The sequence below is a fragment of the Lolium rigidum genome, chromosome 3, assembly GCF_022539505.1.
Source record: "Lolium rigidum isolate FL_2022 chromosome 3, APGP_CSIRO_Lrig_0.1, whole genome shotgun sequence".
NCBI lineage: Eukaryota > Viridiplantae > Streptophyta > Magnoliopsida > Poales > Poaceae > Lolium > Lolium rigidum.
The window spans coordinates 162373826-162443141 of record NC_061510.1 but is presented as its reverse complement, the minus strand read 5'-3'; the positions used below and the strand labels follow the sequence as shown (position 1 = coordinate 162443141).

Genomic DNA, 69316 nt, shown 5'->3' with positions numbered 1-69316 from the left:
ATCATGTTCCATATGATGTCTCGTGAGTAGTTCGTTTAGTTCTTGAGGACATGGGTGAAGTCTAAATGTTAGTAGTGAAGTATGGTTGAGTAATATTCAATGTTATGATATTTAAGTTGTGGTGTTATTCTTCTAGTGGTGTCATGGTATCGTCACGGCATATGCCATAGGGTGGCTAATCGAAGGTGGTTCCTAGATGGTCTCACGGTGGTATCCGGAAGCGGGTATGGGCACGAGCGACACGGCGACGTACCCAGGTTCGAGGCCCTCCGATGGAGGTAACACCTCTACTCCTGCTATGAGTGTATATGGTGATCACACAAGTACAATGGTGCTCCTAGAGCTGTATCCGGCTGCTCGGGGAGGCTAAGGTAGACGAAGGTCTCTCTCCTCGAGTAGCGCTAAGTCTAGAATGAAGTGAGAATGATCGATCGTCCCCCGCACGAGGGGGGTAGTGCAGCTTATATAGGCGCTGGCACTTTACAAGGAAGTCCCTATAGTCTAGTGGCCGGCTTGGCCGGCTCCGGCTTCCGCTCCTTCCCGAGGCGTTGACGTCATGGAGCCGTTGAGGCGTAGTGGCCTGTCCCGTCCGCCGCAGGGAGTCGGCCGGCATGGCGAGGAGATGTCCCCGCCGCCATCATGCCCCGTAGCCGGTACGGACCGTCGTACGCCATGATGGCCTGTCCGCCGTGTGGCACTGTTGCTCTACAGTGCCCCGCGCTTTACGGGAGATGAGGTCAGCGTGGACCTGCGAACCCGGACCACCTACCCAGTTCCTTCTCATGCAAGACTCGCCAGCCTCGAGTCGGTCTGAGGCACAGACCCCAGTCGGATATGGCTTGTGGAAGCCGGCCCAGCCACAGCACAGACGGCCGTAGCCAGGCCGACTAGGGCTTAGAGCCAGCCGGCTTCCGAAGCAGCCGGCCACGGCTCCAGCCGGCTGCTCCTCAGCCGGCCTTTGCCGCGAGCCGGCCAACCTCTAGCCGGCTGCTCCGCGTCCATTGCCCTACCCGGGGTCTTCCCCCCGACATTAGCCCCCGAAGCTGGCAAGGTCCTGCGTTAAGAGGGACCTAGGCAGGTTTCCCTGGCTTTTAGATCTCCTGAATGTGTTGGGCGGCCCTTAGAGGGGCCGACTGAGAATTTCCGTTCACCCGGCTGCGCCCTCATCCGGCTTGCCCCATCCGGCTGCTTCTAGCCGGACGTTATTTTCGCTTCTGCAGCTTTTGCTTTTTTACAAGTGTTGACGATGTCTCCGCCTTGTTAGGAGAGTTTGGGACCGGTTTGAATTTAATGTCCGGCTCCGGCTTGGGAGCGCCGTAGTCTCCGCCGCCTCGGGCCCTGTGCCTGACTTGACGGGTCTGACGGCTGGCTCCTGCTGCCGTTTTGTCTGGTCACATCAATGTTTCCTCCGGATCCGGTGCGATCGTGGGGGGAGTGGCACGTCCGTTTCCAGTAACTGCCGCCGTCGTGGGGGGAAGTTATGGCGCAGTGAATCCCAGTCGTGGCCCACGATCGCCACGTGGCCGCGCAACTGGCGCGTCAGGCGGCTATAAATGCCCCTGGGAGCGGTACCGAGGCGTCCTTCCCACGCACTTCGTCTTCACGCCCCGCTCCTTTCTTCCTCGCTCGCACACGCTTCTCCGTGCTTCTTCTCCGTCGACCTCCTGGCGAACTCCGGCGGTCGAGCGCGGCCGCATTCTCTCGCTTCTCAGCAGCCGTCCGCGCGCCGATCCGACGCCACGGGGCCCCGCGTTTCTACGGTACGCCCTCCGCCGCCGCCGCCGTCCCGTGGTTCTTCCTCGCCCTTTCGTCTTTCTTGGTCCTCTTCTTCTTCTTCCTCGTCGATAGCCCAACCAAGCGGCTCTTGGAGGGGCTCATACATGCGAGAGGATGACATCGAGCGGCTTGTGCGCCTCCGCCGGATTCCGGCGGGGGTGATCACGAGGGCGCCTGGCGTCGAGATGGAGCCCAGGCCTAACCCTGGCGAGCGTGTGGTCTTCGGAGCGCACCTCGACCGAGGGTTGGGCCTGCCGGCTTCGCCCTTCTTCCGCCGATTCCTCGACTTCTTCGGTCTGCAGCCTCATCATCTGCCGGCCAACGCCGCATCCTCCTCAGCTGCTACGTGGCCTTCATGGAGGGCTACGCCGGCTTGTGGCCGGACGTCGAGTTTTGGAGCCGGCTGTTTTACATCAAGGCGCACACGACTGACGGCCACCTGCGGGCCTGCGGCGCCGCCTCGATCTACTCCCGCCCCGGCACGCCCTTCCCGAGAATCCCGACGGTGGACTCGGTGAAGAATTGGCAGATGTCGTTCTTCTACGTGCGGAACGCGGATCCGGCCGTCGACCGGCTCAACCTGCCGGAATACAACCCGGCTCCGCCAGTCGGCCGGATCAACTGGGGCCACAACGCCAAGACGGCGGACCCGGACGCGGAGGTAAATCTTCTGTGGGACTTCTTGGGAGAGTGCGTCACGAGGGGCCGGCTGAGCGCCGAGGATCTCCTCTGCACTTACGTTGAGCGCCGGGTGCTGCCGCTCCAGAGGCGTGTCCACAAGATCGGGCACATGTCCGGCCGGCTTGACCCAACCCGGACGTCGAAGGTGGAGCTCACCAAGGCCCAGGTTGCTCGCCGGGTGAACAACATCACCAAGGCCAACATGCCGGAGAACTGGGACTGGGGGTTGCCGCCTTACAATCGGACGTCGCCGCCTGAACTGGTAAATTTTGTGTTTTGGCCGACTTCCGGCTTGCAGCTGCGTGGCCGACTGGTTATTTTACTTTCTTTGTTTTGCTTTCAGCTTTTCGACCGCCAGGGCGCCGAGGATGGCAACCTGTCGGAGAAGATCTGGACGCCGGATCATGCTGATCCGACTGACCAAGCCGGCGATCAAGCCGGCGACGACGAGCTGCCGGAGGTGCCTGACCAAGGCGGCCATGGGGAGCACAACCCACCGCCCTCGCCAGAGCACAGGAGGAGGAGGAGCCGGCGACGTCCATCACGGGGCCAATCCCCGCGGTGCCCTTGCGCACGAGGCCACCTGCCGCCTCGGCGACTTCTGCGCCCAAGGGGAAGAATCGGGCCATCGGCGGGTCCACGGCGGCGGTGGAGGCGAAGGCCAAGAAGCAGCGCCGGCTGGCGCCCAAGAAGGTTCCGGAGCAGGCCGGGTAAGTTTCTTTTTTCTCCGTTGTTTGATTCCTTTTCTTTCCTTTCTTTTTATATTTATCTTCTCTTGCTTGTCCGACTAGGGCTCCGATAAAGTTCACCCAGGGCGGCGGCTCTCGGCAGGCTCCCCGCATCACGTCGCCGCTCCAGCGGCAGAGGAGGGAGCCAACCCCGACGCCTGCGATGCGTGCGGGCACGCCGCCCGTTGTTATCGTGCCGCCTGCGGCTACGCCGCCTTCTGCGGGGGCGTCCTCTTCGCCTGCACCTCCTTCTGCGCCTGGCGGTGGTGCCCAGGGTGAGCTGGCACGCCGCCCCACTCTGGATGACATGTTTCCGCGCCGCGCTCGGTTGGGGGAGTCGACAGCCGGGGCTGACAGGGGCATGCCGCCTGCGACCGGAGCTGGAGCTGGCGGGGCTGCGCCGCCTGCGACCGGAGTCGGCGGGCCCGCACCCAGCGTCTTGGTGCTGGAGGACAGCCCGGAGGGAGCGCCTCAGGCGCCGGAGATGACAGCTCCTACCGGGCCGACTGCTTCAACCGCGCCGCCTCCCTCTTCGGAGCCGGCAAGGGAGGAACCGGCCAGAGATGAGCCGGTACGCACAAGGGACGCCGGCTCCCGGGCACTGGTGAGAACGGAGGGGCCGTCTGAGCCGACTTTAGGCCTCCACGTGGCCAAGGGCGCCCGGCTGCTGAACGTGGCATCCGCCTCCGACTCCAGCCTGGGCTCGGCTGGCACCATGGAGAAGGCGTGGCACCAGGCGGACGCCTGGGAGGTGACCAGCCGAGAGGGGCAGCCAGGCGTGGTGCCCATGAAGATGTTCTTCTCCGGCTTCTGCGCTAACCTCAAGGCCAGAGCCACCGAAACCCTAACCAACCTGGCGAAGTTGGAGGAGGCTGACAAGGTGAGTTTTTTTATCTTTGTTTCTTGCGATTGTTGTTATCCTGGAAGCCCTCCGAGGCATGGGCCGGCTACTTGGAGCCGGCCCAGGTTTCGCCCAGACATCTGACTTTTACTTCTCTCAGGCGGTTACGGAGCGGCGTACCGTCTTGTATAATCAGGTCGTGACCAGCTACCACAAGGCCAAAATTGAGATGGCCGGCTTGGCCCCTGAGCTGAAGGATGCCAAGGGTAGGGTTTTCTTCCTTCTGGCTTGCTCTTTTTCTCTTAGATTTCTTTTTGGCTAACGGCTTCTTTCTGCCGACTTGCAGCTGAGGCCGCCCGGGTCCCACAACTGGAGTCGGATCTTCGGGCCGCCCGCGCCCAATGCGCCGTGAGCGAGGAGACGGGCCGGGCTGCTGCCGCCAAGCTAAGGGTGGCTGAGGGGGAGCCGACGCGGCTGCGCCAGCCTGAGGCTAACCACCTCAAGGAGCTTTCCGCCCTCAAAAAGGCCGAGGAGGAGAAGGTGGAGGCCCTGAGCAAGCGGCTGGAGGAGGTAGACAAGCAGCGGCTTGCGCTTCGCCAAGAGGTGACCTCCAAGTCCGAAGAGCTGTCGGCCACCGCCAAGCGGTGGGTGGATGAGATTAGCCGGCTCGACCGCGGCTTGGCGGGTGAGTCCTTGTATTTTTTCCTTTCCTTCCCCTTTGCCGGATTTCGGCCGTCGGCTACCGGCTTAGGTTGGCAGCCGGCGGCAGAAACTTTGATTTTTCCGATATCTCCATCTTCAGGCTGGGGGCAGTCGGTCCTTGCCGGCTGCCGCTAGGCTTTTTTCTTTTTACTTCGAAATCTCCATCTTCAGGCTGGGGGCAGTCGGTCCTTGCCGGCTGCCGCCAGTCTTACTTTAGGACTTCGAAAATTTGCATTTTTCTGCCTTTTTCCGGCTTCAACAGATTTCTGACGTGCTTTTTCTTCACAGCGGCCTTCCCTGAGGCGCAGGATGCGGCGCTGAAGGCAGTCGGCGAGGCGCGGGAAGCACGCCGCCAGGCCACTGGTGAGCAGAGCGGGGACTACTTCTCCATGGACGACTACCTGGCGGGCATGGCCGCCCGCGTAGGGCCCATCACGAAGCTCGGCTGGGAGCTCCGGAAGGCGGCAGAGGAGCTGATCCGGCTGCTGTGGCCGACCGAGACGCTGCCGCAAGACCTCTCCAACCTCATCGCCTGGCTAGAGAGGGCGCCTGACCGCTTCCTCGACTGGAAGGAGTCGGCCGCGCGTGCCGGAGCTGATATGGCGTTGTCGTTCATGCTCTCCTGGTATAACGAGGTTAGCCTCGACCAGCTGGAATACCGGCGGGCCGACGTGGAGGACAAGCTTCCGGCGGAGAACAAAACCGCCCGGCTTGCCCGCGCCTGCGCCATTGCCGACTTCGTCGACAAGGGCATCTTCATCGCGGACCCGAATCCACCGTCTGACGACGAGGAGGAGGAGGCGGAAGATGAGGAGGTGGAGGATGTGCCTGAGGATGACCCGGCAGCCGGCTCCGCTGATGCTCCCCCGACTGGTCCTGATCCAGCCGGTGCTTAGCTTTTACCTGTTTCTTTACGCTTTTGCAAGACAATTTGTTAAATCCCCGGGATGCCGGGTGCATATGTAAGACAATATTATTATCCTTTTATTAGAGCACACTTTAATGTGTTTGTTTAATCATTTGTGTGCCGGCTTGCTTTCTTCCGACTTGTTCGCTTTTTCCCATCCGCCCCACTCTTTGGCTGTGCTCTTGCCGATCGTACGTCCCACTTGCGGTCCGTTGCCGGATCAAGAGCGTGCCGCTGGGTGAGGCCGATAGTATTTCAGTCGAACGAGCCGAGTTCGGCAATCCGGCACTTTTATGAAGAGTTGTGTAAGAATCAATTCGCTTTCACTCTTTCCCTTAGTCGTCTTTCGCGTGCCGGCTCCCTAGGCACTTACTCCCGCCAGCCGGGTTGCGGTCTGTAGCTGGTCGGAAGCCGGCTGTCGGAAACCGGATCACGTTACTAAGCCGGCCGCGTGAGAGGGTGTTAGCCAATTGGCAAAAACAATAGAGTATGCGAAAAACTTGTCGAAATCGGCGCTCTTGGCGCTTGCTTTTTCATAGCTTACAAAAGGAGTACAAGGGATACATACATTCCTGCTCTCAAGTATAAAATGGGCGGAGCAAGTTGACATTCCAGGGACGTTTTGTCTCCTCGTCAGCCTTGTCCGGCTTGTTCTTTCTAGCCTCTTGGGCATCTATGAGATAGTAGGAATCATTGCCTACCGCCTTGCTCACGATGAAGGGACCCTCCCATGGGGATGACAGTTTATGTTGTCCGGCTGTCCGTTGGATCAGCCGCAGCACTAGGTCTCCTTCTCGGAATGCTAAGGACTGGACCTTTCGGCTGTGATAGCGTCGGAGGCTTTGCTGGTATATGGTAGACCTGGACTCGGCCATCAGCCGGACTTCTTCAACCAGGTCGACTCCATCTTCACGAGCTTCTTTGGCTTCAGCTTCTGTGTAGAGCTTGATCCTAGGCGCGTCGTGCTCGATATCAGTCGGTAGGACGGCTTTGGCCCCGTATACGAGGAAAAAGGGCGTGTAGCCGACTGAGCGGTTTGGCGTCGTGCGCAGGCTCCACAGTACGCTGGGCAGCTCCTCAATCCAGCAGCCGGCTGCTCGCTCGAGCGGCTCCACCAGCCTGGGCCGGATGCCGGCTAGGATCAAGCCGTTGGCCTTCTCCACTTGTCCATTGGACTCCGGGTGCGCCACAGATGCTAGGTCCATTTGGATCCCCATTTCTCCGCAGTAACGCTTGAAGATGCCTTCGGCGAAATTGCTGCCGTTGTCGGTGATGATGCTGTGGGGGTAGCCGTACCTCACAATTATTTCCTTGAGGAATGTGACGGCTGTGGAGCCGTCCAGCTTCTTGATCGGCTTGGCTTCGATCCACTTGGTGAATTTGTCAATCATCACCAAGAGGTGTGTCATGCCGCCTCGCGCGGTTCTGAATGGGCCCACCATATCCAAGCCCCATACGGCGAATGGCCAGGTGATGGGGATGGTTTTCAAGGCGGAAGCCGGCGAGTGCCTTTTCTTGGCGAAGCGCTGGCAGCCGTTGCACTTCTTCACCAGCTCTTCTGCGTCTCTGAGCGCAGTCGGCCAGTAAAAACCGTGCCGGAAAGCTTTGGCCACTATGGCTCTGGAGGAGGCGTGATGGCCGCACTCTCCCTGATGGATTTCCCGCAGGAGTTCAATCCCTTCAGCCGGCTCTACGCACCGCTGGAGCACACCACTTACGCTGCGTTTGTACAGCTCGTGGTTGATGATGGTATAGGCCTTGGCCCTTCTCTCAATCTGCCTGGCTTGAAACCTGTCATTGGGCAGCACACCATCGATGAGGTAGGAGAGGAATTCTTGTGCCCAAGATGGTACGCATTTTATTTCGAACACGCTGACCACCAGGGCCTCCATCTCCGGAGCTTCCGGATTCGACTGCATGGTCGCCGGGTTCGGCTGTGGAGCCGGCGGGTTCGGCTGAGAAGCCCCCGAGTTTGGCTGAGAAGCCCCCGCGTTGGACTGAGAAGCCCCCGGGTTCGGCTGTGGAGCCGGCGGGTTCGGCTGATAAGCCCCCGACTTGGGCGATGAAGCCCCCGGGTTCGGCTGACAAGCCCCCGGGTCAGCCGACACGAATATGGAATCCGAGTCCGGAGAAGGTATGATGGACGGTTTCTTGAGGACCGCCAGGGCAACGCCCGGCGGAATAGCTTGCCGGGTTGAGCCAATCTTAGACAAGGCGTCAGCCGCCTCGTTGTTTGCTCGCGGCACATGATGGAATTCACAGCCATCGAAGAAGCCGGAAAGCTGCTGGACGTGGAAGCGGTACGAGGCCATGTTGGCGTCCTTCGCGTCCCGGCCGCCAGATGCTTGCTGTATAACCAAGTCGGAGTCGCCGAAGCAGAGGATGCGACGCACGCCTATCTCCTTGGCCAGCTTCAGCCCATGAATGAGCGCCTCGTACTCCGCCACATTGTTGGATGCGGCGAAGTGGATCTGCAGGACGTAGTCCAGCCGATCTCCCTTGGGGGAGGTGACGACGATGCCGGCTCCTAAGCCGTTTCGCATCTTCGAGCCGTCGAAGTGCAGCTTCCAGTGCGTGGAGTCAGGCACAGGCGGCAGGTATTGCATCTCGGCCCAGTCGACGAAGAAGTCCGCGAGGATCTGCGACTTGATGGCTGTGCGTGGCTCGTAGATGATGGTGTGGGCGGCTAGCTCCAGGGCCCACTTGGCAACCCGGCCATTGGCGTCTTTGCTGCCAATGATTTCCGCCAAGGGTGCTGTGGCCACCACCTTGATGGGGTGCTCCTGGAAGTAGTGCTTGAGCTTCTTGGCCGCCATGTACACGCCGTATGTGACCTTCTGGTAGTGGGGGTAGTTTTGCTTCGACTGGGACATCACTTCGCTAAGGTAGTAGACTGGGCGCTGGACCGACTGCTCCTTGCCGGCTTCCTTGCTGGCTTCCTTGCGTTCCACCACCAGGACGACGCTAACCACACGATTGGTGGCAGCGATGTATAAAAGCATCGGCTCCATTGAAGCCGGCGATGCGAGGATGGGCGCGGTTGAGAGCACGCGTTTTAAGTCACGGAAGGCTTCATCCGCCTGCGGTGACCAGACGAATTTGTCCGATTTCTTCAGCAACTGGTATAGGGGCAGTGCCTTCTCTCCCAGCCGGCTGACGAAGCGGCTCAAGGAGGCCATGCATCCGGTGAACTTCTGGACGTCCTTGAGGCACTGCGGCAGTTCCATCTTCTCAATGGCACTGATCTTCTCCGGGTTGGCTTCGATTCCTCGCTGAGAGACGAGGTAGCCCAGGAGTTGGCCGGCTGGCACGCCGAACATGCACTTGGCCGGGTTGAGCTTCATCCGGAATCTTCGCAGATTGGTGAAGGTTTCTCTCAGGTCATCAAGGAGGGTAGGCATCTCCTTGGTTTTTACAACGAAATCATCCACATATGCGTGAACATTTCTGCCGATTTGATCCTGCAAACACTTTTGCATGCACCTTTGATAGGTGGCGCCTGCATTTTTCAAGCCGAATGGCATAGTCGTGTAGCAGTAAGCCCCGTACGGGGTAATGAACGAAGTCTTTATTTGATCAGCCGGATTCAAAGGAATCTGGTGGTAGCCTGAATAGGCATCTAAAAAAGACAACAGTTCACAGCCGGCAGTCGAGTCTACAACTTGATCTATGCGCGACAGGGGGAAGGGGTCCTTCGGGCACGCCTTGTTGAGGCTGGTGTAGTCGATACACATGCGCCAGGAGCCGTTCTTCTTCAAAACCAGGACCGGGTTTGCCAACCAGTCCGGGTGCAGCACTTCCATGATGAAGCCGGCTGCGAGGAGCCGGGCGATTTCTTCACCGATGGCCTTCCTTCTTTCTTCGGCGAAGCGCCTGAGGGGCTGCTTCACCGGCTTGGCTTCAGGCCTGACGTGGAGGTGGTGCTCAGCCAACTCCCTCGGCACACCCGGCACGTCCCTTGGAGACCATGCGAAGATGTCCCGATTCTCACGGAGGAAGCTGGTGAGCTCGCCTTCCTATTTGCTGTTCAAGCCGGCACCGATGGTGACGAACTTGTCCAGCTGCGCCGGGTCGAGCAGGATCTTCTTGGTGTTGTCGGCCGGCTGGAAGTGAGTCGTCCCAGCCGGGTTGCCTACAGCCGGCATGTCCGACTGCGCGGCCTTAGCCAGGGCGACGGCGTCGTGGATGAGCTGCTTCTCGGTGGCGATGACCAACGTCTGGGCCATCTTGGAGCTCTGCGTGGCGCAGTCCATGGAGCGGCGGTAGTCGCCGGCTACGGTGATGACCCCTTTAGGGCCAGGCAGCTTCATCTTCAGGTACCCCTAGTGGGGCACTGGCATGAACTTGGTCAGGGCCGGCCTGCCCAGGAGCGCGTGGTAGGGACTGACGAGGTCCACAACCTCGAACTCGATCCTTTCGGTGCGGAAGTGATCCGGCTTCCCGAACATCACCTCCAGCGTGATCCGGCCGATCGGCTGGCAGCAGTGGCCCGGCACGATGCCATGGAAGACGGTGGGGGTGGGACGTAGCTCGGCTTCTTGGATGCCTAGCTTGCGGGCGGTGTCGCGGTAGACGATGTTGATGCTGCTGCCCCCGTCGATGAGGACGCGCGAGAAGCGCACGCTGCGCCGAGTCGTGCCGATGGTGGGGTCAAGGACCATGGCGTAGCTGCCCGACTTTGGCAGGACAGCCGGTGTGTCGCGGCGATCAAAGGTGATGGCCTGCTCTGACCAGTTTAGGTACTGGGGGACCGGTGGTATGATCGCGTTGACCTCGAGGGAACGGCTTTGCTGGCTCGTCTTGTCCTCGGGCTCGGAGGTGAAGATGATGTAGGTAGCATCCTCGGCTAGGTAGCGGCCATGGTGCACTTGGTTAGCCTCGTGGTGCTCGAGGTTGGCGTTCTCTGCGCCGGCTTGGCCACCCGGCCCGCCGGCTGGAGGGGGCGGGGGTGGAGGGGGGAGGGGTTCGCCGCTTGTCAGCCGCTTCATGAAGTGGCAGTCGCGGGTGGTGTGGTTGGAGGGGTTCTTGCCGCTGTGATACTTGCACGGCGAGTCGAGCATCTGCTCGAAGGTGTACTTCGGCTTCCACGGCCGGTCTTGCTTCTGGCGCCGGCTGCCGCCAGCCGCCGCATGGTCCGACACGGCTGCCACGTGGGCTGAACCGTACCGGCGGTCCGGCTGGTCGCTGTGCCGCTTGCCGCGGTAGTTGTCCCGCCGGCTGCCGTGAGAGGCGCCTTCGGCCGGCTTGTGCTCGGCCGGCTTGTTGTTGTCCCGCCTTGGCGGAGCCGGAGATGTGTCAGCCGTCGCTTTGCCGGCTCCTCCGCCAGCGCGTACTTGTCCGCGATGGCCATCAGGGCCGCCATGGTCTTGGGTTCGCTGCGGCGCAGCTTGTGCCACAGCATGGTGTTGGGCCGACAGCCTCCCATGAAGAAGCTGATGGCTTGGATCTCGTGCACACCCTCGCAGGAGTTGCGCATCTCGCACCAGCGCGTCAGGTATGCGCGGTCCATCTCGTCCGGGCCCTGCTTGCACATCTCAAGCTGCTGAGGGCGACCCGGCCGGCGATAGGTGCCGGTGAAGTTGCCGATGAAGGCTTCTTCGAAATCCAGCCAGCCGTTGATGCTGCCGGCCGGCGAGGTTGTTGAGCCGGTGCGGGCGGAGCCGACCAGCATCGGGGGGAGTAGCGTACCGCCCGGCCGCTTGTTTCCCCCGGCGATGCCGACCGCGGTGGAGTAGTCCAGCAGCCGGTCCTCCGGCTTGGCGGTGCCGTCGTACTTGGGGGTGTCGCGCGGGAGCTGGAAGCCGTCAATCATGGGCTCGTTGGCGATGCGGGGCCCGAAGCACTTTGGGCCGGCTGGCCCCTCTTCTTCCGCGATGCGGGATTCGACCAGCCGGTCGAGGCGATCTCGGGCGTCTGCCGGCTCGATGCGCGGGCCCAGCCGGGAACGTGCCGGCTGGCGAGCGCCGCTGGCTTCTGGAGCCGGCCGGTGCTGGCGTCGAGGCTCGGAGTCTTGCTCCTGGTTCCGGCTTGGTGGAGGCCGGCTGCGGCTGCCGCCGCCTGGCTGGCGGCTTGGCCGGCTTGAGCTCGCGTGTGTAGCGCGGGAGTCGTTGCGCCGGCTTGGTGCTGGGGAGATGGACTCGGCCGTGTCCCTGGCGTTGCCTGCGGCACCACGAGCGTGAGAAGCTCTGGGATCTTGGGCGTACCTGGGGTCTTTCGACTGCCGGTTGGCAGCCTTCAGCAACTCAGTCACCCGCTCGGTCTGGCGGCGTAACTCTTCGCCTTCGAGGCGGTGCAGCTCTTCTGCGGCGGCTTCGGCCGCGAGCATGTTCTTGTCGGGGGTGTTGTAGAGGGGCAGCTCCATTGATGGAGCCGGCGCTTCCGCGCCGTCGCGGTCGATCTCGGCGCCTAGGTCGCGGCCTCTGCGGCGGATCCGGCCGGCTCGGCTGGGGTTGTCGCCGCCTGGGGTGAGGCCGTGGGCGCGGTTGTACTCGCGCTGGGTGATCTCCCACTGGTGCTTAGCAGCAGCCAGCTCCTCAGTTTTCTTGAGGAGGAGCAGCGGTGCGCCTCCAGGTCCGCCTCGACGGTGGCGGCGTCGGCGCCGGTTGTGAGCGGAGTGCTCAGCTTTGCCCGGACTTCTTCCAGCCGGGATGGTGGTGGTGGTGGCTTTGCGCCTGATGCAGACGCGTGCCCGCCGACGTTGCGCTCCAAGTCGGGGTCGCGGACGCGCGTGGACTTGGTGGGCTGCTCGTCGCCGGTCGCCATGACTTGCACGATGCAGGGGTCGGCGAGAGCGCTGCTGGTGCCGGCTCCTGGAGGAGGGCTTGCGCAGCGCAGCACCTGCCGCGGGTAGCGCGGCGGTGCGACGGTAGCGACGTAGACGTCGTGGCCGCCGAAGGAGATGACGCTGCCGCCGGCAGGGAAGGGCCCGTCGGCGAAGCAGCCAGCGTTGTCGCTGACGCAGTCGAGGGAGCCGAATCTCCAGATCAAGCCCGAAGCGACCCGCTCGCCGGTGGTGATGGTGAGGCCCGTCCGGATGAAGACACCGGCCGCGGACGCTGAAGGCCCCACGGTGGGCGCCAAATGTCGTGGTATCGTCACGGCATATGCCATAGGGTGGCTAATCGAAGGTGGTTCCTAGATGGTCTCACGGTGGTATCCGGAAGCGGGTATGGGCACGAGCGACACGACGACGTACCCAGGTTCGAGGCCCTCCGATGGAGGTAACACCTCTACTCCTTCTATGAGTGTATATGGTAATCACACAGTACAGTGGTGCTCCTAGAGCTGTATCCGGCTGCTCGGGGAGGCTAAGGTAGACGAAGGTCTCTCTCCTCGAGTAGCGCTAAGTCTAGAATGAAGTGAGAATGATCGATCGTCCCCCGCACGAGGGGGGTAGTGCAGCTTATATAGGCGCTGGCACTTTACAAGGAAGTCCCTATAGTCTAGTGGCCGGCTTGGCCGGCTCCGGCTTCCGCTCCTTCCCGAGGCGTTGACGTCATGGAGCCGTTGAGGCGTAGTGGCCTGTCCCGTCCGCCAGAGGGAGTCGGCGGCATGGCGAGGAGATGTCCCCGTCGCCATCATGCCCCGTAGCCGGTACGGATCGTCGTACGCCATGATGGCCTGTCCGCCGCGTGGCACTGTTGCTCTACAGTGCCCCGCGCTTTACGGGAGATGAGGTCAGCGTGGACCTGCGAACCCGGACCACCTACCCAGTTCCTTCTCATGCAAGACTCGCCAGCCTCGAGTGGTCTGAGGCACAAACCCCAGTCGGATATGGCTTGTGGAAGCCGGCCCAGCCACAGCACAGACGGCCGTAGCCAGGCCGACTAGGGCTTAGAGCCAGCCGGCTTCCGAAGCAGCCGGCCACGACTCCAGTCGGCTGCTCCTCAGCCGGCCTTTGCCGCGAGCCGGCCAACCTCTAGCCGGCTGCTCCGCGTCCATTGCCCTACCCGGGGTCTTCCCCCCGACAAGTGGTGTCGTGTGAACGTCGACTACACGACACTTCACCTTTATGGGCCTAGGGGAATGCATCTTGTACTCGTTTGCCAATTGCGGGGTTGCCGGAGTGACAGAAACCTGAGCCCCCGTTGGTATATCGATGCAGGAGGGATAGCAGGATCTCAGAGTTTAACGCTGTGGTTAGATTTATCTTAATTACTTTCTTGTAGTTGCGGATGCTTGCAAGGGGTATAATCACAAGTATGTATTAGTCCTAGGAAGGGCGGTACATTAGCATAGGTTCACCCACACAACACTTATCAAAACATTGAAGATTAATTAGTTGTATGTAGCGAAAGCACTAGACTAAAATCCCGTGTGCCCTCGAGAACGTTTGGTCATTTTAAGTAAACAAACCGGCTTGTCCTTTGTGCTAAAAAGGATTGGGCCACTCGCTGCAATTATTACTCTCGCACTTTACTTACTCGTACTTTATTCATCTGTTACATCAAAACCCCCGAATACTTGTCTGTGAGCATTTACAGTGAATCCTTCATCGAAACTGCTTGTCAACACCTTCTGCTCCTCGTTGGGATCGACAATCTTACTTATCGAAGATACTACGATACACCCCCTATACTTGTGGGTCATCATAGGTATAGAAGGAGGGCAACAAGCGAGCGCGTGCCGACCAGTTTGTTGTCCATGCCGACGACTTTTGAGCCTAAATTTGAGCTGTGAATGTGTCGCCGTGAATATAACAATCAGTTTATGTCGAGCTTTTATGCTAGAGGTTTACCCAAGATTCGCCCAGATCAAAACGAACACTTTTAATTCCTTTGGGTCAGACCGCTCGAGTTGCTCTGATAGTCTAAGGCTGGCCATAGTGCTAGTATCTTAGGTAGTATCATACATCTTAGGCCTACAAAAATGCTGATGTGGCGTCTAATTAATGAGGAGAGATAAGATTAGAGTAACATATGTGGATACTGTATCATAGCGCACGTTACGAGAAAAGCTAATGCTAAATAGATCTTGTACACACATTTTGTATTGGGATTCTACAAAACAATAAATTTAGAAGATTATGATACTACTCTATAATACTACCCACTATTTTGATAGTATCATAGACAAATATCATATGCATGATACTACAATATGATACTATGAACTATGACCATCCTAAGAACAAGTACAGTAAGATACAGTCAGCTTGCTATAACAGGTAAAATATTATATCTTTGCTTAGTTGGAGGAGTGAGAATATGAGAGAGAAGGTAAGAGCAAGTACAATAAGATCCAGTCAGCTGGCTATAAGAGATAAAATATTATAAATTTGCTTAGTTGGAAGAGAGAAATTAGGAGAGAGAATGGAGGTGGGCTCTTATGCAATAACCAGCTTTAGCACGTGCTCCTAGACACTATGTGAGACTAAAATGTGGGCCATGTATTGTAAAAGTATTACACTTTTATGGCTAACTATTGTACATGCTAACTATAAGTTGACTATAGCTGATGTAGCAAACTGTTATAGCCGGCTGCCGGCTACACTATTGTTACTTGTTCTTAATAGAGTCCAGTCAACTGACTATAAGACATTAAATAATATATTTTAGATGAGTTGGAGGAGAAAGAAGAGAAAAGAGAAGGGAGATGGGCTGTTATGCAATAGCCAGCTCTTGCACGTGCTCCTAGCCACTTTGTGAGAGTGAAAAATGGGCCATATGTTAGTAAAGTACTTCATTGTTATAGCCAACTATTGTACATGTTAGCTGTATGGTGACTACAAATGACATGACATCTTGTTATAACCAGCAGTTAGTTATACTATTGGAATTGCTCTTATGCAAGAGCCAGCTCTAGCACGTGCTCCTAGATACTTTGTGAGAGGTGGGTCATATTTTAATAAATTAGTATATTATTAGAGTCCACCATTGTATATAACGGCTATAAATTTTTTATAGATGATATGACAAACTACTACAGTTAGCTACTGACTATCTTTACTATTAAATTGCAATAGGTGGGTGCCTGGTGTCACACATGGGCTATGGGTAGCAAAACCCCTGTGTTTTTCTAGGCCCAAAATCCCTGACTGGGCTTTCTTTTTTCCTTATGCGCGATGTCAGACACCAAGTCCCGTTCAAACTCGATTTTCCAAACCGCGGTCCGATTTAGTCGTAATGTTCCAACTTTGATGGTTTTTTCCTCAAACTCGCCTCCCTTATCCCGTACATGAGACCGTAGGTATATGCACATCGCTGATGCAATTAATCAATCCGGCTGCCGGCGGCCTGATTTCTCCCTACGATTTCACTTGCGAAAATTTACTTGTCGCGAGGAGGCGGCATCAGTGCATCACATCAGGTGCAGCTACAAGCGTGCCGCTGTCACCAAGGTGGCTGACGCTAGCTGGGAAGAGGCACTGGCCGGGCTGTTAATTAGTCTCCTCACGTTGGAAGAGTTCACCCGTATAGCCTACCGGAGAGCGCGGGCTAACAGCGGCAGAGCATGGCCCAGTGGTGGAAGGAGGAGGATAGCGTGGGTGACAGCAGCGGAGCTTGGCTCAGGTCGCCGTTGGGCATCGCATGGTCGTATTCTTGCAGACTTGCACGAGCACCCACGGTGCAATCGGCAAGGATGTGCAGTAAGGCTGTTATTGAGGAAACAAAACTATTTGCCCCTGACGAGAACACGCCATCCACATCACCAAAAAACGATAAAAAGAGAGAACAATCCATCTGCAACAAGTTCTCTACTGCTTCTTAGGATCATCAAAATATGTCCTGCAGGTTAAATGGATATCTTATTCCTTGATGCCTTAACTTTTTTAGCTACGTAAACAATCGTTTTGAATATGCAGGAGCGCATATGTACTCACTCACTCATTGTATCTGGCTTAATCAAAGGTCTGTATTCTTTTCTTTCCCGGCCCATTGGAGAGGGCATTTCAGTACGTAGACACCTTCTTTTTATATATACTTCTACTACAGTCTACATATGTTCATTTATTTATATTTCCTAGCTTTAAGGTCGGTGAGATTTTTGGGTACCATGCCGATTCCAATTTAATAGTAAAGATACACGTATGATTTTTTAAATAAAACATTGATGTTTATTAAAAATGCTTGTTACGTGAAAAAAATGATACGTGTAGCTCGAGCTACACAAATTCACACCGATTGTTGTTGAGTTGTCTAGCTTTACTCTTCAGAAAACTGAATCATGAGAATATTATAGCAACTCTAACAGAGCCCAAATGGCACGGTAACTGAATATTTCCGGCGGATTGATAGGTTCAGGCTGAAAGTCACGTAGACTAGAGCCTGAATCGGCGAGAAACTCCGCACGCGGCCCCTATTTATACAGGCCGCAGAGGGGAGCTTGGTTCCAAAACCCTACTCCCCTCCGCCGCTCCGCCGTCTTTCGCTTCCACTTCCGACGAGCAATCCGAGCGCAGTCGCCGCCGCATCCGCTCTTTCGCGAGCTCCGACGCCGGCAGCTGCGGGATGGGAGGCGGCCGGATTGGCGGCAACAACTCGCCGCCGCACCCCCTCCCCCCGTCTTTCGCTCGGAGGCGGATCGGCGGAAGTGGAACCGCTCCGAGGGCGCTCGGAAGTGGATGAATTGGGGCCTGCCGCCGCCGGGGAAGCTCGCCCGCTACGCCAATAGCGGCAAGGGCTCTTCCTCCGGTGCGTCGGGCCAAACCCTGGCGCCGCCCTTCGACGACAGCTGCGAGGAGGAGGAGGCGCCGCGGCGCACCATCTTCAACTCCAGGGACTACGTCCTCAATGACGACGAGGAGGTGACGGCAATCCAGCAAGTCGCCGTCATTTCGGAGGCGGAGGCGCGCGCGTGTTTCCTGCGCGAGGAGGAAGACGCCATCCGGCAGGTGCGCGCGGACAAGGCGGTGCGGAGGGAGGCCACCATCACCGCGTGAAGAAGGAGGTCGTCGACCTCGACGCCGAGTAGGTCACCATCGCCCCGTCCTCCGCCTCGCGTAGAGGCCCAAGTAGGGCCAAATTTTAGTCATCGTTAGGTCGCCAATCGCAATGTAAATTATGCAACTGTGAACTTTCAATTTCATCTCCGAACTTGTTTGAGATGATCTCCCGCTAGATTTAAATTTCACTTTTTTCAGTTTCGAATACCGGTAGGTATTTTGCGCCACCTCCAAATTCGCTCGAAAAACTTTTTCCGAGAGACTGAACTCACGCTTTTTAATTTGTGCATTTACGGGCTATGTTAGAGATGCTCATATGTATACATTTTGGACCTTATTTGGGCTGCTAGGAACCAAACAAGTTCAATTTAGAGTGTAAGAGAGGGCGTGTTTTCATTGTTTATTTGCATATAATAAGAATAATTATAAATGTTTAGCTATAAAGATATGGTAAACTTTGTTATATCCGTAGCAACGCACGGGTATTATGCTAATACTATTACTAGATGGCACGCGCGCTTCGCCGCGCCGCCTGCTTGGCGTTGTCATATGTGGTGACTGGTACTGTACATCTCTGGTCTGGTCTAGTTTATGCATTCTCCAAGTTTTGCAGCAGTATTATCTCCCATACAAATTATTTTGACCAGCCACTCAAGGAGTACATTTACCCACAACAACCAGCTATAAAATAGGAAGTTCGTTTCAATGTTTTTTGATAAGCGGGTGCAATGAATAACTCATATGACCTGACAATTTTAGACGAAATGCCAACAGCCGTCGGAGTCAGCCCCAGAGAGTAGTGCAATATATTATGAAATTCAGCTTATCTGATACAATTTTCCACCAAGTGATTGGTCCAACATCAAAGAGTTTGCTGCTAGCTTGACACTGCAGTGCAGAAGCTTGACACTGTCAGCCAAACCAGTCTCAGAACGTGTACCTGACTTTTTTTTACCAAGAAATTGTACCTGAAATTAGTATCAGAGGCCCGAAAATGGAGCAATTATATAATTATGCTCATATGAAAAAATTTGACCTTATGTTTAAAAAGCAGTTTGACATTTGTTAAAGATAGTAGCCTACATACATCTTTGGAAAGCTTGTTGTAAGATCACGCTTTGATATAGTATCATAGACCCAAAAAAGAGAAGAAAAGAAGTACTTCTAGAATTATGCTGATATGAACAATTTGACATTTATGTTAACAAAGCAGTTTAACATTCATGATGTGCAAGTGGATATTTGGAAAGCTTAATGTATGATCACATTGTGATCCTAAAAAGAATACAAAATTTGTCTCTATACTCTAGAAAATCAAGATCAATTTCAAAATCTGGTGTAATTAGTAGTGACTTGGTATCAGTGCATCCTTCGATGCATACTGGGGAGACTAAAGATCAAAAAAATGAATTAGGACAACAGATGAGCATGCAACTCATGTAACGATTTGGACCCTAAGGTCTGAAAGAGATAGACATCATTCTTCCCCAATTCTTCGGCATCCAACATTTTATTGAAATGCCTAGGAAAGATATTATCCTTTATGTGAGATCTGAGAGCAGAACAAAGAAGAGAACCTAGAAAGCGACACCCTTTGAGTGAAATATAAAGTTCAAACTACATTATCAGAATTGCAAAGAAGAACAGAAGGCATTCAGGGATTATATAGGTTAATTCTTACCATGCAAATGCACTCAATAACTCTAAATAACTAACCTAGCAATTCAAGTGTCCTAATTAAATGGCTATATTAAGCATCTTACATGTGGATGGCAGAAGAAAATCTCATTGGTAATGTTAATATTGTGTATAAAATTTAAATAGACTACTATCATGAAGAAATTGCACTAACTACATACATGTGCACTATCGAAATGGGACTTGGCTGGGATAAGAATGTATAAGATGTCAGTAGCTACTACATGAATGATATTCTTTATCCTGTCAAATACATTCAGGAATATAAGATCATAATTTATTCCAGACACAAATACTCAATGGCCCTATACACATAATCAAACCAATAAAATGGCATAGTCTTGTTAACTTTAGTACAGTAAGCAAGATACATGTCGAAGTAACAAAAGATTTGATAACAACAATGCAGCAAAGGTGCTACGTGCAGGAATATGAGAATTTAGACCGAAAGATGTGTCACCATGAACCTGAGCAGAACACATAGCTCTGTACTCTTTATTCGCTCCTTTGCAATATGGATAGTCGAGACCCCGAGAACAAAAAGTAAGAGAGAAATCCTAGAGAGAGAAAAAAAACTAAGATTAATGGAAGACCGTTCAGAACAATGGCTAACACCAAACATACATTCAAGTAAGAAATCTTCTCCAAGATATTCACTCACTCGCTGGACCAGTGTAAGAAAGAAACATTCATGGAAGGAAGAGAATGGACCTATTGCTGAATTTCTTGGAGAAATCTAGACAACGAACATAATTTTTATAGAAAAAAGCTGAACAAAACAAATTATGTTGTTCCTTGGATAGAAAAATACCTGAACATATGCATCTGATAAAAAAGTAAAACATGTAGGTCGCATATGTGTGTCAACAGTAAGAAAAAATAGCATCCTACTACCAAGCAACCATCTGAGTTTTTTACTTGTCTGCGTTGTCAACCTACACCATTAAAAAAAAAACCTCACTGTATTCAGTAACCAACCAAACAATATATACAATTATACACTAAAAGACTTGTTCACTTGGCAGGTAGCCAGGTACCTACATGATCAACTATGGCAATTGCATATGATGTGCTGTAAATCATGATTCTGAATTACAAAATGTGTACCACACTGTTAGCAATTGGTACTATTTCTATACAAATGACTTTGCAGTATTAATATTGACATGTCTTGAGGAAATGGTGGCACCTTGGAGGGTTCATCTTCTGGATAAACTTCTGGTACTCATTACACGAAGAAGAACTTGCCTCTCCATATGCTAATTCTGCTCCATCGAGAAATAAATATTCGAAATTCCTGAATTCCAACGCCATGAAAATTCGCCACATAAATCCAAGTTAAACCAACATGTGAGGAAACAGTGTGTTGTACACAGAATTAATGAACACAAAATCAGGTTCCCTTTCTGATTTCCACTCGCAAGCATCAGACTTAAAATTGTGCCCGTGAAAAAACAAAACTCAATGCGAAAAGAAGTCAGTTATGCAAGAACCGCCAACAAATTGTTATCTTTATTTCAAGAAAGATAGAAAAAAAAGAAGGCATCATTATGAATTTTCTAGCTTAACAGAGCCTACTGCGAATCCAATTTTTTTTTGTTTTGTGATGATAAGATCATAAGCAACATATTCGTAAACCCTATTCTAGTTTCCACCAAAATACATAGATTTTAGAATTCACTTGCAACCTTTAATTCCTTTCCAAATTATGAGAGAGGATCTGAATGAACCAGGACATTGTTGCAAGACTCGAAATATTTGTTGTTGAAATACAATTGAATTTCTCAAACCCAGCAAAGAGAGGGTAACATGACTCAAAAATACTAAGTGGGCAGCATTTCTAAGTAGGGCTACATAATTTAAAATTGAATAGAACTATGTACTGAAAACTAACCGAATGATTAGAAACTCTCGTTACATGGAACAAAAATCGGTTAGGATGGTTAAAGTGATGCTGAAATTAGAAGGATCCCTCACATATACCTATGTGCGCAAAATTTATAAACTCAACAATTATTCTATATATATGAAATGAAGAAATTGCATACATTATAACTTGGTTTCGTACAAAATGACTGATGTATGTATATACCAGCACCACTCTCACCTTGGAGCGCCAGGTCTGTCCTCCCCGCGCAGCCCCATCGAGCCGCAGCCCGAGCCACGGCATGCTAGCCAGGGGCTCCCTGCTTAGACCCGGCAGTGGAGGAGCCAAAAATACCAGCCAGTCCACCATGGGAGAGGCTCGGCTCTCCGACTTGCCCACCTTCGTTGTCCCAAGGAGCAAACACCACCAGCACCTTCAAGCAGCAGTGGCGGCAGACAACAACACACCAAGACCCCCCCCCGGCGGAATAGCGCCCAGCCCCCGCTCAAAACGGGAGCGGCCCAGGATGCCGCCGAAGAAAAAAAGGAGCCCCCCTACCTAAGATCAATTCACCCCGCGGTCACCCAGGGGCCGCAAGACATCGGAGACACAGTTCTTTCAGGCGCTGCAACTAACCGGAGAGCTGCCACAAATAACCTGGCTTACAGTTTATCATGCCTGATGAGAAAGCAATGACCTTAAAACCAAGTGTGCATCTTACAAATCATCCTAGACCAAGACAACCACACTGAATTTATCAGGTGCACTCCACACATTAAGACACGCGCCAACTCTTCAAACATAACGTAGAGGCTCATCAGCTCACGTTGCAATCTGCTGAATAGCAAACTAATGTACCTTGCGGAGATTTTGTGTAGCTCTAGACAAATGCTGTGCAAAAATACTGGGGCTAAATACTGAACAGGAACAACACCAGGAACCAAGAAATCGACACTGTATCTTCTCAGAGACACACCACGCTCATTCACAGCCTCATGGCACAAAAATCTAGAAGTTCATTGAAGTCTGCCGAAAACTCTGGAAAATGGAATAACAGACTTCCAAGGGAGAAATTGTTCAAAATCCATCAGAACGCTTGCAAAATCTGTAGCTGAGCTTGGGGAATTGGGGGATTGGCGAGACGGGGGCCTCCTGCTTGAAATTGCCGGGCCTTGTCATCGTCGGTCATGAGGGTCCGCATCAGGTCGATCATCTCCTGCTCATGGAGACAGGCAACACCACCAGGTCAGAGACCTAGAAGAGCTTGGTCGCGATTGCCTCTCTTGATTTTTCCGGGCGGCGTGGATCTTCACTTCAGGTCGGCGCTGCACCAAATCGTACTACGAAACAGCTATGGTTCTCTAGGCAGGCGTTGGAAGCTGTTTGGCGTGAAAGAGGAGGGCCACGAAGATGAGCGGTTACCTGAGCTCTGAGGGAAACCAGCCGGCCGCGCCGGCCGCGCCAGCCAAACGAACACGCGAAGAAGATTCCACCAAAGAAGCAGCCCGTCCAGACCTAAATCGCGGAAATAAAAACGTGATTAGCACGGAAATAGGCAAGATTCGCCAGGGAAAAGAAAGAAAACTGCAGATCGAAGAGCAAAGCACCGCGAATCGGCCGGAATCGAGACCAGCGGAGAATCAGCCGGAATCGAGACGAAATCTTGCACGCGAAGAGGAACCAACACGGTCGGTCAAACCCCCACCCACGCCGATGGAGAAGATAAACCAGGGCCGAGCAGAACATGCGGCAACCATGCGCAGAACCAGGCCAGGCCCAAATAGAGGCACGTACACCGACAATGGGTCCCACGGCACCGTCCAAACGCTGAGGAAGCTGGGATTGCAACGGCCTTAACTCTTTTTAAAGAATTCTTGCTCTAATAGCCGGTCCGATTGACCACGCGTGGCATTGAACAAGTCAGGACGCGACACGTCGCGCCAAATCAAGAGTTCTTCTAGCTAAACTACCGCGCGCGTGCGCGAGCCAGCCGGCCGGCAAGCCAAAAAGGCAGATTAAAGGCTTAATCGCCTGCCTGCAGGTCAGAGCCTAACCAGATACTACTCCTAGTCCTCCACGCTAAGGAAAGTAATTATTCTTGAGTATTGCTATCATTCGAGGGCTTAACCTTTACCAAAGGCAGCTAAAGCCTAAAGGCATCCGGGTCTTGCTGCTTTGCGCTGCCGATCAAGTTAATTAGTGGGGTGAGAGGCGGGCTTTTACGCATACGACTTCCATGCCCTACAAGTTTTCCTTTTGACTCACCGGCCGGCCGGCTGCCTTTGATTTGTTTCCTCCACTCTTAACAAACCGGCCGATATATAACACTAGTCTATTGGTTGATTGAGTAACTCAAGGGACCAACCACACGCACGATGGATGGATGGATGGATGGATCGCTTTAGACCTTTAATCCGTCGCTTCCCTTTTGATCATCTCCCTAGCTAGCTAGCTTCCTGTCTTGGTTAAAGTGGTAAAGGCTGATTAGAGAAGAGAACGGCTGAACGGGGCCAGGGAGATAGCATGCAGCGTGTGGAGTAGTAAACAAGTTGTAGCCAAATCTTCCACTTTGTGAGCTTCAGATTTGGTCTGCACATAGAGGCGGGCATGCGTTCGTGGCCGCCCCGCCTGCCCGATTCTACTTGAACTGTAGCGAAGATCCGGGAAGACTTGGCTCAGCATATACCAGGACATCAGCATCGATGGGATGACTAACAGTAAAATGGGCCTTGCTATCCACCAGCTTCGTAGCAGATCCTGTAAATTGTGATCGGTAAAAATGCGAGTATGGATCGTCGGTAAACATTTTCTTCTTCGAAATGGGAGATGTTCTGGCCTCTGTATCAATTGATGCAATAGGCTTTTTCATTTATTTCAGCGTTTCAAAAGTTTAAGAGTTTTACAATCATGGATCAGATAAGGTTGAGACATGTATCAACCGTCTAAAGATGAAAAGCAACATATAGCTATCCATTTTACAGTCTATTAATATGACGCCACTTAGTAGCCTGAAAAAAGAAGTCTTGCGTAACCGTTAGCAGACGGTTGCATCTAGTAACCATAAGCTCCCGTTGATCGCCGGTAAACATGATTTCTACGCTTGTGCGGGTTGCGGCCGACCAGATCTTGTAAAATAAAAATGTAAAACATTCGTATATTTTGTATTACATTTTCGGTTTGCTGGATCTGATCGGCCACGGCGGACTGCAAAACAAAACAGTAAATAACAAATTTGATAATATGACAGCAAATTAAACAAAACAAATGAATGTTCTGAACATCACCACACACAATAATCATCTAAATTACAATATTCTCCAAATTACATTACAATAGCAGTTCAAATCAAATAATTAAACAAATAATGAATGGTTCCGATTAAATAATTGTTCTCCTCATACACAAATAAATAGAAACTGAAATGAAATGTACGGGCATCATTTTCAGCAATGTATCTGCCACTAGTGCTCGATGAGATCAAGGTTGAGCTGGATATGTGTGGTTGAATCTTAAATTTGGTGATGCGTCTCAACAAATGCTTGAATGCAATAGGGGTTTCATTTAGGTTCCACACGGCTATCAACATTGTTAGAGCATCTCTAACACATATTGAACTCACCAAAACTAAAAATGGTGTTCGGTCTCCCGAAAACGATGGTTCGGTCAATTTTGGTGTTCACGCAGAGTAGGACCTGTAATACGAACCAAAAGAACAAAATTAAGATTTTGCGGGAGAATTCGGCGATGAAATTGCGAAACGAGGATAGTTCATTGCTGCGATTGAGCATCATACGTACATAATTTTTACATAAAACGTAAAATTAACTAATACTCCTCCGCCGCGTGACCTAATTTCAACAAAATTTAGCCGGGGGGGTGGGGGGGCTCTACGCGCGGAGGACGGGAATGCGGAGAAGTTGTGGCGGCGGACGATGACGCGCGGCCTATTCCGCGTCGAGCTCGACGATTTCGAGCTTCACACGGTGGACGCGTGCCTCCTTCTACACCGCCTCGTACTCACGGATCTGGTGGACGGCGTCGGCCTCCTCCCGGCGGAACCATGCGCGTGCCTCCGCCTCGAAGATAGCCGCGACCTGCTGGATCACGGCCTCCTCCCGGTCGTCGTGGACGTAGTCGCCAAGGGAGAGACGCAGTGGCACAACGTCCTCCGAGCTGCTCTCGTAGACCGGCGGAAGAGGAGGGCGGCATGACCCGCCGGAGAAGGAGCCCTCGCCGCCATTTGCGTAGCAGGCGAGCTTCCCCGGGGGCGTGAGCCCCCAGTTCGTCCACCTCCGGGCACTGCGCTTGCGTGCTCCCTCGGACATGTTCCACTTCCTCAACGCCCTCGGACATGTTCCACTTTCGGCGCTACTTCTCCGAGCGAAAAATGGGGGGATGCGGCGACGAGTCTCTGCCGCCCTTCCGACCACCTCTCCTCGCGGAGCTTCCGCAGCTAGCCATGGCGTCGATGGGGAGGTGGTGGTTTCGCGAATGCGGCAGAGGAGGTGGACGGATTGCTCGTCGGAGCTAGGTGGCGGAAGACGGCGGAAGAGGCAGAGGGGAGTAGGGTTTGGAAACCGAACTCCCCTCTGTGACACATTTTAATAGGGGCACGCGTCGTGTTTCTCGGCCCCCCAAACTCAGTTTATGGGCCAGGCCGCGAGTTCAGGCTCTGGTCTGGGCCACTTTCGGCCCGAACCCGTAAACTGGCCGGAAAAGTTCAGTTCCGGTGGGGTTTTCAGGTTCTGTTAGAGATGATCTTAGAGAAAAACTCCAAGTCTAACCCTATTCCATCTTCGATGATCATGTTGCGAAAAATCACACAACATGTTATCATGTTGTTGAGGGTTCTTTTTGTCCCAAATGCAAGTTGGACCCCGGACAATTGCAAACCGAGCTTGTGATACGTGTATTTTACATCATCATTTTATAAGTCATATTATCATATTAGAATGATTATTGGCAATGTTATATCATTGTTTTTGCATGTTTTAGATGATTTTTGGGATTTTCATACAAAGTCCCTATTTTTGGTATTTAATTTCTGGGAGGCAGAAAACCTCCTTTTCCTTGTTTTTAATGTTTCAAGAGCTACATGGACCCAAATGGAAAAAGGAAAATTGTACAGTTGGTTTTTCATCGAGAGAACACTAGAGGAAAAAAAATCGAAGGAAGAAGAGCCACGAGGGTCGAAAGGGGGTGGCCCACGTAGCCAAGGAATCTGGCCATGTGGGACCCACCATCTGGCGCCTCGGGCACTTCCTCGCTCGGGGATTTTTAACACGCCTCGGTCTCGCCCAAAAAGTAACGCCCTAATTTTCCCGAGACCATCCGAGGCCGCGGCGGCGCCGGAACTCCTGATTCCCTCTGAGGGGGCGGTCAGATCTTGCTGCTCCGGAGCTCCGGAGAAGGGGGAAATCATCATCATTGTCATCACCTCTCCTCCTCTGCATGGGAGGAGGCCTCTCCATAATCACCATCATCAAGACCAACACCATCTCCATCATCATCTCTGTGATCCACTCTGTATCCCTCGTAGTTTGCGAGTTGCTATACCCTAGATACTTGTTTTGTGCTCTTATTCATGTTTGTGATTGAGCACTTGTCATTATTTGGAGGTGAAGTTATATTTTCAAATTGTGTTGTACCACTTATGCCACTGAATATGATCATGTTTGCACGTTGTGAGTAGTTCCCGTATGTTCATGAGGGCATAGGATGAATTGGCAATGATTTATATATAACATGTGTTGGTATTTTGTCTAGTGTTTATCTTTTTATGTGATTCTATGATGGTGTTGTGCGAACATCGACGTCACAACACTTCACCTATATGGGCTCATAGGAGAACACCGTAGTGTAATGGAGTGAGGGAGACTTGGGAGGACATGTAAACCTAAGACCGAGTCATGAAGTTACTCTTATGGGGTATTAGTATCGGGGACCTTAGAGTGTAATGCTACGGTGAGACTTTATGTCTTAATAACTCTTGTGCAGTCATTTACTTGGCCATAAGATCCATCATAAGGGGTTTAGTTTATTTATTTAGCTATACCTAGTAATGGCTCCGTCCAAAGAAAATTAAAACTTGACAAGATATTCAACGTGTTATTTTAGAAATCTCTATGCCATGCAAAATCCATGCAACCCTCAGGAACATTTTCCACATATAAGACACACATCAGTTGAGCTTGTCCTCTTGCCACATAGAGGATTGCGCTTTTCTCTCATTGAGAGCTTTCAACTATCACTATTTATTTCCTGCATTTTTATTTTCTTTGCAACTATACAACAAAAAATTCCAAAAACACTTGCATCTTTTCTTGTTTTATTTATCACTCCTGCTAACCAATACCTTCAGCTCCTCGTGGGTTCGACAACCTTTTCTAATTGAAAGGTACTACAATTGATCTCCTGCACTTGGAAGTCATTAGCTTGCAAAACACCAAAAGCTCTTTCAGTGTCCTTCCAGCATGCTTCTTGTGCCTTGGAAAAATGAGCTTGTTTCATTGTTTAGGGATTTTCGATGGTCTTTAAAAATGTTTTCCTAGCCGAATAGATGCCACCGGCAAGAAAGTACCCATGTAGCAGTTCTTGATCTTGGGTGATGTGTTCGTTGATGCTCGCTTGATCATTTCACCTCTGAGCTCCCCAATTGCGTACAACACCTGTTGGAAGTGTACCGAGAGATAGTCTCTGTGGATCGCCTGAATATGCTATGGATGACTCTGAACTTCGTGTTATGACCCACGACATGAATAAACATTGCGACTTGTTGTTCAACAGAGGTGTGGATGCTATCAGTCAACAGTTCTCTAGCCCTAAATGTTTTCACAAGTGCATAGACAGGGCTCTTCTTATCCGTAGCATCTGGACAACCTCTACATCGTTGCAGTTGTAGATGTGGTTTAAGTTGGCAATCTCCTGATCTCGTTGTAACATAGGACCGTAACTGACACGAGGAAAAGCAGCATGCCTAACAGTTCTCTTGTGCAGCATCAGGATCCAGGCTTGTATGCAAACGATAAGTGCTGCGGCGTGATGCACAAGCTGAAGCTGGTCGGTCTACGCAAACAAGATCTATGCATTACGAACGGTCTTATACAACTCAACTACTTCTACCAACATGAATCTGAGAGTACAGTAGAGCAGAGGAGTTTCCTCTTACCTCCAACATGGCGGACGACGGACACGGCCGAAAGCCGTCTCAGATGTGAGTAGGCTCCGCCGTGGCTGGAAACGACGACCTTGGTCCGGCGCCGGATACCGAAGGGAGATGCGCGCTGTCAGATCTGGGTCGCGCAGCCGCCACCGGTGCGAAAATTGGGGGAAGGAAAAATTTAGGAGGGGGCTAATGGAGAGGGTAACCGAAGAGGGAGGTTACCCCTACGTTTGCCGCGCAACGCCGCTGGGATTTCGGCTTCTCCCGCCATGCCGAGGTGGACCGCCCGTGTGAACGACGTTATCGATTCGGAGAAACTACCAAACAAGACGTTGCTCCAGAATCTATTCTAGAAGTGCTTTAAAACCTATGTTATGCAAGAACGCGACCGAGCTCATCAAACACCCCAAAAATGTTGGACCGATACTATCCAAGGAACGCCCAGACTAGTACACATTCAGACGAGGCATGCACATATTGGTGGACCGACTCCTATAGATAGATTGAAGCCTAGAGGATTTGGAAAGTAAAGGTAGCCGGAGCCCGGAGGAGATCAGTGTTGAGAAAAAGTATGAAATGGATGGGTGCATGCTATGGTGGATGGGGAATTGGGGATACGCGTGCAAGTACCCGCGCGAATCGCGATGGGGGACGCCTATGTTGCGTGCACGCTAGCTACGATGCTGCTGCGGCTAGCGGAGCAGGTAAAGTTGCTCGTTTTGTGTTCCTCGTGGATGGATGGAAGAAGGCGTGCGATTCGTCCGTGCGTTGCTCGTCCGCGTGTTGGCATGGCCAAAACATTTCGCCAAATTGAATCTTCTTCAGATAGGCTTTCGCCGTGAATTAATCTATGGTTTGACGGTTAGACTAGTTACACTGGGAAATATCATATACCACTATTATGCATATGATACTAGTTTATGATACTAGTTTGTGATACCACCTCCACAATGCATAGTACTACCTTCATCCCAATTCACAGGACTTGCGCGTATCCCTAGGTTATCAATTTGCCTAACATAATATTAATTATATAACATAAAAATTATATCATTAAAAAGTAGAGCATCTAAGCTTTCTAATGATACATGTTTTGTTATATATATTTTGAATTATCATGATTAAATTTACAACCTAGATATACGCGTAAGCCCTATAAACCGGGACGGAGGGAGTATCATAATATGGTATCATACTTATGTTATATTTAATGTTTTGTAGAATCTCGATGCAAATGTATGTACATGATGTATTTGTCATGAAGTTTTTTAGGTTTATGTGTCATGATATAGTATCATATTATGATACTACTCTTATCTCTCACCTCTTTAATTGATGTGATACATCAGATTTAATTGATGTGATACATCATATTATGATACTACGCGTATATCTAGGTTGTAAATTTAATCATGATAATTCAAAAGTAGTTGAGCAGAGGAGTACACTCGACGCCCTTCAGGAAGGAACAATGACGCCATCTACGGTGTCACCGCGCCAGTTTCGGGCAATCCAAGAGTGATTTCTCCCAACCACCAAAAACCACGACCTCGGATGATCCATCACGCGCCACCAAATGCGCGGAATGCCAACACCCGCCACCACAGCCTTACAATCGCCAACACCATATCACCGTGGCCAACGTTGTGAGACCGTCACGACCGAGAAGAAATAGCCAGGAACGAGGGGCGGCTGAACAATGGCCGTGGGACAAAACAACCTCCACCGCCATTTGCGAAAACCGATCGAACGCGACACCAGGACCACCAGGGCCCCTAGGCACATCCGAGCCCAAATTTGGCTCGTGAAGCTCTCATCGTAGCTATGTATTAGGTGCACCACCGTTTCGCCACCCTAGCTCAAGCCACTCCTCCGTCCGCCATGCCATAGCCAAGCTATCGCACCATCACCACCTCACCACCCGGAGCCTCACCACCCGGGACGGCGCCCCCACCGGGACCATCTTTGACCTAGGGACACCGCCGCCAACCGCTACCTCCCGAGCGAGGGCACCACAAGCGGGGAAAATTAGGCCAGCCACCGATCTCGCGCAAGCAAGGCCCGACGGTGCATGCCGACAACGGCGGGTGGGGCTAAGAGAGGGAGGAGACACTAGAGGGAGGGAGACCCTGGTCGCCTCACTCAGGGAGACGGTGTGGGGAATCCTGTAGTGGTTTTTGTATACTCGCTCAGAGTAACCACTGTAGTATTACCTTGGTTTCGAAATATAAGCCAGCTTCTACTCCTTCAACCTGATTTAAAGAGGCATTTGTTAGTCGGTGTGTTAAAGGTGAACGTTCCGCTATTTTCTTTTTCAAAATATTTGATCCATGGGTAAAATTAATGTCTCATCTCACCTTTTTGGATTTTTTTTTCTCAATTTGATCCCTAGATTCTACAGTAACGACGATCAAGCCGGAACTGCCTAGGTCCGCCCGAAGAAGTTTCGGCAAAGAATGATAAATGGCTTAGAAAATGGGTCTAAGAGCATCTCTAGCAGAGCCCCTATCTCGGAACCGAAAATGTCGAGTTCGCTCTTCCGAACTATTGAAAAGAGATGGATTTTGCCACGGCGTAGACCAGAACCCGAACTCGCGAACTGAAAAAGCGAAAATCAAACATCGCGGGAAAATCAAACACGCGATTGAACCTAGTTTGCTCCGATCAAACTTAATTCATCGATAATTTACATTAATCTAGGCAAAATACATGATAGTTCAACCTACATTCGGTAATTAGAGACCTAAAACGACTAGATGAGTCCCCGGATCGACTAGATTGTCACCGGGGCGCTTCCCGTCGGCAGTGGAGGGTTTTTCCGCGCCGGCGAATCCTAGGCGACGATGAGCGCCACCACCTCGAAGGCTGCCGCCTCGGAGGTGCTCCCGCGGGCTAGAGGTGGCCCGTCGGCGTCGTCGTTGCCGCGCGGGGGCAACACCGGCAGCGGCGGGCTGCACGAGCCGGTGGGGCGCCTCGGCTTCTCCTTCTTCCGCCGCCTCCACGCGCGCTTGCCGGCGCGCGATAACTTGCGCCCACTTCCGGCCCACCCGCTTCCATGCGCTGTCGGAGTGCGACCACCCCCGCCCGTACACCTGGCGGACGCCGAGGTTCCTTTCCGCCACCGATTCGGCCCCCTCCCCTACCTACGCATCTTAACCGCCCCATTGCGGATGGAGGGGTGGTGGTGGAAGCGGCGGAGCGGCATCAGAGGAGGCGGAATGGCTCGCCGGAGAGGAGGCAGGCGGCGTCGGCGGGAGTGAAAGCAGCGGAGGGGAGTAGGGTTTAGAAACCGAACTCCCCTCTTAATACGGGGCGGCCGCATAGTTTCTCGGGGGCCCGAACTCGTTATACGGGCCAGGCCGCGAGTTCGGGCTCCGTTCTGGTCCATCCCCGAACCGAACCCGTATTCTCGCCGGAGTTTTTCCGTTTCGGCCCCTTTTACGGGGCTCTGCTAGAGGATGCTCTAAGGCGTTCCAACCTTAGTTCAGCGCCGACCTCACTTGGGGCGATGAGTGGCACTATTTCAGCTCCATTTTGATGGTGTCGAAGTCGGAGTTTAGATTTGAAAATAGTTCGCCCGGATCATTGAAGGCATTAGAGCATCTCCAGTCGCGTCCCCCAAACTATCCCCCAAAGGGATTTGGGGCGCGCCGGACAAAAAAACGTTTCCAGCCACGTCCCCCAAAGCCGTTTTTTTGTCCGACGCTCCGAGCCCCCCACAGGGGGCGCTCCGGGCACGCCGGACACAACGAAAAGGGAAGCGAGGCGTGGCGGGACCGACGCGTCAGCGGCACATTCAAGTTTGGACCTAAGCGTCGCAGTGACACACGACCGAAGTTATTCGCGCGTAGTGACACACGAACGAAGCATCGCAGCCTTGCCTTAATCGCGACGGAGGGGCAGGCGAGACGTCTCGTCGGTGCTGCGCAGCCTTCACGCGTCGCCGGCGTTGGCACGCCACGGCGCGTTCCCGCGCTTTCTTCCCGTCGCTTCTGGACTCTTCCCGCGCTTTCTTCCCGACGCCGGCATGTATAAAAGCCCCCCTGGCTCAATGGCAGCCACCACAGCCGCCAGCACCCCTTTCTCCGCCACAAGCACAACCATCATCGCTCGAACACCAATGTGCAATGATGAACCGCCCCAGCGCCGGCCAGTTCCCTCCACCGCCGTCTCCTCCACCACCACCTCCACCACCGGATTCGCAATTCGGCATCGACGCCGCCGTGGAGGAAGAGTCGTGGCGGCGCCGGACGGAGCTTTGGCGTGCAGAGCAGCGGCATCAGCGGGAGGCAATCGAGCAGCGGGAACATCAGCAGCGTGAGGCGGCGGCGTCAGCAGCGGGAGACCACGCAGCTGAGGAGAACGCGGCGTGGGAGGAGGTGGCGCTGGTGGACACCATTGTGGCGTTCGACGACGCCACAACTGAAGAGGTGCGGCGGCGCCGGATGGAGGAGATGGCCGAGCGATGGTGTGCGGAGCGGCGGCGCCAGCGCATGGAGCGGGAGGTGCGGTACCATGAACGGCGGGAGGCGATCGAGCGGCGGCGGTGGGAGGCGATGGAGCGTCAGCAGCAGCAGGCGGCGGAGGAGCGTCAACAACGGGAGGCGGCGCTGGCGGCAACGGAGGCGGCCTGGGGGGCGCGGGCGGATGCGTTGGCGGCGCAACTGGAGGCGCCAATGGAGGATAAGGAGGAGGACGACGAGGCGGAGCAGGAGGAGGAGGCGGAGCAGGAGGACGATGACGACGACGACGACTTCGAGTGGTCCGACGACGACGGGCCGCACCCGAACGAGGCGGCGGATCAGCAACGCGCGCTCGTCGAGTCCTTCGAGTCGGAGAAGAAGCTCCAGGACGACACCCGTGCCGTGAAGAGGCGCAGATTCGCCGCGCCGTCGAGCTCTCCCTCCAGGCGGCGCAGCAGGGGAGGGTAGGCGATGACGCGCTGCTGGAGCAGCGACGTCTGCTCACCGCCCTACGCATGGAGAGACGGCTCGCGCAGTAGGAGCTGCGGCGGAGGGAGGCGACAACGGGGCAGGACCGTCGAACGCACCACCGGGCGGTCAGTAGGCTAGGTTTTAGATGAAATCTAGCCGTTTTCATTCAAACTTTGTAATATATAATTAAGTTTAAATAAAAACTTTATTTTCGTGCACTAATATTCATTTAGGGTGGGCGTTTGGGGCCGCGGCTGTGGCGACGTTCTCCAAACACGGCACGAACAAAACACGGTCCTAAACGCTCAATCCGGCCCCGGGAGATGCTCTCAGAGCATGTCTAATCGTATTTGTCCGAAGAAGTACAACGATTGGTGTTGTTGTTGGCTTTGGCCCTTTCGAGCGACGCGACTAAATACAGGGTGTGGGGGCTCTTTACCGCACCACTTTGCATGCCATCCGCCGGAAAAATCGGTGCGTAGCAGCAGGGATTTGCAGAAAGCGTCAAGTACTAGTACCTGCGTACGTACGTACAGTCAGTCAGGCACTGATGCCACCATGTCACCACCAAAAGCGCACTAAACAGTGCACCGGACGACGTACATGGTGGCAAGACAACAAAATGCTGGTCGCTTTATTGCTTTCTTTTCAGTTTTCACCACATCTTTACTTGACGAGTGAGCGTGGCCGTGCGCGTGGGAAGGGCGAGGATAAAGGTCGTCACGTGAACACAGCACACAGGAGAGGAGCACGCCACGCCTTCAGGCTGGACGGAGCTAGATAGCCTTGAGGCATGCGATTGTTTGCTTGTACCCAGCCAGCATCCTTCTCCGGTTCTCTCCCTGCCTCGGCTATGGAGCAGCAGGACGAGGCCATCGATCAATGAGCAGCATTCAAGATGGGACTTGGTTAACCATTTATTTTTCGGATTCGAACCTATTTAACCGTTTTGTTTAAAAGGTTAATAAGGTTAACCATTAGGTTAATACGGTTTAAATGGTTAACCATTGGTTATTAAGGTTCAAACCATTTTAAACATTGTGCAACAGTAGAATGTCACAAATCGTTGGTAAATGAGAATGCATCATACAAAATGTTTAATACTCATAAACTTGGACTTGCTACCTTGAATAGTCGGTCAAAAAAATCATATCTAACTGCCTAACTTTCATTGCAAGACAGGTCAAAAAAAAATCATATCTAACTGCCTAACTTTCATTGCAAGACATGTTACAGTACTATTTTGCCAATTCTACAGCAGCGGACACACGTGCAAGTGCTAACTGAGCTAGCACGCATGTCTCCTAGGCTCTTAGCTTTTGTTGTCACTCGTATGAGTCGGCAAGCGCAGGGTGCGGCGAGCTGGCCGAGCATCAGCCGGCGAGCGTGGGGACGTGGCCAGCTGGTCAAGCAATCGAGCATTAGCGGGTGAGCGGGAGGCACTGCGAGCTGGCCGAGCACCAGTCGGCGAGAAAGGTGGCGCGGCGAGCTGGTCGAGCATCAGCTGGCGAGCGCGGCGAACTGGTCGAGCATCTGCCGGCGAGCGCAGGGGCGCGGCGAGCTGGCCGAGCATCAGCCGACGAGCGCGAGGGCGAGCTGGCCGGCATCAGCGGGCAAGCTGGCGCGGGGCGTGGCGAGCCGGTCGAGTATCATCCGGCGAGCGCGAGGGCGCAGTGCGGACAACGAGCGCGGCGGCGGCGTCACTTTCGTCCGCCTCGTAGAAGTGACGGGTAACCTTTGGTAAAACAGGATCGAACCTAAATAACCTGTAGCTTTTTCAGGTTAACCATCCGGCCCATTGGACTCTTTTTTAGGTTAGGTTAACCTAACCAATGGATAAACGGAACCAAGTCCCATTCTTAAGCAGCATATGGTCCTGCGACGAACGGACGCACGCGTGCTTCCTCATCCTCCGCCTCGCCCGCCCGGGGATCTTTCTTCCACACTGCTTTTCGTTTATCACCTAGCCGAGTTCCTTTTGACTCTTTCGTGTCACGCCTGTGAATGTCTACTGCGCTAGTGTCCATCGCTAATGAAAATTGGCACCCCCTCTTTCTACTGAAATTTTAATATTTATTTTTGGATCGGAGGAAGTACTTTCTCAACTCACTAGAGTAATACTACGTCCGTCCTAAGAAATAAGGCGCACACGTATTCCAAGGCGAACTTTGACCATAAAAATTGAGCAATAAAATCTTGGTTATATTATATGTAATTAGTATCATTGGATTCGTATTGAAAAACACTTTCTAATGATGTTAATTTCATACAAACAACCTTTATATATTTAAAGTAATTATTAGTCAAACGAAAAGCACGTAAAACGAGGGCGCCTTATTCCTTGAATCGGAGGTAGTAGTATGCTATAGAAATGTAGTACATTTAAAATACATAACTCTTTTTTAGTCTTACATAGTGCCTAGAAGCACAGGCTAGAGCTGACTAAGATAAGTGCACACTTCCTTCTCTCTCCTAATCTCTCTCCTCCAACTAAGCAAATTTATAATATTTTATTTCTTATAGTCAGCTGACTGTACCTTATTGTATTTGGTCTAAGAGCATGTTCGGTTTCCCTCGAGGTCTCTGATACGTCTCCGACGTATCGATAATTTCTTGTGTTCCATGCCACATTATTGATGATATCTACATGTTTTATGCACATTATATGTCATATTTATGCGTTTTCCGGAACTAACCTATTGACAAGATGCCGAAGTGCCGGCTCCGTTTTCTCGCTGTTTTTGGTTTCGAAATCCTAGTAACGAAATATTCTCGGAATCGGACGAAATCAAGACCCGAGTTCCTATTTTTCCCGAACCATCCAGAACACCCGAGAGCCGCCGAGGGAAGCCACGGGGGCCCCACACCACACCCCGGCGCGGCCGGAGGGGGCCGCGCCGCCCTATGGTGTGGTGGCCCCGTGCCCCCTCCGAGGCTGCCCTTCCGCCTATTTAAAGCCTCCGTCGCGAAAACCCTATTACGAAGGACGAAACCCACGTAAACCTTCCGGAGCCGCCGCTATCGCGAAGCCAAGATCCGGGGGACAGGAGTCTCGTTCCGGCACGCTGCCGGAGCGGGGAAGTGCCCCGGAAGGCTTCTCCATCGACACCGCTGCCATCTCCACCGCCATCTTCATCACCGCTCGTTGCTCCCATGAGGAGGGAGTAGTTCTCCATCGAGGCTCGGGGCTGTACTCGGTAGCTATGTGGTTCATCTCTCTCCTATGTGCTTCAATACAATAATCTCATGAGCTGCCTTACATGATTGAGATTCATATGATGATGCTTGTAATCTAGATGTCACTATGCTAGTCAAGTGAGTTTTACTTATGTGATCTCCGGAGACTCCTTGTCCCACGTGTGTAAAGGTGACGAGTGTGTGCACCGTGTGGGTCTCTTAGGCTATATTTCACAGAATACTTACTCACTGTTATGAATGGAGTAGTGAAGTGCTTATTTATATCTCTTTATGATTGCAATGTGTTTTGTATCACAATTTATCTATGTGCTACTCTAGTGATGTTATTAAAGTAGTTTTATTCCTCCTGCACGGTGTAATGGTGACAGTGTGTGCATCCGTGTTAGTACTTGGCATATGCTATGATCATGATCTCTTGTAGATTGTGGAGTTAATTATCATTATGATAGTATTGATGTGATCTATTCCTCCTACATAGTGTGAAGGTGACGAGTGTGCATGCTTTGTGTTAGTACTTGGTTTAGTCGTGTTGATCTTTCTTGCACTCTAAGGTTATTTAAATATGAACATTGAATTGTGGAGCTTGTTAACTCCGGCCTTGAGGGTTCGTGTAATCCTACGCAATGTGTTCATCATCCAACAAGAGTGTAGAGTATGCATTTATCTATTCTGTTATGTGATCAAAGTTGAGAGTGTCCACTAGTGAAAGTCTAATCCCTAGGCCTTGTTCCTAAATATCGCTATCGCTGCTTGTTTACTGTTTTACTGCGTTACTACTGCTACCATATTACCACCATCAACCATACGCCAGCAAGCTATTTTCTGGCACCGTTGCTACTGCTCATATTCATTCATACCACCTGTATTTCACTATCTCTTCGCCGAACTAGTGCACCTATTAGGTGTGTTGGGGACACAAGAGACTTCTTGCTTTGTGGTTGCAGGGTTGCTTGAGAGGGATATCTTTGACCTCTTCCTCCCTGAGATCGATAAACCTTGGGTGATCCACTTAAGGGAAACTTGCTGCTGTTCTACAAACCTCTGCTCTTGGAGGCCCAACACTGTCTACAAAAATAGAAGCACTCGTAGACATCAAGCACTTTTCTGGCGCCGTTGCCGGGGAGGAAAGGTAAAAAGGCACTCATACTCCGGTTCCGAGTAACGGTACTTTTCCGGCGCCATTGTGTTTGTGCTCGAAGCTATTTCCTTTAGATCCTGCAATTGCATCTTTTTGTTTCTTGTTTACACTAGTTTGGCATAATGGACAACAATGAGCTTCTTATTCTATTTCCTGATTTAAAACATGGATTGTTTGATGCGAAAATTAAAAAACCTATGGAATCTTATTTGCATGCTTGGTAGTAATATTAGTATGAACGCTTTGAACACCATTGTTGATAATGATATAGAAAGTTCTAAGCTTGGGGAAGCTGGTTTTGATGAGCATGATCTTTTTAGTCCCCCAAGCATTGAGGAGAAAATTTACTTTGATGATACTTTGCCTCCTATTTATGATGATTATAATGATAGTGGTCTTTTGGTGCCACCTACTATGGAGAGTAAATTTTATTGTGATTATACTATGCCTCCTACACTTGATGAGAATAATAATGATAGCTACTTTGTTGAATTAGCTCCCACTACAACTAATAAAATTGATTATGCCTATATGGAGAGTAATAATTTTATGCATGAGACTCATGATAAGAATGTTTTATGTGATAGTTATATTGTTGAGTTTGCTCATGTTGCTACTGAAAGTTATTATGAGAGAGGAAAATATGGTTGTAGAAATTTTCATGTTACTAAAATGCCTCTCTATGTGCTGAAATTTTTGAAGCTACACTTGTTTTATCTTCCTATGCTTGTTACTTTGCTCTTCATGAACTTGTTTATTTACAAGATTCCTATGCATAGGAAGCATGTTAGGCTTAAATGTGTTATGAATTTGCCTCTTGATGCTCTCTTTTGCTTCAAATACTATTTCTTGCGAGTGCATCATTAAAACTGCTGAGCCCATCTTAACGGCTATAAAGAAAGAACATCTTGGGAGATAACCCATGTGTTATTTTGCTACAGTACTTTGTTTTATATTTGTATCTTGGAAGTTGTTTACTACTGTAGCAACCTCTCCTTATCTTAGTTTTGTGTTTTGTTGTGCCAAGTAAAGTCGTTGATAGAAAGGTTGATACTAGATTTGGATTACTGCGCAGTTCCAGATTTCTTTGCTGTCACGAATCTGGGTCTACCTCCCTGTAGGTAGCTCAGAAAATTAAGCCAATTTACGTGCATGATCCTCAGATATGTACGCAACTTTCATTCAATTTGGGCATTTTAATTTGAGCAAGTCTGATGGCCTAATAAAATCCATATTTACGGACTGTTCTGTTTTGACAGATTCTGCCTTTTATTTCGCATTGCCTCTTTTGCTATGTTGGATGAATTTCTTTGATCCATTAATGTCCAGTAGCTTTATGCAATGTCCAGAAGTTTTAAGAATGATTGTGTCACCTCTGAACATGTGAATTTTTATTGTGCACTAACCCTCTAATGAGTTGTTTCGAGTTTGGTGTGGAGGAAGTTTTCAAGGATCAAGAGAGGAGTATGATGCAATATGATAAAGGAGAGTGAAAGCTCTAAGCTTGGGGATGCCCCGGTGGTTCACCCCTGCATATCTAAGAAGACTCAAGCGTCTAAGCTTGGGGATGCCCAAGGCATCCCCTTCTTCATCGACAACATTATCAGGTTCCTCCCCTGAAACTATATTTTTATTCCATCACATCTTATGTACTTTGCTTGGAGCGTCGGTTTGTTTTTGTTTTTGTTTTTGTTTGAATAAAATGGATCCTAACATTCATTGTGTGGGAGAGAGACACGCTCCGCTGTTGCATATGGACAAGTATGTCCTTAGGCTTTACTCATAGTATTCATGGCGAAGGTTGAATCTTCTTCGTTAAATTGTTATATGGTTGGAATTGGGAAATGCTACATGTAGTAATTCTAAAATGTCTTGGATAATTTGATACTTGGCAATTGTTGTGCTCATGTTTAAGCTCTTGCATCATATACTTTGCACCCATTAATGAAGAAACACTTAGAGCTTGCTAATTTGGTTTGCATATTTGGTTTCTCTAGAGTCTAGATAATATCTAGTATTGAGTTTTGAACAACAAGGAAGACGGTGTAGAGTCTTATAATGTTTACAATATGTCTTTTATGTGAGTTTTGCTGCACCGTTCATCCTTGTGTTTGTTTCAAATAACCTTGCTAGCCTAAACCTTGTATCGAGAGGGAATACTTCTCATGCATCCAAAATCCTTGAGCCAACCACTATGCCATTTGTGTCCATCATACCTACCTACTACATGGTATTTATCCGCCATTCCAAAGTAAATTGCTTGAGTGCTACCTTTAAAATTCCATCATTCACCTTTGCAATATATAGCTCATGGGACAAATAGCTTAAAAACTATTGTGGTATTGAATATGTACTTATGCACTTTATCTCTTTTTAAGTTGCTTGTTGTGCGATAACCATGCTTACAGGGACGCCATCAACTATTCTTTGTTGAATATCATGTGAGTTGCTATGCATGTCCGTCTTGTCTGAAGTAAGAGAGATCTACCACCATAATGGTTGGAGCATGCATATTGTTAGAGAAGAACATTGGGCCGCTAACTAAAGCCATGATTCATGGTGGAAGTTTCAGTTTTGGACATATATCCGCAATCTCATATGAGAATAATAATTGTTGTCACATGCTTATGCATTAAAGAGGAGTCCATTATCTGTTGTCCATGTTGTCCCGGTATGGATGTCTAAGTTGAGAATAATCAAAAGCGAGAAATCCAAAATGCGAGCTTTCTCCTTAGACCTTTGTACAGGCGGCATGGAAGTACCCCATTGTGACACTTGGTTAAAACATGTGCATTGCAAAGATCCGGTAGTCCAAGCTAATTAGGACAAGGTGCGGGCACTATTAGTATACTATGCATGAGACTTGCAACTTGTAAGATATAATTTACATAACTCATATGCTTTATTACTACCGTTGACAAAATTGTTTCATGTTTTCAAAATAAAAGCTCTAGCACAAATATAGCAATCGATGCTTTCCTCTTTGAAGGACCATTCTCTTTACTTTTATGTTGAGTCGGTTCACCTATCTCTCTCCACCTCAAGAAGCAAACACTTGTGTGAACTGTGCATTGATTCCTACATACTTGCATATTGCATTTGTTATATTACTCTATGTTGACAATTATCCATGAGATATACATGTTACAAGTTGAAAGCAACCGCTGAAACTTAATCTTCCTTTGTGTTGCTTCAATACCTTTACTTTGATTTATTGCTTTATGAGTTAACTCTTATGCAAGACTTATTGATGCTTGTCTTTAAGTACTATTCATGAAAAGTCTTTGCTTTATGATTCGTTTGTTTACTCATGTCATTACCATTGTTTTGATCGCTGCATTCATTACATATGTTTACAATATGATCAAGTTTATGATGGCATGTCACTCCAGAAATTATCTTTGTTATCGTTTTACCTGCTCGGGACGAGCAGAACTAAGCTTGGGGATGCTGATACGTCTCCGACGTATCGATAATTTCTTGTGTTCCATGCCACATTATTGATGATATCTACATGTTTTATGCACATTATATGTCATATTTATGCGTTTTCCGGAACTAACCTATTGACAAGATGCCGAAGTGCCAGTTCCTGTTTTCTGTTGTTTTTGGTTTCAGAAATCCTAGTAACGAAATATTCTCGGAATCGGACGAAATCAAGACCCAGGTTCCTATTTTTCCCGGAACCATCCAGAACACCCGAGAGCCGCCAGAGGGAAGCCACGGGGGCCCCACACCACACCCTGGCGCGGCCGGAGGGGGCCGCGCCGCCCTATGGTGTGGTGGCCCCGAGCCCCCTCCGAGGCTGCCCTTCCGCCTATTTAAAGCCTCCGTCGCGAAAACCCTATTACGAAGGACGAAACCCACGAAACCTTCCGGAGCCGCCGCCATCGCGAAGCCAAGATCCGGGGGACAGCGAGTCTCTGTTCCGGCACGCTGCCGGAGCGGGGAAGTGCCCGGAAGGCTTCTCCATCGACACCGCTGCCATCTCCACCACCATCTTCATCACCGCTGCTTGCTCCCATGAGGAGGGAGTAGTTCTCCATCGAGGCTCGGGGCTGTACCGGTAGCTATGTGGTTCATCTCTCTCCTATGTGCTTCAATACAATAATCTCATGAGCTGCCTTACATGATTGAGATTCATATGATGATGCTTGTAATCTAGATGTCACTATGCTAGTCAAGTGAGTTTTACTTATGTGATCTCCGGAGACTCCTTGTCCCACGTGTGTAAAGGTGACGAGTGTGTGCACCGTGTGGGTCTCTTAGGCTATATTTCACGAGAATACTTACTCACTCGTTATGAATGGCGTAGTGAAGTGCTTATTTATATCTCTTTATGATTGCAATGTGTTTTGTATCACAATTTATCTATGTGCTACTCTAGTGATGTTATTAAAGTAGTTTTATTCCTCCTGCACGGTGTAATGGTGACAGTGTGTGCATCCGTGTTAGTACTTGGCATATGCTATGATCATGATCTCTTGTAGATTGTGGAGTTAATTATCATTATGATAGTATTGATGTGATCTATTCCTCCTACATAGTGTGAAGGTGACGAGTGTGCATCTCTGTGTTAGTACTTGGTTTAGTCGTGTTGATCTTTCTTGCACTCTAAGGTTATTTAAATATGAACATTGAATTGTGGAGCTTGTTAACTCCGGCATTGAGGGTTCGTGTAATCCTACGCAATGTGTTCATCATCCAACAAGAGTGTAGAGTATGCATTTATCTATTACGTTATGTGATCAAAGTTGAGAGTGTCCACTAGTGAAAGTCTAATCCCTAGGCCTTGTTCCTAAATATCGCTATCGTTGCTTGTTTCTTGTTTCTACTGCGTTACTACGCTACCATATTACCACCATCAACCATACGCCGGCAAGCTATTCTGCTGGCACCGTTGCTCTTGCTCATATTCATTCATACCACCTGTATTTCACTATCTCTTCGCCGAACTAGTGCACCTATTAGGTGTGTTGGGGACACAAGAGACTTCTTGCTTTGTGGTTGCGGGGTTGCTTGAGAGGGATATCTTTGACCTCTTCCTCCCCGAGATCGATAAACCTTGGGTGATCCACTTAAGGGAAACTTGCTGCTGTTCTACAAACCTCTGCTCTTGGAGGCCCAACACTGTCTACAAGAATAGAAGCACCCGTAGACATCAGTCTCCACTCTACCACATTCATGGAGCCTCATAGATATCGGTTTCCGCCACTTCGTCAAAATTGGGCGCTTCTCTTGAGCTCCGGAGCACAATTGAAGAGCATAAAATGATCTGGACATGTTGTAAGATACCCGAACCAAAATAAGTGAACCTTAAACATAAATGTAGAGCTGGCGGGTCCTCTCGTACTCTGGTATGCGCACTTCACGTGATCGCCTCCGTTGTAGGCATTGCCGGGCAAAGCCCTGGTGGCGTGACAGACCTTCTTCAGTCGTCGACCGGTGGGCACAACGAGGGTGTCCGATCGCCCCCCCTCCCCCCCAGACGGTGATGCGGGTCGGTGGCGCCCAAGGTGCACCGATCTGCATGCCGTTGCACAGAGGTCGGGCTAGATCTGCGCCCAAATGGGTCGGTTGGGCTTTTGTTTTTCACATTGTTGCTTCGTCAGCGGTGGAGGCACTCCTCGGCTACTCCCGCATCATGAGGTAGCATGGGAAACATCATTGGGCATGGCAGTGGCATCCATCTCCTCCGCATGAGGCGGTCCGCTAGATTGTGACTTGTTGTGCTGTTGTAGTGATCTCGCATCTAGTCCAAGTAGGGAGTTGGGGAGGCGTGGCTATTGCTGAAAGCCGAGACAATCTAGGTCATGCAGGGGGATGGCGGCGTCGATGCGCCGTTATCTTGTTGAAGATATCGCCTTTGCCGCTAGCGCCTACTTCGCTCATGTTGATCTAGAGAAAACCCAAGATCTGGGTATCCCGGATTGGACGATGGCGATGCTTTAAGCGTCGTTCTATCTCTTGAAACATCGTTTTAGAGCAGCTGCTAGATGGTGGCGGGAAGTGGTGGAGTGGTGTGCATCTACTTTGTCGACGACGGTGAGTCTCGACGGCATGGTGCAACGGGGCCTTGGTGACGAACGCAGTGTGATGGACTCGCACAGGGTAGAAGCGTTGTCAGGCCTATGATGTCAACGATGACATGCCTACCAAGGGCTATGCGGATCTTCTCCCTGAAGATGGATCAACGGTTGATGGAAATCTCCATTTCTGAAGCAAGGGGCACGAGACACTCGCCAAGGGTCTACTAGACCGGATGTGTGCTCCTGTTTCGTCATAGTGATGCCCCGGGTAATTAGCTGCTAGGGTGTTGTTTGTGTTTTTTTTTTGCATAAGGCCTTGATAGCATGTTACTTTATCCATTGTTGGTTTTCCAAGTGTGAAGTGGTGTTTTTAGATTTTGTGATATACTTTGTAGATCTTTGCTGAATAAAATCTAAATAAAACCTATACACATTGATTGCCGCAGAGGCTAGACTACCCATATCCAAAAATTAGTAAAATGTGTTTAAATTTAATTATTTATGAAAAAATTAAAAGATCCTAGATTAGTGAACGGACAAAGAACTAGTGAACCGAAACAGACGTGAAACGAGTAAAAAGTGAAATGTCATTTCACAAAGATAGACAACAAACGAAATGCCGTGAAGTAGGAGTATTGCAATGCTGTCAACATATACCCTATGTTGATTCATGCCGCGCGTGCACCAGTAGGGGTAGACCGTATCCACGCGTGCAGATGGTTAGGTGCCGCCTAGGAAAACTTGCGCCAGACTTCACTCCATCCACGCGTGCGCCCTCCTAGTGGAATTTTGCTTCCATGAAAAAATAATCTATACCTCCTTAGTCCCTCCGAGAGGACACAGTGACACACACAATCGTCTGACCATAGAGCTAAAAGTATCTCCAGCCGAATCCCCAAAGCATTTTTAAAAAAAATTGACACCGTAAAGCCTCGTTTCGTCCAGCACGCCTCAATACGGTGTTTGGCGTCCCGAGCCTGTTCCCGCTACACAGGGGACGGTCCGGGTGCGTCGGACACAATGAAAAGCGAGGCTGGGAGTGGCAGGCCTGATGCGTTAGCGGCACATAAATTTTTTGTCCCCTCTCTCGCCAAATCGCGCCTCTCCCGTCGCGCATTTCTGCCCTCCCAACACATTTCACCGTCTATCCCGCATTCGCTACCCCGTCCCTCCCGCCGCCACTACCCTCTCCCCATCCATGGCACCGTTGACAGGCACCCAAAAAATGGCCAAGAAAGCGGCCACCAAGCCGTCGGGCAATAAGATGAAAGGGGCGAAAGCGCCCTTCGCGAAGCTGCGGAAGGCGCCGACTCCGAAGAAGAAGCCGTAAGGCTGGACCGACGATCAATGCCACCAAGAATGCCTACGCTGCAAGCTGTCAACGGTGGAGCGGAGGGGACGGAGGGCGGCGCAGCGGGAGAAGAAGACGGTGGCGGCGCGCGCAACTGGAGAAGAAGGCGACGCAGCTGGAGAAGAAGACGGTGGAGCGGAGGGGACGGCGAAGCCAAAATGGTGGGAGCCGAGGCAGCGGCAGCAACCCCAACCCCGGAGCAAGAGCCGGCAAAAGCAGACGCGTCTGCGACAACATCTGCTACTACACATGCGTTGACCTCTGCCTCGGCGTCAGCGGCATCAACCTCTACCTCGGCGACGGAGCATGCACACCGGCAAATCACGACGAGGTCATCGTGATCGGCGGGCCTACGTCGACTCAGGATGCACCGTTGGCGTCGGCGTCGTCGCCCAACCCCTTCTTCTAATTTATGTCGGTCTGTAATGTGATCGCGCATCCAGTATTTTAATCGCGGCTGCTCTGATCGCAACGACTTCGGCGGAAACGATCTCGTTTAAATGTGAACTATTTGAATTTTTGTTTAGGGGCGGCGTTTGGGGGACGCGACTGGGGAGCGACATCCCAACGCGACACGAACAAGTCTCCCAAACGCTCCATCAGATGCCTTTTTGGGGAACGATTTGACAAACGCGGCTGGAGATGCTCCCTATCCAAGTCACGAGCACCTTGTAACCGGTATACAATCAATCTAGTAGTAGTTGGAGTAGGTTTTTAAGTGACGAGCCGAATTTGGATACATTACTGATTCAGCCACTATTATCCTCCAACGCCGACTTATTCACACAACTCGTAAGTCATCCCCGATGACATATGACGTACGTAACTTTTCCATAACATTCCCTCTTGCATGCTCAATCCTCTCAATCCTCCTTTTTAATGTTTGTGTGTTCCTCCTCCTTATTCTTACGATTTCCAAATTATGGTCGTTTGTGTTTTGCTAGAGTGGGTGCGGTCCTGTTTAGACTCGTTTGTGCGTGTATGTGTGTGTGCTGTTTGTGTGGTTGATCCTGCTGTTGGAGGCTTTCGTCTGTTTTTTTATAAAATGTGAGAATTCTCTTCTTAATTAATGGATGAGGCAAAACTTTTTCTCTGTTTAAAAAAAAAACAAGTTCAGAAATTCAGAGAGGCTCGTAATAGGGCATGTGTGGTCCTCCTCTTGCAACTCTAATGAAATCAAGGAGTGTTCTCATTCAAGTAACGCCATATTGCCATTTTATATGACATGAATATTTTTTCTTAGTTACAATCCATTTATAATCAGAAAAAGTTTCAATTGTAAGCCATTTAGAAAGCTCACGGGATCACGATGCAAATTAAATGAATCTAGATCCCCCTAGCATTAAAGAATACAAAGCATCTCAACAAAAACCAAAGTTACAATCAAATCTTTGAGACGTCATTTGTCTTCAACTTCTAGACCGTGTTGACAATGCGCTGAAGCTTCCGCTTCTCCCCGACCCAGCCTAAGTTTGTTGGTTGTAGACTGGAAGTCACCGACCGGGTTAAGAATACCACATTCGTCCCAAAGACGGAAAAGAGGAAATAATTGTTCATGACGCTCCTTGGCAATCCGAAGATCCTCACAACCAGAAAGTCCTCGAGAACCACACCACTCTCATAAACTTCTCGACGTCGCTATCTAGATGGGAGTTGAAGTCAGGAAGACTTCATTGGACAAGATGCTTCCAGCACCATCTAAGTGCCGCCCCACCAAATATTAACCCTAAAACTAGGAAAACAGAGCTCTTCCATCGGCTTGGGCAGAGATCCACCCCCACTCCATAGCCCAAAGGCCACAGAAGCGAGGTAGATTGGCGGCGCCGTCAACGGGAGGCGGGGAACCTTAATCGTCTCTTCATGACGTCGTTATAACCCGGAAATGCGTTATAAAAATGATGTCGATGGATGAAGTCCCGCGAGATGAAGGACTTTTCCGGCATGCGAGCTGAAAAGGAAAAGATCATGAAGTTGGAGTTCTTCAAGTTTCCACGAGTTACCGCGAGGATTGTCGGAAGCAACAATGATTTGGCAAGGCGGAAACAAGAGGTGAATCTCGGAAAACTCTGGGGCTACTGTTGTGGGTATACTTCATGGGTGTACCATCGACAGTACCTAGATCCGGCAAGCCCGGGTGGCCCATAGACGGGGATGGTGGCATGTGACCCATCGGGCGGCCCAGTTGCTGAAGATCAAGATGGATGAAGTCCAGCCCAGGAACAAGGAGCCGGATCCACCTACCAACTCTGGAAGTCGGATCCGGCCTGGCCCATTAGGGGTAGCCGGATCTGGTACGACATATAGGTGAAGGCGGATCCTTGACGTACACGGCAAGATAACATACCATAGTTAGGCAACTTGTATTCCGGTTAGGACTCTCCATGTGAACCCTAGATCTGTGCGCCTTTATAAGCCGGATCCTGGGAGCCCTAGAGGCACAACCACAACTCATTGTAACAACGCGAAAGCGCAAGATAATTCCAGACAAGCAGCAGTAGACCCTGTCATCGTGCAGGTGTTTTGAAGCTGGATAAATCGCATACCACCGTGCCGAGGACACTCCGCCCTACAACCCCTACTTCTTCTCCCCCCTCCTGAGGATCCCTCCTCCGAGGCACCGTCGAATAGACAACGACACTATCGGTGCGAAGGGGTACGTTTGACGGTGGATTTCTTCGTAAATGAATCGAGTTAAACGAAGATTTAACTTAATTCTTATTGAACGGGAGTTAGAAAAACCATATATCTGGGATATAAGCAGAATTTATGTTTGAGAAAGATATATTCGTCACCCCAAGGCCAGAAACCGCACAATGCGATAAAGCTAGGAGGTCAAAGTAGGGCACCATCGGTCGGTCCGCTGCGCCTTAAGTTCGTAGCCGCTGCGTGCGGTCCTCCCAAAAGATCCAACGCACCTTCTTTCCCCCTCTCTCTCTCAAACCCCCTCTCTGCTGGGAGCTCCTCCTTCCATCCCCAACCTACCACGCCGCTCACTCCTCGTCGTCCTCCTCCTCCGCTCTGTTGGACCCGCGCGTGGAGTAGAGATCCATCCTGAACCTGGATTGCCTCCATTTGCTGGTAATGAGCACTAACTTCCTTGGACTCTTCTGAGGGTTTTGTTTTGTTCCGTTCTGTTCTCTTACTTGCTGTGAGTCCAAATCTTCCATCCTTGGATGTATTGAGGTGTGCTGTGGATTTGTTTGTTGAATGTTGGAGTAGTAATGCCAGTTTACCTTCCAAACATTTGGGCGGCTGAACTGAACCCCTTACATTATGCCCGCCCTGGCTCCCTAGATCTTGGAGCTTTCTCTCAATTTCATTGCGTTTGCTGAATAATGTCTCAAGTGGTAGCAGCCCTAGTCTCAGGGGTGTACCTTTTCTTCCTCAAATTGTTGATGCATCAAATATTTAATTCTTGAGCAGAAATTTACTTGATACATTTCACAGTTCTGCGTATCAGAGTACAGCACCATTCCCTGCATAAGATACTCACCAAAGAGCCTAAATGTTCTATTTATGCAGGTCATTTGTGTGGTGAACAACCTGAAGCTCCCAGGACTGTACCTGGCACTGGCAGCATGCGGTGGTTGGGGCTCTTTGTAGACGTATTCCGCCAGGGGATGTCCTTGAACCTCTACTGCCGTGTTATTCTGTAAAATTACCGGAGTATATCTTGATTCAGAGGTCTCTGGAGCAGTTCAGGATTCCCCTTCTGGTTGGCGTTTCTGGAGCAGTACACCTCTTGGCTCATAGGTCTGCCAAGGTAGTTCAGAATTCCGCCGGGCGTTCCTGTTCCCGTTGTTGTTCGGTCAAATCTTCCGAGGAGAACGGAGAAGAGTACTGATGGTTTGGAAAGCGACGGCCCACACAAGATTCCGCGTGTTTATGCATGAGAACGGAATCTCTGTGAGAGTTATATCTTGCTTCCAGTCGTTGCAGAATTGCCAGGTAATTTGGAAATTAGTGAACAATGTTCACACTGTGAGAGTTATATCTTGCTTTTGTCGGGAACTTCCTGTTGTGAACAATATTGACACTACTTTGTTGGTTCTGTTTTTGTAGGCCGAGTACTTTCGACACCTCCTCAAACCCGTCACGTAGTTTAACTCTGCTCTCTAGTTCTCCACTGAATAGAACTTGTGTTTGTTAACCCTTTCTCAAACATAATTCAAGTGGAAGAACATCTTATTCATCTGAATTCCTTCTGGTGAGAATTCCATCTGTTCGTTCATTCACTCATGCTGTCTATACTTGTTTTATCTGAGAGGAATTTTCTAAAGCTCAGTTTTGTGTGCTGTCATATTCAGGTAATTCTGTTTGGTGACTATTTCTTGATGGGAGAAAATGCCAATCCTTGGTGCCATTGGCCTAATTCTCCATGGAAATTAAATACCGACAGCTCTACAAGCAACCCCTGCCCACCTGATGTTGGTCATGATAGCACCAATTCGGTGACATTGCCCACATGTCTGAACAGCCTTGCCTACATCTACCCTGGAGTTTCTGCAACGGTGCCATTGTTTACAGCATCTATTGCTGACAAACCTCTTCCAATGACTTCGAGGTTTGTCGCGATAATGGCCCCCTATGTAGGATCATCCATAGCTGATCCTCCAAAAAAGAGATCTCTGGTTTTATTTCAGAATGAGAAACTTACTCCAACTGCAGGTCCCTTCCTAAGGAAATGGGCCTTGGATCCTGTGCCAGAACTGGAAGCTAGCAATGAAACTAATGTAACTGATGTTGGAGCACAAAGCACCGATGATACTCATGAGAACACCGAAGATATTAATGTGCTCTTAGATTCCGACTCGGATGAAGGGTATGAGAAAGTGCATGAATTGAACAAAGCCCCTGTGGACAATGACACCATGAGTGTAGAGTCAGTAGCCAGCGCTGGTGCTAGCGTAGGCGCTGCCCAACCATCCAAGAAGAGAAAACTCTGCTCTGGTTCCGACAGGTCTGTTGTCGACACAGCCAGCTCAGCAAGGATTGATTGTTCAATTGGACAGAGGCATCTAGGCAACGACGATGATGCGCAGTCCTGTTGCATTGGTGAAGTAGAGAGTGGCCACAAGTTTGCTCTCGCTCTGAGGGATGGAGAAGAAGCAGAAGATGACAGCCCTGATGACCGGAAGCTTAGAATAGAGAGGATACAAGAGACTGTTGCTGCTCTAAGAAAGATTGTTCCTGGTGGCGTTGCGAAGGATGCCACAGCTGTTCTTGATGAAGCAATCTGCTACTTGACGTCTCTTAAACTCAAGGTCAAGACGTTGGGAGCTGTCTCTCTCTAGCTAGCTCCTCGGTAGTTCTGATATATTTGAACTGCGACTGCAAGTAAAATTACTAAGTTGAAGGGGCCAATTCAGTCGCATTTGGTGCTTGTGACGCTCACGGGGGCAGAAGAAGGCACACACAATGGCAGTGGTTACAGTGGTTACAGTGGGCATGTAGAGCTGCTTCAACTACAACTCGTAGGCATGTACTCCTCCTCTGGGTGTAGATAACTAAGGACCATGGTGGCCGCCAATTCCGGCCAATTCCATCACCGCGCACCTCCTCCCTCAAAAGGCCCTGATGGTGCTGATGGAGCAATGAGTAACCGCGATGCCATAAAGAGCTTTGGTTGAGTGTGATCCAAAGCAAAGGAGGCAGGCAAGAAAGGAAGGTGTCCATGCAAAGCGAATAGTCCCGTGCTGTATGCGTTCATGGCTTTTGAACCAAAGGCAAGATAGCGCAAGGTAGGTGTTAGTGTGTTTCCTGGGGTCCAAGTTCTCCCAACAAAGCGTAGTGTGCTCGCCTGATATGGAGTAGAACTCCCAGTTGCGCTCTTTCCACCCCCCCTGCTTTCTGTTACATATACTACTCCGTGTATGCTTTGCCTGTGCATCTTGATCTCCTGCTTTATACGCGTTGTAATGTAATGATACTCCGTCGGCTCCACTGGTGCCTCCATTATTTGACTCATTGTACGCCAGTATGGTATGGTTTTCTTTTTGCACTGTATGTAGGATCTGCGTGCACATGCGGTAAGATTTCGGATGTCGTTTCCTGCCTCTGGTGTATGTTCTGTTGGGCTTGGAATCCACGAGCATTTGCGTGAATTTCTCCTGTCCTGTTTGTCATGATACCCTGCAGGACGATCTTGAATTCGTCCGTTGCCTTTGTAATCACGGGAGGATTTCAGCCTAGCCTTGTTGAACATTAGTATACAAGTGCACAGGCAGTCAGGCACTGATGTTAGGTTTTTTTTGCTTCAGTGTCCCCCCTCAAACTTTGGTCCTATGTAGATGGCTAGGACCTCTAATACTCTTTCGTAGGCTAACTTATTCCTTCAACTTTGATGGTAGTGGGAGAGAAGGGGGGACACCGAAGCACACCTCCTGATGTTATGATCTATCTCATTGTCGAGTTTTTAGGTGTTGTATGGGCTTGACAATGAGGTTTTAGGTGTGGTCTCTCCCATTGTTCAGCTTGTAGGTGTAGTTTGAGCTTTTAGAGGTAGTTTCGTGGTTTCCGGTTGTTTGATTTATGTTTTTGCAAGTTGAATAAAATAATAAATAGGCCATAGCCTGGGTCTAAACCTTTTTCTCGAATAAGAATATTAAAGAGGAACACACCAAAAAGAATTAAGAAATATAAATCATCGGATCATCCAAATTGAGACTCGATCAGAATTCAGCGCTCAGAATCAAGAGGAGCGAGGAGAGACTTTGGCCCTCCGCCCGTTCATGGTGTGGCTGCGAAGACATCGAGGTGGAAGATAATACTAGCATGAGCGTGCCGCTTCACCTTTGGTGAGAAAGCAACGCTTTTCCAGTTTCTCGAAACGGGACGGCTGACGGGCGGGCTCCAAAGGGCTTGAAAGCTGAAACTGCAGTCATGGGCGTGGGGCGCAGCGACGGGCACGCCGTGGCGTAGGATTGGCGCCGAGGGGAGTTGCGGAGTGGAGGGGGTCCAAAGCAAGCAGAGCCATGGATCATGACGGAGACGAGCTCCTCGATCAATGGCTCATCACTCTCGTGCCTGACATGCATCGTTGAAGAAGAGACGAGCGATTTGCGCCCGTGGGACACAGATGTGGACGATCCTCTGCGCCATGGCGCGTGCTCTAACGGCCAAACGGTGTCACTGTGAGTTCATTTCCAACGACCCGACGCAGGAGATCCCCGTCCGTCATTGTGAGTAATGCTGCGACAAGTTAGGTGTGTGTCTGTGTGCAGTGCTGCAGTGTGCTGCACCCAGGCGTGCTGGGACCGACGGCACGGCTGTGTGTATACCGGCGGCAGCTTTCTGCGTGTCGCCGCAGCGATTGCAAGAAGCAGGAGCAGTGGGCAGCCTCTTCAGCACGACGCGAGGAAACTGGAGTTTGCAGGACCAGTGGCCCGGGAAGAAGGCGGCGAGAAATCATGCAGCGCAGACACACGGGACGGATGGATCTATTTTTTTTTTCTTTCAAATTCCAGAAAGAATATGTACTTCCTCTATTCACTGATACAAGATCCTTTAGCTTCAGCTCTTTTTTATAGATTCACTTGCTGAGCCTTGTACATAGTTTACTTTTTGTGTATAAATTCACTAATTTTGATCCGTATTTAGTTCACTTTAAATCTCTCGATGTGTTCTCCGACCATGTAAACACTTTCATAAACAAGTCACGATGCTCTACAAGTTGTAGAGATGACCATGAATGAAACGTAGCTGTGCACCAGTAAATAACCTGCATAAGAGAAAAAATTATTATTAAAAAGTTTGTTATTTATACGCAACCAAAGAGACCAAATAATGGCAGTCACTCCTGCCCATAATAAGTAGTTTAAACATATGATTCACTAGTATGATTCACACTAGTAAGCCAATTGCTGAAAATATTTGTAATGTTGCATGGTGGGTATAAGGTGAAACCAATTTGGATGTTTGACCATGTAGATCTAGAAAATTTGTACCACAAGAATAAATATTTAATAGTCTCGTCATGGTGACAGAAGACACATTTTTATACTTACCTGTCAATTGTATTTCACGAGGTTGTTTGTAGTGAGAATTATACTCGACCAAGATACTACGCAAAAACCTTATTTTGAGCGGAATCTTCATCTCCTATTTTTTTTTTGTTATTATGAACTTGCACATCTGGCTATTAAAGTTTAGTAAATAAAATCTATAGAGAATTTATCACTCTCATGTAAGTTTCATTGAAACTCATTGGACCCCTATGTCAATTGGACCAAGTCCAGATATTGTAGCAGAGCACTCCATGATGTTAGTCTAGGACCAACGAGATCTCTTGTGAACGTTATATTTGGTGGTGAAGTTTTCAACACCTTAATAAGTGTATAACTTCTGTAGCTCACAATATTGTATTGAGCTGAATATTGTTTCCGGAACGTTGCATTATCTAGTCATTTATTCTCTCAAGATCTTATCTTTGAGCCATCCCTAGCTAATTGAGAACGAGCCATATGAGAAGAAAATTTTCTTCGTCGTCATTAGGCCAGGCTAGAAACGCGAGTAACCTGGTTTCCAATAAACAAGAGACAATGCACCTGAGACAACACACTTTCTCTTTAGAAGATTTTGCCACACCCCATCTTCTAAAAAAAATCTTCAAAAGCTATTTACCAAGAATGGCTTTGTTCTTGACCTTAAAGTCATGAATCCTAAGTCATCATTGGTCTTTAGGGCGGCAAACCAAACTCCGCTTAATCGATATTTCTTATTTTCACTATCTTCTTGCAAAAATAATCTTGATCGGAGTAATCCAACCATTTTAATGATCCTTTTGGGAGTAAGAAGAAATATATCATGTACAATACCATATTACTTACTAGTGAGTTAGTGAGAACCAATATTCCTCCCAAGGATAATAGTTTATCTTTCCAACGACTACTTTATCTTAATTGTAATTTCTCCTCCACCAATTTTCATTCGGCATTTACAATTTTCTGATAATGAATCAGAATACCCAAGCACCTAATCGGAAAATATCCTTTTCCGTACGTAGCCAAATAACTCGGTGTACAGATTAGCGTCGTCTTGAGCCTCACCAGGCAAAAAAATTCACTCTTCTGAAAATTGAATTTTAGTCTCTAAAGCTGCTAGAAAGCTAACATAATTAACTTCAGGTTTCATGTATTTTTTATATCATATTCCATAAATATGATTATATCGCTGGTGTATTGTAGGATAAATAATCCACCATCAAAAAGTTGAGGAATCACATCTTCAATTTTACCATCAGACTAGGTACGCCCAATCATGACAATAAGCATATAAACCACTATATTAAATAGCACGGACGATAATAGGTCACCTTGTCTTAACCCCTTCTCCGACTGGAAGTATTTTATAATATCATCATTGACTTTAATGGCAATATTACTCATGACACAAAGTTATGAGTTGAAGGACGCCAGTGCGCAGAAAAACATTGATTCTGAGAGTCTACTGACTGACTTCGTGGTAAGCCTTTTTGAAATCAATTTTTAAATTACCTCATTCAACTTTTTCCTATGAAGTTTGTGAACTGTTTCATTAAGGATAAGCATCCCATCTAGGATGTTACAGACTTGCATAAAAGTATTTCGAGACGGATGAACCACATGATATGCCATTGTGTTTAGCCCGGTCAGAACCAAATATTTAAAAACTAACATTAAGAAAACAAATAGGCCTATATTATTGGATCATGTCTGCTTTGTTAACCTTAGTAATAAAATAATCTCACCAAAATTTTGGCGAGATAATTCTAAGTTTTCTATTATGAAAAAAGTTGAACAACTCTAGAAGGTCAGATTCGATGACATCCAAGTTCTAGTAGAATTTAGCTGGAAAACTACCTTGACCAGGGGCTTTGTCGTGTTTCATTTGGAAAACAGTTTTTTTTACTTCCTCCTCAGAATAAAGTGTAGTAAGTAGGTTATTTTTCTCAGTTGAAACCTTGGGTATGTCGTATGTTTGGGGCTCATCCATATTGAAGTTGCCTTCCTCGGAACACCGAACAATTCTTTGTAATTGTTGACGTGTACAAGTAGATTGCCTAGCCCTTTCCATCAGTTCGGACTTTTGGTTCAAGTGGCTAGTGCATGAAGCTTAACATGGTATCAGAGCCCCAGGTCTCGAGTTCAAATCCTGGCTTTCACAATTTATTCTAAAAATTATTTCCTCTCCCCGCAGTGCCGTGTGGTTCCGGCCTTCCGCTGCCTCTTTGCCTCTCTACACGTTTTGACTTGTCTTCTCGTCTCCCCGTCACACGTGAGAGGGGGTGTTGACGTGTACAAGTAGATTGCATAGCCCTTTCCATGTTTACCGTTGGCAATACTATGAAATTATCGTGTATTCTTATGCCCTTCTCGGTATGTATTGAGCTTTAGAATGATGTAACCATTTGAGCTCCTCCCGCGTATGAGTTGTGCTATTTGCGCATTTGTTTGTCTTTTGAGTTCAATTTCATGTGTAGAAAGAGGAAGAACTTCAGCTAGCTAGCTGTTTGAGACCTCCAATAACTGACGAAAGTCGCTGCTATTGTTTATTGAGCATACATGTTGTGCGTCGTGCCCACCCACCAAGATGTTTGCGTGTCACACGTATTTTATTGTTCTACCTCTGCATTGGGTTACTTCGAGAAACATGTGGTTCCCATACCTTTTTGACCTTGTTCTGAAAGCCCTCAGGGTGTAACCATCGAATTTCAAATTCAAATCGACGAGTGCACTGTGGTATAGGCAATCCGGTGGTCAGCAAGATGGGAACATGGTCCGACAAATGCTCAATATGTTCTAGAGCACATACCGACACCATAGGAATTTAGATTCCCAATCATTATCCAGCAGTCTCTGTGGGTAGTTTCCATCTTGAGAATGATATCAGTCTACTAAGTTCAGTTTGAGTATTTTCCTTTTTGTTGCCTTGGCGTCATGAGCATTTTCTTTCTTCATCTGCATCTCCGTCTCACGGCATTCTTGCGTTTGTTTCTCCTCCTCCATGCGTGGTCTAGCTCTTTCAGAAGAGCATGTCGACATCATGTCTTTTGATTGATGAAACAAGTGTCCACAGATAAATGGATGCCCGCAAAAAAAGGCAAGCATGTGAAAATCAACTCTATCGGTGCTGGAAAAAACACAACCAAAAAACAGCAAAAGAAAAAAGGCAAGCATGTGAAAATCATCTCTACCTCCGTTTCAAAGAATAAGGCGCACGTGTATTCCAAGACGAATTTTGACCATAACAATTGAGCAACAAAATTTTAATTATATTATATGTAATTAACACCGTTGGATTCGTATTGAAAAACACTTTCTAATAATGCTAATTTCATACAAACAATATTTATATATTTGTAGTAATTTTTGATCAAATAAAAAACTCGTAAAACGAGAACGCCTTATTTCTTGAAACGGAGGTACCATACAAGCGTAGACAATAGGACTAGTCCATATTTCAATCATTTTAACGACGGTATTGCATGCACTTATTGTCTACGCCGCGGATAGAATAAGGGTTACCATCGTCGTTGACGAAGACGATTACTCTGTCATCACGACTACCAGAACCTACAGTCTACTACTCTGCCTAGAAACGATAGGATATTGTTTCTGAAAACGTTACATTTCGAATCTTCTTTCTAGAATTTTAAATAATTTTTAAAACACCGGAGGATCCGTGCCGTTAATTTCTTGGCTGCGCGGCGCCCCACGAGGCCACGAGAGGGTGTCCCCATCCATCCACCGGTGCGGCAATGCACGGGCACGCCTCGGTTTCGTCTGCGCTTCGCGTGTGGCGTGCGTCGAGACGTGCCGCGCGCCCTCGCTTTTAATCCGGCGTGCATGCTCTCTCTGCTGTCTGTACGTCTGTGGTTTCGTGCGTGCGTGCGTGCGTGCGTGCTGGGAGCGCGATCGAGGAGGGAAAAGCTGGGCGTGCTGTTGGTTCTTCTGCCGTCCTATTATTGCAGGGGCCATATGCTGTCTGAATGCTTCGTTTTGGCCTGCAAAAAAACTGCTTCACCTATATCGTGTTTACCGAGTCTTTAGCTTCACCTCAAAACTCAATCGAAGCTTAAGCTCAGTCCAAACTTTTCCTTCGCACTCGCCTTATTAGAACATGCATCTTGGTGATAGAAAAGGTCGAAATCTTCTACGGTACGGGCATTGTATGACACCATTGTTCGCAACACAGTTAAGGCTCGATGCGAGGCTTTCACAAAAACCCATTCATGTGGTTCTTTCTTAAGTAAGTTTTTTTTTTACTGTTTTAAAGGTTTGCTCCAGTATGTATCAAGAATAACCTTGCACGTAGGAATTGACAGAGTTGCAATAAGTGTTTTTTTTACGCGGGAGAGTACCGGGAGGGGGATCACTTGTTTCTCTCCTGCGCCTTTGATGGAATATAATTGTTTGGTGTCTTGCATATTTGACTGGCAATATCGCTCCTACTAATATTACTAACATGTTTGGTAATGGTATTGATAGAAATGACAAAGCTTGAATGCAATTTAGAAGTTGACATTAGAAAACATAAAGAAAAGTTGATGGAAGAGTATGACGCTCTTGATATCATGTCAGAAAATCATCTCATCACTCATGCTGATCACATCCTTAGAGAGTCAAATTCTTTTTGGATAATGGAGGAAATTAAAGCTATGTAAAGATCCATGGATAGAAATATCCTGGAAGGAGATAGAATTACACCATACTTTCATGTTGTAGCTAATCAAAGAAGAAGGAAGAAAATGATTCATGGTTTGGATGGTCTCGATGGCCCTAAAACTGATATTAAAGGCGTGTTTAAAATTGCAAATGATTATTACAAGGATCTCTTTAAATAGGAAGAGAGGCATGATGCGATTTTTTTAATAATACGATTTTTTAAATTCATTCGGGAAATAATAAGCGTTTCAAATTTATTTCAAAAGTGTGACCCACGCGGCGGCCGATCCGCTCACGGCGCGCCGATCGGGGGACTGAAAGCCGACAGAAGGTGTCGGGGGACCCCCGACATGCCGACGGGCCCTGTGGCCTGGCATCTGACGCGGGTCCGCCGGTCGGGGGCCTGTAGGCCGACGAGGCGTGGCATCTCGTGCCGACGCACCCGGCTCCCTCCTCTCTCTCTCTCTCTCTCTCTCTCTCTCTCTCTCTCTCTCTCTCTCTCTCTCTCTCTCTCTCTCTCTCTCTCTCTCTCCTTTCCTTTCCTCTCCTTGATGCTGCTCGACGAACAAGCAGTCCCTCTCGCCGGCCAGCTCGATTTTTCCTCAGATTCAACCCAGTTCTCCACCAAAACTTCACCAAATTGCTGCTAGACGTTAGGGGAGCCCCGATCTACAGATGAGTTAGTGTTTGGAGGTGATTTGGTGGTGCTGTTTTGCAGCAATGGTGTTCAAGTAGTGTAGCTTGGTGGTGGTGTAGCTTGGCTGGTTGGTGGTGGTGGTGGTGGTGGCCATGGTGGTGGTGGTGGTAGTGCTGTCGCTTCTGCTGGTGGTGGCTTGTTCACGCAGCGGTTTCTCATGCTTCAAGGGTAAATCCTAATCCTCGCTTATTACTGCTAATTGTGTATGCTTATGGGAGCGCGCAGAGATTATTAGTTAGGTTAGTTTATATACATGTGGTGGATTAGTTATAATTTGTTGCTCATCGGTTAGTTGTTGACGCGTACCAATATTTTTTTGGTTCCGCAGAGATGTCCGATATAGTGAAATTTGTTTTTTACTACGGTATGGGTAATGTCCGATCAAAGTGGGTCGGCTGGTTGAAAGGGTGTGAAAAAAGAGGAGCTCGCCTTGTCGCTTTAGTGCTTCCCGTGGTGAAGGAGGTCGCTCCTCCTGAAGGAGGTTATGGTGGCAGTGGTGGTGGTTACGAATCAGGGCAGAGCAGTCAGGCACACGGTGTTGGTGGTGGTTACGAGTCTGGACAAAGCGATTATGCACATGGTGGAGGGGATGGTTATGAATGAGGCAGAGTAGCCATGCAATAGGTGAAGAGGGTTATAGTGGATATGCTGATGGTGACAAGGAGAGTGGCGACATGCATCAACAGATGGAAGAGGAAGATACAGATGATGAAAGTGATGTCGATGAGTCGGATGAGTCTGATGAGGACGTGCCTATTCCTCCAAGCTAGATGCATGACTTTTCATCGTTCATGAACGTGAACGATGGGCACGATTCTTCTTGGGAGTATAACAAGAACAATGTCGCCAAGGGGGGCAAGTTTCAGGATAAGAGACATCTGTAGGAAGCAATAATTAAGTGGGCAATGCAGACGCAAAGGCAGTTCAAAACAACCGTGTCATCTGGGAAATATTTGACAATGGAATGTGTTGACATTAATTGTCAGTGCATGGGTATCTCCCAAAGTTTGACACAACCTGGGTAGTGAGCGACTTTGTGCAGCACACATGTGTTATTCCCAGCATCCCCGAGGATCATGCAAATCTTTCTTCCACTCTTATAGCTCGGTTGTTATACACAAAACTAGTGGAGGGTCAAGCCATGGGAGTATGGGCTATACAAAAAAAATGTTAAGAAGCATCACCATTACAAGATTTCTTATGCGAAGGCTTGAAGGGCTAAGCAGAGGATGCTGGAGATGAGATTTGGTTCGTTCAAAGACACCTATAACTCTGTAGTTCGTCTTCTGCACACGTTGCAGTTGAGGAATCCAGGCACATCTGTAAGCATCCAAGACCTGTTCCAGTGTGAGTATCCAAACGTAAGGGGTATGCATCGAGTTTTCTTCTCTTCAGTGTTTGCATCAAATCTTTCAGGTATTGTCGACCAGTGTTATGTGTAGATGAAACGTTTCTCACCGGGCAATACAAGGGTCAGATATTGACCGCCATTGGGCAGGACGGCAACAATCCGATCGTGCCACTCGCTTTTGCTTTTGTGGAGAGCGAAAACATGGAAAGTTGGTTATAGTTTTTCACGCAGTTGAAAATAGCAATTTTGAAGGACAAGCCCAATGTTGACGAATGTTTCAAATCGGTTGACAGCCGGATTTGTTGCCTGATGGCCGATCGGCCAACAGGAAACCGCCTGGGTCACACTTTTGAAATAAATTTGAAACGTGTATTATTTCCCAAATTAATTAAACAATTCGTATTATTAAAAAAATTGCCCCGATAGGCTCGCTAATGATTTCTTCTATTTGGGTGAGGGCCCGTGAAGAGATTGTAATGCAAGAAGGAAGTAGGAAGAAATTAGAGAAGTTGTGTTTAGATACTATGCTGATGGAGCTCGAGGACCTGGTGGTCTATCCTTTATATTTTATCAGCACTTTTCGGATATGCTCAAAAATGACTTGATAGACCACTTTCAAGACCAGTATAATGGAAATGTCTACATATGCATACTAAATTTTGGTCCATCCTTTATGTTTTATTAGCACTTTTGGGATATACTCAAAATAACTTGATAGACCTCTTTGAGGACCGATATAATGGAAATTTAGATATATATATATATATATATATATATATATATATATATATATATATATACTTCCTACCCCTGGGTGTAGTTACACCCATATCTATATACTTCTATACGGAAGTATATACGATACTTCATCGGTTTGAGTATGTTCGTATACTATATCTAAGATATTCCAAACCAAGTTTGGTGAAAAAAATGCAAGTGAACCCATAGTTTGCACTATATATCCGAAATACATGCATATGTATACGTAAAAAATGAGTCTACGTAAAACAATATACATACTTCCTACAAAGTAGTATATATACTTCCAAAATAGTTTTATATACTTCATACTACATGTACATACCATCAGGTATGATAGATACTCTCTAGATTATGAGAAACACGCGTGGGTGTAACTACATCTGGGTGTAGTATGAATATGTCCTATATATATATATAGGATAAATACTTCCTACCCCTGGGTGTAGTTACACCCATATCTATATACTTCTATACGGAAGTATATACGATACTTCATCGGTTTGAGTATGTTCGTATACTATATCTAAGATATATATACTGAACTTTGTCATGATTACCCCGATCCTTAAAGAACATGATGCTAGCGAAATGAAAAAAAATAGACCAATTAGTGTCCTTAACTACAATTTTTTCACTAAGGTACTTACAAATAGATTTACTAAAGTTATTGATAGATTGATCTCTTAGCAACAATTGGCCTTCATCAAAGGAACATCCACTCTACAAAGTGTAGGAACTGCATATGATATAATCCATGATGTGCATAGAAATAAAAAAATAGGGTTTAGTATTTAAATTTGATTATGAGAAAGCCTATGATATAGTTAATGAAATGATAGATATGGTTAACTTATTGCTAACAAGGTGTGGCAACCTAAATGATGATAAAATGTACTTCAAGCACGAAGGATATCACAATAGTAAATATCTCGGATAGAAATAACCAAGGCACACAGAGACGAAGATGTATTCACGTGTTCCTTTCCTTGGAAGAAGGTGAAAGGATCGTATGCCGCACCTAGAGGGGGGGGATTAGGTGCTACCCAATTTTTAGTTCTTTTTCAATTAAGGCTTGACACAAAGGTAATTTCTCTACATATGCAACTATGTGAATTTACCTAGATTACAAGGTATACAACTAAGCAAGATATAATAGTGCAATTAAGGACAGAGGTAACCGATAGTGGATGCGGAGACACAGAGATGAATCCCGTAGTTTCTTCCTTTTGAGAGGAAGTATGTCTACGTTTGGAGGGGTGTGGTCGTCACAAAGGCCAACCAACGCCACGAAGGCCTCACCCAGGTCTCCTGTGAGCAACGCCACAAAGACCTAACCCACTTCCACTAAGGGATTTCTTCAAGGCGGAAATCGGGCCTTTACAAGGTTCTTGGGGCACACATCCACAACTGAATCGGAGGCTCCCAATAGTTGTAACAACACATCAACAACAACAACAACAATAAGAACAATTCAACCATGAGAAACTAGGGTTTTCAAATGGAACACTAGCAAAGGGGCCCTCAAGCAAATGAGGGGGAAATGTAAATCGCTTCGGTGAAGATGTAGATCGGGGTCTTCTCCTTCGATTCTCCAAAGATCAAGAGCTTTGGATGGTTGGAGGAGGAGATCAAGTGAATCTTGTTTTTTCAAATGGGTCAACAATGGTGGATGAACTTGTGAGAGAGTGAGCAGATGAGCTTGAGGAATAATGGGGGTATTTATATCCCCCCCCCCCACGAAATTGAGCCGTTGCAGGAAATTGAGGGCGGAAAATCCGGCCTAAGTATGGGCCGGCTAATCCCCCCTCCCCCCCCCTCCGAATTATCCGGTGCAGATGAAAATATCCGGACAAATATCCGGTCGACATCCAGTGGCTTCGGAGCTTAAGTCCTTAACCATTTTTCAGGGGCCGGGTATTGTGCAAATATCTGGCCCCGGATTATTCAGCCTGGAGCATTTTTCCCGCTTCATTCTTCTTGTTTCTCAACACAAATTCAATCACTAATAAGTTCTTCACTATAGCAACGCACATTAGTGTATCACACATGTTTTCATCAAACACACAAAACTATAATTAGATAGATGTTCTTTCAAAAGGTACGTCATGCTGGAGAGGCGTGTGATCCCACAAAGGATTTTCCCACGCCACGAAGGATCGCCTTCTTTTCTGAGCCTATACCATAAAGTAATAACTCACTCACTAGTAGTAAATTTTAAGGTAGTCTCCAAACCCCACAAACTTTCCATGGGGCAAACACAAGCCGAATGCCTCCAGGTGACCCTAGCCGCCTAGTGTTTCCCATGAACCCACGAGTAACAAGCAAACTCAATAAAATCAATGGGGAAATCAATATGTCTTGGTGGAAACGTAGATCGACACCTCATCTTGCTTTCTACAAATGTATTTGGATTTGGTTGGGTAGAATGGGAGATCCCCCAGATTTGGTGTTTCAACAATGGAGAGAGAGAGAGATAGCTGAAATGATTGAAGTAAATGGTTGACCCCACCTCATCAAGGAAGAAAGGGTTTATATAGTCCAAATGAGAAAATCAATCTGTTTGGAAAACTCTGCGACGCATCCTGGCGGTAAGGCGGCGGAGCCATTCCACACTTCGGCTTGACCAGCGTACTGGTCGGCAGCTCCGGTTCATAGGCTGGTCTAGAAACCTGCTGAGCGAGAAAGTAGGTGAGCCAGTCCAAAATCAGGGCATACACCTAACTGACCGGTGGCTGGCAGACCCGGCACCGAGCGTTGCCGATCTGATGCTATGTACTGTCTAGGGGACTATCGACGTACTGGATGTTTTGATGGTGAGCCTGGCACCACCGATTGACACGTTGGTTTAGGTGAAGCTTTCCAAAATGCATTTTTACCAAAAATAACTATGCTCTCCCACTTTGTGTGATGGACATATTTAGTGGTAGGATGTGTATAATGATTTGGCATCATCCCCATCAAGCTCACCGAGACCACACCTTTTAATAGTGCGTTGTTTGCTATTTGATTTGAAAAACTAGCTATCTAGTAGTCCTTTAGCCGTAGAGGACTCAGAAAAGATGCCCTCAAGGAGGAGAAAGACGCAATAGATCCTCCATGGTTCGATCCTGAGGATCATAGGTTTTCCTCCAGGGGCAAGACCATGGGACAACGAGAGGAACCTTCAACAATGCTTCCAAGAAAGTTCGCGGCACGCATGGGTATTGATGTCTACGCATGCTTCTATTCCTGTAGACAGTGTTGGGCCTCCAAGAGCAGAGGTTTGTAGAACAGCAGCAAGTTTCCCTTAAGTGAATCACCCAAGGTTTATCGAACTCAGGGAGGTAGAGGTCAAAGATATCCCTCTCAAGCAACCCTGCAATTACGATACAAGAAGTCCCTTGTGTCCCCAACACACCTAATACACTTGTCAGATGTATAGGTGCACTAGTTCGGCGAAGAGATAGTAAGATGCAAGTTATATGGATAAATATGAGTGGTAATAACAATCTGAAATAAATATGGAAGTAAGTAAACATGTAGCAGAACTTGTTGGAAACGGGGTTTCAATGCTTAGAAACAAGGCCTAGGGATCATACTTTCACTAGTGGACACTCTCAACAATGATCACATAAATAAATAAGTTCTCTTCTCTTATGCTACTTCAAACACTCTCTTGTTGGATAACAAACACCATTCAATGTGTAGGGCTACAAGAGCTCCCTCAAGCCGGAGTAAACAAGCTCCACAACATTCGGAGTTCATATTTAAGTAACCTCTAGAGTGCATAATAGACCGTTGCAATTTAGACCGAGTACTAACATAGCATACACACTGTCACCTTTAAGCTATGAAAGGGGGAATAGATCACATCAATACTATCATAGTAATAGTTAACTCCATAATCTACAATAGATTACAATCATAACCTACGCCAAGTACTACATGATGCACACACTGTCAACATTACATCATGGAGGAGGAATAGACTACTTTAATAACATCACTAGAGTAGCACATAGATTAATAGTGATACAAAGCTCATGATCACATAAAGATCACACCATGGGAGAGAGAGATGAACCACATAGCTACCGGTAGAGCCCTCAGCCTCGGGGGAGAACTACTCCCTCCTCATCATGGGAGACAGCGATGGCGATGAAGATGGCGGTGGTGTCGATGGAGATGACTCCGGGGGAAATTGCCCGTCCCGGTGGCGTGCCGGAACAGAGACTTTTGTCCCCCGAATCTTGGCTTCGCGATGGCGGCGGCTCTGGAACTTTTCTCGTATCGTGGCTTATTATCCTAGGGTTTTCGAGGCAGAGAGAATATATAGGCGGAAGGGCAGCCTCGGAGGATTCCTGGGGCAGCCAGACCATAGGGGGGCGCGCCCCCCTTGGCCGCGCCGCCAGGAGGGGTGGGGCCCCCAGGGCTCCCCTCTGGTCCCTTTCTGGCTCTCTGGAAGCTTCCGTGAAATATAAGACCCTGTGCATTGATTTCGTCCAATTCCGAGAATATTTCCTTTGTAGGATTTCTGAAACCAAAAACAGCGAGAAAACGAGAAGCTGGCACTTCGGCATCTCGTCAATAGGTTAGTTCCGGAAAATGCATCAAAACGATATAAAGTATGAATAAAACATGTAGGTATTGTCATAAAACTAGCATGGAACATCAGAAATTATAGATACGTTGGAGACGTATCAAGCATCCCCGAGCTTAGTTCCTACTCGCCCTCGAGTAGGTAAACGATAACAAGAATAATTTCTGAAGTGACATGCTACTTACATAATCTTGATCATACTATTGTAGAGCATATGAGATGAAGTGATTCAAAGCAATGGTAAAGATAATGACTAAACAACTGAATCATATAGCAAAGACTTTTCATGAATAGTACTTTCGAGACAAGCATCAATAAGTCTTGCATAAGAGTTAACTCATAAAGCAATAGATTCTTAGTAGAAGGTTTTGAAGCAACACAAAGGATGATTAAGTTTCAGCTATTGCTTTCAACTTCAACATGTATATCTCATGGATAATTGTCAACACAAAGTAATATAACAAGTGCAATAGGTAAACATGTAAGAATCAATGCACACAGTTGACACAAGTGTTTGCTTGTAAGATAGAAAGAAGTAGGTAAACTGACTCAACATAAAGTAAAAGATAGGCCCTTCGCAGAGGGAAGCATGGATTACTATATTTGTGCTAGAGCTTTTCATTTTGAAAATATAGAAACAATTTTATCAACGGTAGTAATAAATCATATGTATTATGCATAAGACATGCTATAAGTTGCAAGTCTCATGCATAGATTACCAATAGTGCTCGCACCTTGTCCTAATTAGCTTGGATTTACATGGATTATCATTGCATAACATATGTTTCAACCAAGTGTCACAAAGGGGTACCTCTATGCCGCCTGTACAAAGGTCCAAGGAGAAAGATCGCATTTGATTTCTCGTTTTTGATAGATCTCAACTAAGGACATCCATACCAGGACAACATAGAAAACAGATAATGGACTCCTCTTTAATGCTTAAGCATTCAACAACAGATAATATTCTCATAAGAGATTGAGGATTAATGTCCAAACTGAAACTTCCACCATGATACATGGCTTTGGTTAGCGGCCCAATGTTCTTCTCTAACAATATGCATACTCAAACCGTTTGATCATGATAAATCACCCTTACTTCAGACAAGACAAACATGCATAGCAACTCACATGATATTCAACAAAGGTGTAATAGTTGATGGCGTCCCCAGAAACATGGTTACCGCTCAACAAGCAACTTATAAGAAATAAGATACATAAGTAACATATTCAATACCACAATAGTTTTTTAAGCTATTTTCCCATGAGCTATATATTGAAAAGACAAGGAATGAAATTTTAAAGGTAGCACTCAAGCAATTTACTTTGGAATGGCAGAGAAATACCATGTAGTAGGTAGGTATGGTGGACACAAATGGCATAGTTTTTGGCTCAAGGTTTTGGATGCATGAGAAGAAATCCCTCTCAATACAAGGCTTTGGCTAGCAAGGTTGTTTGAAGCAAACACAAGTATGAATCGGTACAGCAAAACTTACATAAGAACATATTGCAAGCATTATAAGACTCTACACTGTCTTCCTTGTTGTTCAAACACCTTAACCAGAAAATATCTAGGCTTTAGAGAGACCAATCATGCAAACCAAATTTCAACAAGCTCTATGGTAGTTCTTCATTAATGGGTACAAAGTACATGATGCAAGAGCTTAAACATGATCTATTTGAGCACAACAATTTTCAAGTATCAAATTATTCAAAACCATATACCAATTACCACATGAAGCATTTTCTGTTGCCAACCAAATAATAATGAACGAAGCAGTTTCAACCTTCGCCATGAACATTAAAATTAAAGCTAAGAACACCAGTGTTCATATGAACGAGCGGAGCGTGTCTCTCTCCCACATAAGCATGAATTTATTCAGAGAATGAAAATAACAAAACGAAAATAAAAGCACACAGACGCTCCAAGTAAAGTACATAAGATGTGACGGAATAAAAATATAGTTTCACTAGAGGTGACCCGATAAGTTGTCGATGAAGAAGGGGATGCCTTGGGCATCCCCAAGCTTAGATGCTTGAGTATTCTTGAAATATGCAGGGATGAACCACGGGGGCATCCCCAAGCTTAGACTTTTCACTCTTCTTGATCATATTGTATCATCCTCCTCTCTTGACCCTTGAAAACTTCCTCCACACCAAACTCAAAACAAACTCATTAGAGGGTTAGTGCATAATTGAAAATTCACATATTCAGAGGTGACATAATCATTCTTAACACTTCTGGATATTGCACAAAGCTACTGAAAGTTAATGGAACAAAGAAATCCATCCAACATAGCAAAACAGGCAATGCGAAATAAAAGGCAGAATCTGTCAAAACAGAACAGTCCGTAAAGACGAATTTTTCAGGGGCACTTAACTTGCTCAGAGGAAAAATCTCAAATTGAATGAAAGTTGCGTACATATCTGAGGATCACGCATGTAAATTGGCAGATTTTTCTCAGTTACCTACAGACGGGGCTGCTAAATTTCGTGACAGCAAGAAATCTGTTTCTGTGCAGTAATCCAAATCTTGTATCAACCTTACTATCAAAGACTTTACTTGGCACAAAAATGCAATAAAATAAAGATAAGGAGAGGCTGCTACAGTAGTAACAACTTCCAAGACGCAACAAAACAGTAGCAAAATAAAAACATGGGTTATCTCCCAAGAAGTGCTTTCTTTATAGCCATTAAGATGGGCTCAGTAATTTTAATGATGCACTCGCAAGAAGTAGGAATTGAAGCAAAAGAGAGCATCAAAAGCAAGTTCAAAACTCATTTAAGTCTAACCCACTTCCTATGCATAGGAATCTTGTACACAAATAAATTCATGTAGAACAAAGTGACAAGCATAGGAAGATAAAGCACAAGTAACTTCAAAGTTTTCAGCATATAGAGAGGTGCTTTAGTACCATGAAAATTTCTACAACCATATTTTCCTCTCTCATAATAATTTCCAGTAGCATCATGAACAAACTCAACAATATAACTATCACATAAAGCATTCTTATCATGAGTCTCATGCATAAAATAATTACTACTCCCGACATAAGCATAGTCATTCTTATTAATTGTAGTGGGAGCAAATTCAACAAAGTAGCTATCATTATTATTCTCATCACCATAATCATCAAATATATGAGGCATAGTATAATCATAATAAACTTTATCCTCCATAGTAGGTAGACTGAAAATATGATAGTCATCATTGTAATCATCATATATAGGAGGTAAAGTATCATCAAAGTAAATTTTCTCCTCCATGCTTGGGGGACTAAAAATATCATACTCATCAAAACCAGCTTCCCCAAGCTTAAATTCTTCCGTAGCATTAGCAATAATAGTGTTCAAAGAGTTCATGCTCATTAACATTGCCATTAGCATGCATATAAAGTTCCATTGATTTTTTAATTTTCTCTTCAAACACCTCATGTCCTAACTCAAGATAAATACTATAAAGATCTCTAATATTTTTGTTGTTTTCCATTAAGCCTAACTAGTGAAAATAAAAACAAGAAACAAAAAGATGCAATTGCAGGATCTAAAGGAAATAGCTTCGAGCACTCACACCGGCGGCAACAGTGCTAGGAAATAGCTTAGTAGTCGGAGGATGTGAATACCTTTTACCTTACCTCCCGGCAACGGCGTCAGGAAAATAGCTTGATGTCTACGCACGCTTCTATTCCTGTAGACAGTGTTGGGCCTCCAAGAGCAGAGGTTTGTAGAACAGCAGCAAGTTTCCCTTAAGTGAATCACCCAAGGTTTATCGAACTCGGGGAGGTAGAGGTCAAAGATATCCCTCTCAAGCAACCCTGCAATTACGATACAAGAAGTCTCTTGTGTCCCCAACACACCTAATACACTTGTCAGATGTATAGGTGCACTAGTTCGGCGAAGAGATAGTAAAATGCAAGTGATATGGATGTATATGAGCGGTAATAACAATCTGAAATAAATATGGCAGCAAATAAACATGCGGTAGAACAGATGAAATAAACGGAGATTCGATATTCGGAAACAAGGCCTAGGGATCATACTTTCACTAGTGGACACTCTCAACATTGATCACATAACTGAATAAACAAACTACTACTTTCTCTACACTCTCTTGTTGGATGACAAACACCATTCATTGTGTAGGGCTACAAGAGCTCCCTCAAGCCGGAGTTAACAAGCTCCACAACATTCGGAGTTCATATTTAAGTAACCTCTAGAGTGCATAATAGACCATTGCAATATAGACCGAGTACTAACATAGCATACACACTTGTCACCAATGAGCTATGAAAGGGGAATAGATCGCATCAATACTATCATAGTAATAGTTAACTCCATAATCTACAAGAGATTACAATCATAACCTATGCCAAGTACTACATGATGCACA

At 48.1% G+C, this 69316-nt stretch overlaps 1 protein-coding gene and 1 long non-coding RNA gene across 2 annotated transcripts; one reads left to right on the top strand and one right to left on the bottom strand.

The window, feature by feature from the left end:
- Positions 1 to 20164: 20164 nt before the first annotated feature.
- On the bottom strand, positions 20165 to 21551 carry LOC124698542. The gene is made up of 2 exons (XR_007001002.1): positions 21325 to 21551; positions 20165 to 20514 (listed from the first exon to the last, which is right to left on the bottom strand). It is a non-coding gene; the product is annotated as an uncharacterized LOC124698542 (long non-coding RNA).
- Positions 21552 to 49003: 27452 nt separating this feature from the next.
- Positions 49004 to 50202, top strand: LOC124698541. Its single transcript, XM_047231029.1, has 2 exons — positions 49004 to 49103; positions 49204 to 50202. The coding sequence occupies exon 2, from the start codon at positions 49231 to 49233 to the stop codon at positions 50188 to 50190; it is 960 nt and encodes a 319-aa protein (XP_047086985.1). The 5' UTR covers positions 49004 to 49103; positions 49204 to 49230; the 3' UTR covers positions 50191 to 50202.
- The last annotated feature ends 19114 nt before the right edge of the window (positions 50203 to 69316 follow it).

Excerpts from the sequence above, each read along its gene's own strand:
- LOC124698541 (XM_047231029.1), top strand. The coding sequence starts at position 49,231 with ATGGGAGAAAATGCCAATCCTTGGTGCCATTGGCCTAATTCTCCATGG.